Here is a 66,289-nt window from a genome sequence, read left to right as displayed (position 1 = left end):
CGGGCCCATTTATCACATTTATTATGATAGATTGCTGACTCATCTCGCCAATAGTCGATCGGTTAGATAATGTATCAGCATTTTGTAAACCACAATAATTATCAGGCGAGAAAAATCGCGAATGTATTGTATATATTTACAGCATGTTTAAACGTAGACATAATTGTAACTGGTATATTTAACAATAAAAAATGATTGCATTACAGTATAAACATTAGGTATTAAGCGAAGCTTGCTGATTTAATCATTTTTTTTGTGTATTCGTTTCAGTATTCCTGAACGTCGCTAAATACAACGACTGGATCTCTGAAGTTACCCGCCCGCAATAACATACTTCAGCTATTAAATACACGCGTTGACAGAAGTGCGTGTAATGTAATATTAAGGAATAAATGAAATATAAAGGATATTGCTGTATTTATTTCGTATCTATTATTTACATAATTAGTTGAATAATTATACAGTTTAAGCGTTGAGGGATTGCAGTTTCTTTATAGAAATAATAAGCGAAGGTTGCTTTAATGCGTGGCAGATTCTGATTCAATGATTTCAAGTTTCTGCACGAGATTATTCTTCAACGCAATGCTCATGAATTCAGTGATGCTCTTGCTTTGGGTTCGAACTCAGAATTATCGTTGTTAAGAATCTCATGTTGTAACCACCGTGGCACAGAAGTATATATTATAATATTTAAAGATATTTACGAATTATATTCTCTATAGACATAAGACACTACTTAATTAACTAATAACTTTTTAAATCTTTAAAAAAAAATCAATAATAATATTAATTACTTTAAATAAATAATAATCAATAACAAAAACCGACTAAAACAAACGATTTCTGTGACGTAGAAATACGGTCGAAGCACCCAAATTTCGCGCCAATAGTTAACCCAGAGTTAACCCAAGTCTGTGACAGGTGAAAACGCACTTTTTTAATGTATGATCTAAGGTGTTAATGCATTAGGCAACAATATATATAATCTCCAAAATGTGTGGTGTATATAACAGCTATATATTTTGTATTTTTTATTGACGTCATTTGGCGCGTAGACAATCTAGTCATGATGATTCAGAGAAAATCTATCGTTCATGACATTAAAAAATTATAGCAAGAAATATGAATGTAAGGAAAAATAACATTTTCGTCATCATATTAACTTGACGATATTATAATGATGTCTTCATGTGAGCCGATAGGGTCAAGTGAGTAGAATACGTAAATCTCACTGAAGATTGGTTCAAACCCGTTGAGCACCACTGAATTTTCATTTGCTTAATTTCTGTCGTATGAAATTTTGCGATACGTGTACCAACCTGCAAAGGAATAAGATCCAAATTTTTTCTTCAGGGAATCTTGGCTTAAGTAGCACTGGGTCATGTACAGGCTGTTACTTTTTACTTCGCTGAATCGATTTCGGCTGCAGTTCTCAATGAAGACTAGCCAAGTGCAGAGGACATAATGCACGAGTATATGTGTTTATATCAAAACTTAAAATATTATTTTTTCAAGTAGGTTCATAAAAGCACTTTTGAATCGTCATATTACACTGTTGAATTAAATGTAAAGCTGCAACCAGTCTGGCAAGTGGATTCTACAGAGAAGAACAGGCAAGAAACTCAGTAGTTACCTTTTTCCATCATTTTAATTACAGAGTATGTCAGTAAAGAACAATTGTTTTTTATATATCCCGCCTAGAAATCAGTATAAATACGAAATCCATGCATTATTATTTATAATATAATCTTGTGTTGAGTAATATGCCTTTTTTATTAATCAAAATAAATCATGTTTTAAATAAACAGGCACATGAAATAAATAGAAGAGATACACCAAGCGAAGATACGATCAGTGCGGGCAATAGTTTGCGGACATTTGATTAATAAAAAAAAGTGTCTGTCAGATACACGACGAATCGGTTCTTTTCAACACACGATGCAATTATTATATTAAGGGATATGAGTATTGTTAAGTAAGCGAGTGGCTAGCTTGGTGTGTGTATAAAATTTAGGTTATTATATCTAGGTTTGGCTCTACCTCAATAGAATAAATTCCCGATGCCCCCCTCCTCCCGATATATCCCCGTTCCTCGAACGTTTATATTTCTTGTGTTGTGGTTTGACAGGTGTCCAATGGAAATGAAATCGAGTGGACCAATGTAGGCAACAAGATATAACATGTACTCAAGGTTGATGGCGTATTGATGACGTAAGGGATGAATAATATTTCTTACACAGACAATGTCTATGGTCGGGGGTGATCACTTACCATCATTTGTCAGTCTACTTACCATAAATAATTTAAGAAATAAAAAAATATATTTATGTAGTAACACATTTTTTTTTATCTCGCGAAACATTTATCGATATTGATTCTAGAACTTTCTTTTGTTATTTCATTTATTAAGTATCTGCAGTGTAATATAATTTATGCTTTTTTGTAATCTCAATTTGATTAAATATTTAATTTGCTAGAAATCGTTTGTATAATGATTTTGTAAGTAGTTCTTAACGTGGGACATAATAAACATTTGTTGGTCGTGTAGGGTTGTCAGAGTTATGTTTTTAAAATTACCAAAAAACACATGACGAATTAAAAAATACAGAACTATTTTCTTTTAGCTTTACGTTAAGTAATAGATAATCTAAATACGATTACGATATTTTACAGTCTAATATATTATATTTAATATGACATGATATTCAATTCTACGATGTGACAGCCCTAACAATTTTGTGGGCCAATCGGTCATCGGTTTACTTCGCAAATACTCGGTGCGGATAAAGTTATTGCTTAAGCGTTAGACATTTCTCAGTTGAGCATAACTTCCATTTCTAATCACTAATTTATGTTAAACAGTTCTGTCGTTCGCAAGAACTCGACTAGTAGGTATACTCTATGCATGTGGGACAGAGAGAGAAGACTACATTACCGACTACATTTAATTAATAAATTTAAATATGAAAGTAAAATTAAATATAAAAACTAATTAACAAAACACAACAGTATAAATATTGATGTTAAGCGGTAAAATATATGATGAGTGTGTGGTACCAAGTAAACGTAAAAATAATGAATTCAAATTATAGAAAAGAAAAAAAAAGGCACAGACGAAGAGCCCTCGTGGCCATCGTGATGAAAGCTGCATGTGGTAGATAAGAATCTGCCTAGTGTATCTACCAACCCTCATTGGGGCATCGTGGTGGAGTAAGCTTAAAAGGGAGCCCTTGCCAGCAATTATCAGGCTGTTACCCTAAAGCTTCGGACACAACTCTTATATACGAAATACGATAATTCGAAGAGAAAAAATACAGTAGGTGTATCTGTTCTATTGGCGGGTAATTATAATATAAATATAAACTTGAAAGTGGTGACCTACTGACGACTGTCACGTGACTGTCACGCGGTCAGCTCCAATGATACGCTGACCGTAGTAACAGGAACTAAAGTAGTTATAAATTCAAGATTGAAAATAGCATTTTTTAGACCAAAGACTTCATAGAATATACTATATCTATATGTAAACGACCGAAATGTATCTATATTTATAAGGGGGACTATTTTTAATGAAGAATAATTTTAATTTTAAAATATAGTAACTATTCTAGTATCATCAGTTCTGCAGTTGATAAAATTTTAATAACAATTAACGTTCCATACATCAGATATTCAATTGAATGAATTTTTCAATTATTTACTATCTGTATCGATAAAATAATTTCTGTTTTTTTTTTTAAATTATGTTCTACTGTAAAGGACGCGGCTACGTTTTACTCGACGTATGATGTTGTAAGACGTCCAAGTGTACTAGGATGTTAACATTTAAGCTTACACGATTAACGAGACTCGACGCATTTTGCGTCACTCTTGCAAAATGTATGAATGTGTACGTGCACTTAATAATTCTAGATATGCCCTCGCTATTTGAGAGTTCATCGGCATTGCAATATACGTAGTTTTGACGGGTTTACAAATACTTCATCCTTGCTTATGTGGATGTAATAGCACACAAAAAATTAACTGCACAATATGAGCATAATGGATAAACTTGTTTCATTAAGTATTGCAAGGTTAAAAAAAGGGTTTCAAAAATGTTTTTTGTTTAACTTTAAACTATGTTTTTTCAGTAGTAAAGACAACCATTGCCTATAACCTCCTCTCCTCTCCTCCAACCTCTACTCTTGAGAAGGTTTGCAAATAGTTTCATAACGCTGTTCTATATAGGTTAGACAGAAATCCGGCAGAATTGAATTATGAACACAAATTAAGCAAATGAAGTCTTAGTGAATCGGTTTTGAATCCGCAATCCACTCGAATACGTTATAGCCATTGGGTCACCTCTTACGCATAAGCTAATGATTACATTAATCTAACAAGTTGTAATGTCCTTTTGTGCTTGTAACAGCAATGCCTTAATCACTAATACTATTACAAGCTTATACTCATAATCCATGTTGGCCTCGTAGATAAACCACATAAATGTTAACGAGTTTGAAGTCTCATTATTTTGTTTTTGATGAAACGATCAACGACCACAATTTTTGCTAAGACGAAGTTATCAAAATAAGAGATATGTTGATTTATCAAGGTGGAATAAGTTTGGAATCCTCCTAATTACAGGAAAAGCCAGAGAACGCCTTGCAATTGGTTATTCTTTGTCACTTTCCTTATGTCTTTCCTTTCCTTCAATAAAGAAAAAGGATTCCTAATTAAGTAGATTTTTGTGTCCTACACATTGTCCGTGTAAAATTCCAACGAATTAAAAAATATATATATATAAATATATATTATTACAATTGCAACCTATTATATTAAAATATTAGCATCTACACTTCGAATAACGGTTTTATTTTTTAAATAAAATTTTGGTTATTTTAAATATAGAACGAATTGTATAATTTTTAAAGTATCGAATTAGATTCCTAAAAGTGAAACATTAAATATGATTTATAAAATAGTATCACACAACATCCGATTGTAAAACAAGTTTCGTAAGGAAATATGGTTGTATAATAAGAAAACGGTTTTCTAAAATATATTATATTAGTATGCCAACAATGCTAGTTGACCCAACGTTTATATTATGTTATGTGGACGTAATGACTCAATATTTTAAATAAAGAAAACAGATTAAAAAAAATATTATGATAGGAATATAATAATTACACTGTGAACATCCTTATAGAAACTCTCATCAAAACAATATACTATATTGTGTAACAAAAAAAAAAGTATTTTTTATATTCGTAATTATTACGGACAATTTTTAAATTTATTTAAAATCTTCTGATTGTATTTGTTATGCCTTTAATTCAATTTAATTGATAACAGGTGTTTTTTTTTTTTAAATAGGCGAGAAATAAGAAAGTTTAATTTGTGTGGCTTATTTAAATACAAACGGATGAATGGTCGAGTCAGTGACGTGAAACGAGTTTAAAAACTAGTTCACCAAAAATCGTATCGCTCTGCCGTCTGACAATCTTTAAACGAACTTTCACTGTTACAGCATCGAGTTGCGCATGTTTTGTTAACACATTCGGCTACTGCGCATGCGCGAGCTGTTGTGTTGTTGCGCGCCAAATTTTAATTTGAAGTTAAATATTTTTAGCAATTTCGACTTAGAATCGATGTTATTTGTAATAATTGTTGATTCTCCAATTTAATTGTGTTTCATATATAATTGTAAAAGTGTATTTTAAAAAAATGAAAATTTTGGTTATCGAATCGAATCGTGAATAGTGCTTAAAACAACAATTAAAATTTTAAATTTAGAACGATAATGTGATAACGAAACGTGAACATGTTCGGGTTTAAAAATATTTTGTTTCAATCGGTGATTTTTTTAGTGTGGATTTCACAAAATTATACATTTGGAAGTGAAATCTTGTGGCATATATGCACATATTTAATATACGCTAACCTGGTGTTATGTGTGCTTATGTACGATTACGATTATTGGGTAAACCGGGGTGTGTTTTCTCCCCCGGCTTTGCCTGTGGTGGGACATATCGGGCCTGTGGTCGCGGGGAAAGAACAAGGAGGAATTTGCTTTAAGAAAATCTACGACAAATATAAGGACAAAAAGATTTTAGGTATGTTTAAGGAATACATTCTTATATTACCGTAACATATATACAATGGCTAGTTTATGTATGTGTGTGTGATGATAGGAACTATATGTATCAGTAACAGCGCAGAATCTGGAAGTCATAAGTGTGTGTTCATGAGTGCAATATGAAGTGAATTTTAAACGAGCTTTACAACTGACTATAGATTTTATTTGCATTTAAAAGGAACTACTAAGCTTCTTAGGTTGAAAAACAGAAAACATGTAATTTTTTTAGGGTTCCGTACCCAAAGAGTAATACGGACTCTATTACTAAGACTCCGCTGTCCGTCTGTTCGTACGTCTGTCTGTTAGGCACTAGGCTGAATCTTATGAACCGTGATAGACAGTTGAAATTTTCACAGATGTGTATTTTTGTAGCCGCTATAACAACAAATACTGAAAAACAGAATAAAATAAATATTTAAGGGGGTTCCCGTACAACAAACGTGATTTTTTTGCTCGTTTTGGCCCAATCTTGCCTAGGCTTGAAATATTCACAGAATATTTAGTTATATATTCACTTTAAAAATAAATAATTCTATCCTATGATCTATCCAAAAGATTTCCCCTGTTTTTATAAATAATGGTACGGAACCCTTCGTGTATTTATTAATTTATATTAAAGATTATTACTTCTAATAAGAACTTAATACTACGAACATTGCACATTACATTAATTTCAATCATTTATGACAATTTAAAAGCTTCTAAGAATAAACTTATAGAGAGAATATTTAATTATATCTTCTTTTAATACTTACTTTACAGTTTGATGGCTTCACTAAAAGCATTTGATTGAAATATTAATGTAGTATTTTCTAGAAATAGTTAAATAAACTTAAAGTAATAGTTTATTAAGGTTCCAATGATGATTAAAGGCCTGATTTCCCTTTGAGGAGAGGATTTGGAGCTAATTCCATCACGTTCGGGTTCGTGGTTACACTTTGGCAGAATTTGATGATTCCCGTTCGAGTCGATGTAGAAAAAATTCATTAGTTATCTATGTTGTCTTGGGTCTAGGTGTTTGTGGTACCGTCATTACTTCTGATTTTCCATAACACAAGTGCTTTAGCTACTTACATTGGGATCAGAGTAATGTATGTAATGTTGTCCAATATTTATTTATTTACGTACAGGTTTCCTCACGGTGTTTTACTTCACCCCTGAACACAATATGTTAATACACAAATCATAAACACAAATTAACCTCTAAAAATTGTCAGTTTTTAACTGTTTTTAATAAATAAGCATTCTAACTCAAAATGTTAATGTCAAAATGTTATATAACTTAACCTTTATAAGATTTGCTTTAATAAAACTAATCAATTATATAAATTAAATTCTATACCAATATTATAAATGGGAAACTGGTTACAGTAAGTGGTGTCAATACGTAAATGGATATAAAATCTGACTGTTTTTTTATTAATGATAAATTAAATGTTAACAAAATAAAATTAATCGTTCAATCTATCCATACTAATATTATGTATGCTATAGTAACTCTGTCTGTTACCGCTTCATGCTTAAACCGCTAAACCCATATAGATAAAAGTTGGTATGGAGCTAGTTTGAGTCCCAGGAAAGGACATAGGCCATTTCTTTAATGTGGTAAAATCCATAGGTGGTAAAATGGTTGATGACGGCTTGTTTGCTATAGGTTGGGGTAGATAGTGTCATATATTTCGTGCGGGTAAACCCGTAATTAGATAAATCTTCTACTAGTGGATTTGAACTCGTTATCCGTAGTTGTAATGTATTAGCTATTTCGATTTAACTAGCTTCATTGGCGTCACGCTCTAAAATGCTCTAATGGCAATCAGGCCATTATGTTATCAACGTCGTTAGTGTTATCGTAACAATATTATCATCAATATTGTCATGTTATAGTATTATTTACATCGTGGTAGGGTTTTTGGTCAGCTCATCTGGGTACGTACCACCCACCCAAGCTCAAGCAAGCTTAGTGGCGCGTGGATATTTTACCACCCGTTCGAAATGTAGATTCCATTAAGAAGAACCTCCAAAAAATTCAGTAGGTACTATTTTCATCAATCAAAAAATGTTTGACTTATGACGTGCTTATGTGTGTTCAAAAATACTGTAGTTTACATAAACTTTTACGAATGATTGATTGTTCTGTACAACGGAGACAGGACCAGAATCTGGGTGCTGGACCGGACTATAATCTTCAACATATTTTGTAGTTTTGTTTGATGATATAACTAGAAATAATGCAATACAACAGATCTAAAATAACATATTAAGATAGCATTCCTTAAAGCCGAGATGGCCCAGTTGTTAGAACGCATGCATCTTAAACAATGATTTCGGGTTCAAACCCAGGCAAGCACCACTGAATTTTCATGTACTTAATTTGTGTTTATAATTCTTCTCGTGCTCGGTGGTGAAGGAAAACACCGTGAGGAAACCTGCATGAGTCTAATTTTAACGAAATTCTGCCACATGTTTATTCCACCAAAATATGATCACATCATAATTTAAATTTAGTTCAAAATTTGCGTTCACGAGTAGACGTGTTTCTTTTTGTGGTACGTATGCAAGCAGCCTTATTAGAATCAAGTAAGCAAATTATTTAGCCAATGTTAGGAGACAAGATTGATCGGTACGGTCGAGATTACAACCCCCTATTCAGTTTTAGGTCAAGCTAAATAGGTAGGACCTTCATTGTCAGTCTCAACCTAGCTCAGACGTGATGGATGTCTAAAGCAATATATACCCAGTATATTTCTTAGTTATTTAATATGAAGTTTTTTATTTTTATTTTAACTATACAAACTATACAGCGGGCTGCTCAGATTATAAAACAAAAGTGAATACAAACGTAGCACCTTTTTGTTAATACGTCAAGTGCTGTCAATTTAATTGTTAATTATTGACATATCAGCAAATTGTTAATTATTACGCACACTAAAGATGGCCGTCTGCCTTTTATTTTATAATTCGAGGCGGGTAGTTTTTCATTATACATTTATAGTATATTATTCTGTGTTTACTAGTAAATCAACTGCAATATATTCAATTTCCCTCTGACAACGAATGAATGAATATAAAAGTCACTAGCATTTGTTTCATTTTTGTGTTTTATTTGATGTTTGGTTTTATTATGTTAACTTTTTGTTTTGTTATGCTTTAATGTTGTAATTGTCAAAGGCAATAGGGAATCATTTATTTTTGCTATAGTTTCGGACTAAAAAAAAAAATATTTTTATATAATTATAAGTACTAAGATTAGAATTTATTAATTAACAATAACATAACTGTCTCGTTGCTCTAGTGGCTAACCTATAAGACTAGATCTCAAGGTCTTGGGTTCAAAACCAGAATAGCATAAAAAAATATTGTTGGGTAATCTAATGTTGGTGGGAATGGGCATAGTGACCGAAATTTGTCAGGAGGAATTTTCTATTCTATTACTAATCCTTTCTTTGCAATTGTTGAATTCAGATCGTTTATTTTTATAATAACATTGTATTCAGATTAACTTGTTCATTGAAGCAAGAAAGGGAAACCAACAAGTACATCGTCCGAACGAAAACACGTTTATATATAACGCCTGTAATTGGAACGACGAACATTGGCATTGAAGGCTTTGCTTTCATTACCTCAAGCGGTCATCGGTTTTCAGTCGATCGAATTTAATTAGAAAAAAAAAACCATTATTTAATTGTTTATTCCAATCATTTCAGGCATTCACCAATTTTTTCGGCGAACTCTCGTCATCTGCGACCCTGAGCTCATCAAACGAGTATGTGTCAACGACTTCATGTACTTCACGGATAGAGGATTCTTCTTCGACAACGAGTTGGATCCTCTTGCTGGATCCGTTTTGTACTTGCGAGGAAATGAGTGGAAGAGATTACGGGCCAAGATATCTCCGATATTCTCGTGAGTATTTTGATATCAAAATTTCACGTACTCCGTTATGTACAATTTTACCAGAATTAAAAAAAAATTAAACGAAATAGCTTTAAGAAAGGCGGTGTTAATGTAGCTTCACATGAATTTAGAACTTCTTAACAAATTCCTACACATATTATAATAAGAAGTTAAGTGTATTCAGTTCAGAAAAAATCTTCTACGTGAAGTTAAATATCTATCTTTTCTGTTAAGAGTCGTGCTTTCATAGTTTTTTGGTCCAATTAAATGATCTAACCTGTTATGTACTTTCTTTGAAATCTGTACTCCATAAATGAGCTGATGTTTCAAGGAAGTAAAAATACTATTTCTGCACTCACATAACGATTGAAAGATAATCTAAATATAATATTACTATTTCCTTATTATATTTCCTATTGGAATAGATTACATCTGATTTGCAATTATAATTTAGTGTTTTCGTATAAAGTGTATGTACAAGGAATATATTTTAAGTTATGTATCCTTAAGGTGACGTTCTCCTATCTTGAATGATTCTCGAAGAAGATATATGGAACTAATGAGTTCGAAGCTACAGATACGGTTATTGGGCTTACTGAAAAAATGTGTCGTAGTTTATTGGATTTCGAGTTTAATAATAATAAAATATGGACATCTTCTCTAAACTCTCATTCAGATCGAGATTTCTCATCAGACATTCTGTCAGATTCTGTGTAAATAACTTTTAACCTATTTATATTTTGCTTGCCACGTCAAATCATCTCCAAAGGTTAATCCATATATTTTGGAAATTATGGAATATGAGATTCTTCAAAGATAAAATTGCTTAAAATAGCGACAGAAAACCTAAAGTTAAAAATCATCAAAATATAAGAAATTAATGATGGAAATTAATCAAAGAAACATATAAAAATTAAAAGCTTACTTATTTAGTTACATGTCATAGTATTGAAAAAAATTAACAATCTATCTTTCGACATTGATTTTTTCTGTTTTAATAATTTATTTGTCTAGCAACGAATTTGTATATTTGTGTTATGTCAGCAGGACACCATGTTGTTATTAAACTCATCATACGTATAATACAGGCGGAAGTATCCCACAGTGTTGACTTAAATTGGACATATTTTACAATATTGTTCTCATTTTTAATATAATCCTAATTTATGACTTTGACAGAAATAAAAATAAATCATTATTATTAAATACGACAATTATTAGGGTTTTTTTAATAGATCGTTTCATCACAATAAAGTGCCTTTTATTGTCAAACTATATAAAGTTTGATTTAGTATTAATAATATTTTTTAATGTTATAATTATTCATATTTTTTTCAGACCAATAAAACTTAAAGGAATGCTACCAATAATAGAGAATACAGCAAACGAGTTTGTTCTACGAATACAAAAACTTCTAACTGAAGCAAACAATGAAAAATCAAAAGAATCTAATGCGATTGAAAAAGAGTACAATAATAACGACAATAAATCTGCAGTGGTAAATTCTGATGAACTAGTGGGAGGCTACACGGCTGACGCGATAGTACCGTGTGCTTTTGGTGTCAAGAGTCACGTGATGGACAACGCTAACGATCCATTTGCGGTGGCACTTGGAGCATTTTATGAATTATCATTCTTCAACATCTTTGAGAAGTACATGCATTTTTTATAACTAATTTATTGAATACAAGTTTCCGTCCGAGGTTTCGCCTGTATGTGAGGAGCGATATTAAGGTCTCTATATCTTGTTTTGACAACGTGGATGCTTATCATACAAACATTTTGTACAATCTTACATCTCAGACTTTATAAAGAGCATTATGATTGTATTATTTTTCCGTTAGACATCAGTAGATTACTAGGTTAACTGTGGTCCAAAATATCTCTAAAAGTTAGAATAAATATAGGCAACCAGCTTGCTGCCTATGGACATTTTCGATTATTCTATAGTCTTCTAGAAAATAAAATGAGTTGATTTTTGTTATGACAAAGTATTTTGCTGCATATTTGCTGCTTGTACTCGTACTTGTTGGGTTTACTGTATGAGTTTGTCTGGATGATGGGTGATTTGTCAAACATTGTTGTCTCATTTAATCGTATGTGTTATCAGTAATGAGGGATTGAGAGAAGTCGCTTAACAACACTTATATGTAATGGTGTAAATGGTTTTTTTTTATTAGAGTGATAATGTTTTACTGTAACTCAAATGTTTTTAACGCATTACAGAATGATGAGACACCTGTGGCCGGCTTTCGTGTTGTTTTTCAAAATGAGAATCATACCAAAGAAAACACATGATTTCTTCTACAACATCGTAACCAACGTCATCAAAGATAGGAAAAACGGTAAGAATGTGAAAAGTTTTATGATGTTTTGCTTCTGTATTATTTTTATAAAGCATTGGTATAGAAGATAGTCTTAGAAGATAGTCTTAGTGACTTAGAAGAGTTAGATTTAAAAAGTCATAACTGTCTGGTGCAAAACTGTCTGGTAATTCAATTTTATGTTGATAAAAGGAAAAGGAGAAGAATCTCATGATAAAGTAACATACGAATTGTTTGATACGATAAAGTTATTTCGACTTGTTTTTAGTTTTTCTCATGTTAAATAGCGCAGAATTTTTCCGCCATCATTAAAACTTTGTCAATTATTTTCGAGTTATCCTCAAAAATTTTAATGGTGCTACGTTCGAAGTATTGTTAAGTAAATTGGGCGTGAAAGTTATACTTAAAACTTCTATTAATCATTTTTAAATTTTATAATTACTGAACAATGCGGCTTTTCATCTTCTTATTTCCCAAATTTGGTGTCGTATTTGCGTTAAATGGAATGTTAAATATTTTTTACGTAGATAATGTATATTACCACTTACCATGATATGGTCCATTTACCAGTCCTCTTAAATAAATAATAAAAAAATCATCTTAAACTTTTTTTTTTTTAACTATAATATTCTAGATCTAGATGTCCTGTCATTTTATAATCTCAACTGGCGCTAGCTCTCCTGGCTCGTTCTTCGCCCAGAGAGTCAGTATTGCGAGTCCATGAGAAAATACTGAGAGCATTCTTGTCGCTTAATTGCGTTCATGATTACAATTTTGATTTGTATGAAATAATTTATGTCCTCAACGTGAATCTTCTTGCGTAAATAATTGTTTTAAAACGAATATTTACTAGGAAACATATAATGGATAAATGTAACAAAGCGGTCTCTTGATTGCGAAGTATATTGAGTTATGCCATTAAGTTAGTGCCGCCGTTGTCGGTAAACCAATTTACTTTTTATTCAGTTACCAATCTATATTACAGCACAATAGTGTTAAAGTTTTTATTTAATTAACGTGTACATTATTTTGAATGCCGGGACAAAATTGGATTAGTTTCTTATAGTACAACTAACAATCAAATTTGCTATCATATACTGGCAAAGTAATATAAACCATTTTCTACAATCCCATTGAATCGCAAACCACGGGATCTTGAATGTTATTTTCCTTGAGCGTGAAATTACACTGGATCACTCATTAAAATCGTAGTAGAATAACGGCTGAAACTCATCCAGGCGAGTCTAGGCATAGTCCAGCCACCCGTATAATATATACGAAAGGGATAATTGCGTTAATCTTCCTGTAATATATTTGAAAATCTAACTCAGAAAATAATAGTATGCAAATGTGCCATAGCTAGCCTAAGGCTGACTTTCCTTTTGAGAAGAAAATTTGAAGCTCATTTCACTACGCTGTTTTTATGTGGGTTGGTGAATCTCCGTGTTTGAATTATAAACACAAATTAAGCACATGAAATGGGATTGGTGCATAGATTTGAGTCAGTTATCTTCGGTTAAAATTCATATGTTCATAGAATCATCTCGGACGGTACCTACCTCGGCTTTGTTCAAGTCCGTCTGGATAGGTATCACCCGCTCATCAGATATTCTTACGCCAAACAGCTTACTATTATTGTGTTCCGGTTTTAAGAGTGCAACTGCAAAGAGCCAGTTTTACAAAGGACATAACATCTTATTTCCCAAGATTGGTGGTGTATTGGCAATGTTAGGGGTGGATCCACCATCGGGTGGGGCATTTGCCCTTCATCTCACCCATGTCATAAAATAAACAACATCAAAATATTATCCAGTATTGTAAACTCAAAAGAACGTATTCTATAACAACATATTTCTTAGAACTAGTCTAAAGGATCTTTTAAGGCTGTGTGTATTGTATGTGGTTCAAATAAGTCTTTGTCAATAATTTTACACGCGATTCGAACAACATATAAAGATATAGATTACCAATACAAATAGACCTTGCATTGGGGATGCTGATTGAGGTCGATGCTGTGTTTGACGTTTGGAATGATCAATACTAACCTTTTTATATAGTTGAGTTGTCGTTAACGGAAATGTCTGTTTAAACAGCTATCTAGAATATAATGTCTTTGGTAAAATAATTCAAGAATTGGGATATTTTTTTGTTACTGGAAAGTGGTATCATTTTATATGCTATAATTGTATTATTATTAGTAAGAGTTAAGTCCCATTGCTGGGCAAAAGTATCTCTTCTTGTAAAGAAGGCTTAGAACTTGTTCCAACGATGCTGCCCCACAACAACTGCTGTAAAAAAGAACATTAGAAACAAATAATTAATGACAATTGCTGTTGTAAGTAAGTTGCTTTAAAAACGATTAAAAAAAAGTGGACCTTGATTATTTTCAGGTGATAAAAACCTCAAATGCTTCGAATATTTACTGCTTCGAGGACTGGCTACTCCAAATATTGCCGGTAGATTTTACGAATCTTCCAAGTAAAGAGACTTGTGAATACAAATTAAGTTCTCTAAAACTGTTAAACTTAACAGCACGACTTATAATCTACTAATTTATATCCGTTCTTGAATTGATATCGCTTAATGTTTGTAGTTGTAATGAAATGCATTTATTTCTTACTTCTTAGCAGATGATTCATTACCTATATTATAGTTTAATAATAAACACTAGTGAGTCTCCCGCGAATCTTCGAGTTTATACAAAAGATTTTTAGGAATTTCCAAACTTATGACAGGTTTTGTTTAGTTTTCATTTGATTTTAAACTGCTAGTCACTTATCTACATTTGGCGCCCAAATGATGAAACCTTTTTTAAATATTATTTTTTTTGTTTCGTTATATATATTCGTTCAGTTAGAATTAGAGTTTGTAGATAATAATTTACTTTAACGTAAATTTTACTTGTTTACGTTTTTAATTTTTTTTCTTATACAGCTCTAGTACCGCTCTCTAGCCGGGCAGTAACTTTTTTCCACTCACTAAAATTAATTCTTTGTTAAATTGTAACAATTTAGTAAATTACAATCAAGAATCTTCTTTAATTTTCTGCACACTTACGGTTGGAGTTCTTTAAAATGAGACCATAACCGAATTTTTATGAGCAGCTAACGGCCCAGGACAAAAATAGGCTTATGCTAATAATATATAAGATATTAAATTAAGAAAAAAAAAGTCAAAGACTCAAAAATTTGAAAAAAGAATTAGCGACCTTCCTTGGATGATAATGAAATGTTGTCTTCTTAGAGCATATTTTTGGTAATTGGTAATTGATGGGCGTTATTTGTTTAATGACTCTCCGCGTACGAAGATATATTTGAAAGAAAATAAACCAAAATCAGTTACTTTTGTAGTACATATATAGTTATTCTATATTTGTACTTTTTCTGAAAAAAGCAATGGATTTAATCTTCACTTTTTAATGTTTGTTTTGTATTCGCTTTTGTTGTTTCACTGTTATGTTACGTGAACATACATTTGTTTTGTTTTTTTATAATCAGTTTTATTTTTGGTGTATTTTCTAATCTTTTACAACTAAATATATTTTTCGCATTTTTAATGCAAACCTGAAACCTGAAAGTTAGCTGACACGTTTAACAGTAGCCCAATAGGCACGGCATATCACACTGCCATAAATATCTATAGTAATTACACAAGGTGGTCCATTTAACTATAATAAAAAAAAAATTACTGGTTGAACACAAACAAATTAAAATTTGATTAATATTTCAGGAGTACAAGAAAAACGTGGTGACTTCATTGACATGATGATGGCTTTGAGGAACGAAGACAGAACTGATCCTGCAGAGAAGGAAAACGAAGTTAAGATCAGTGAGTATAAATCTAGTTCTTCTGTTTCATTCTTTTCTTTCTCTTTCGGAAATCCTTCACATAAGAATCGATAAGTAACTTAACTAACTAACTAACTACACAAAATATACTAACTTAACAATAGTTCTTTCTAAAATTATATAAACTGTTTAATCATATATCTTTAAAATTTAAATATCTCATACAATGCACATATTTAAACGATTTCTCCATGTTCTTTATCATCTATATAATCGTCTACATTGATCTATTTCTTATTTATTGGTATATATTTTCTCAAGAGCATTTAAATGTATTCACTGTTAAATGTAAAGTAATCTGCTTGTCTCCAAAAACAAAAGAGCCAAAAATTTTTACTCATTCAATCTGTTGTGCTATGCGAGATGTTAAAACCCAATCGATTTAAGTGTTTTTTAAAGCACGAAAATATAACAATTCTATTTGAATTGCAATTTGGATCCTCGATATCTGAAGTCCTTTAAGTTAGTTACGCGACCAACGTGACACGTAACGAAAGTTACTTCGACATCGTAGATATGTAATACATCGGGGCGTTGAAGATTGGTTAAGTTAGATTTATACGTTTTGGAAAGGATAATTTGGAGAGATTCAGTTATATTAGACGTATGGGGTACGGTAAAATCAAATTATGTAGGATCAAAACTACGCACCGTTTTGATTAAAATCATTTTTGTTGTATATGACAATTGTGCTTTTATATGACAATTTAAAATCTGTAGCCACATGGGTAGTTGGTCACCTGATCGTTAATGACCACCGTTCAAAGGCATTGGTATTGTGAAAATAGGAATGCAAGATATGGAAATATTAACCATATCTTGCAGCGTAAGTGTACCACCAACTTTGATTTATTCACCCTTTAAATCGGAAATAGCAATATTATGTAAAGCTGTTTGCAGTAGAGTATAAATAATATAGAATATATTATAAGTGTACAGAGAACCCTGCACAAAGTCCTACCACTAAATAAAAAAAGAGGTACCTACCACCTACTCATCAGATATTCTACCGCCAAACATCAGTACTCAGTATTGTTGTGTTCCGACTTGAAGGGTGAGTGAGATATATTTGTTCTCGAGTTTGGTGACGCATTGGCGATATAAGGAATGGTTAATATTTCTTACAGCGCTATTGTCCTAGGGCGCTGGTGATTTACCATGAGGTGGTCCATTTATTCTTCGGCCAACCTATATAATTAAAAATGTGATTGAACGTAACAACCACCCAAGAAACCTATATACATTGGTATTATTCATATTGATTAATTCAATTACTAGTATTCAATTTGATAGTCTAACTGACGTCACCAGTATTCAAATCTGATAGGCGCCATGTTTATTTATCTGTCGAGGTGTATACATTTGAATTAATTGATTTGTTAATATAAATTATAATTGTCTATTATCAGAGTAACGCACATGTATACAACGGCTGTAGTTTATCGGCCGATATAATTTTTATAGCTTCAATTCTAAATTTAAATGTATATTAAACATGTACCAATCGATACATTCAAACTCCATACGTATAACGGTAAATCCGTTAAAAGTATGGAGATTTTGTACATCATTTTTTTAGGTCTTTATTGTCAAGTGATCGTAGAAAAAATAAAAAAAATCTTTTTTAAATTTCTAAGACAACGTTTTTTTCACGTGTTTTTCATAGCATGCAACATCACAATCGAAATTTAAGAATTACAATGTTTATTGAATTAAGCGTACTTTCTGTTGTTTAAGGGCAGATTAACGCTTTCAAATATCTCACCCTATTTCCTGAAACAGATTCCATCAAGAACTTAAAATAAATTTAAGTCGTAATTCTATATCTATCTCTTTATCCCTCTATCTATCCAGATCAATAAACTCTGGACTAATACTGCTTCAATATCCTACACTCTCATTCAATTCAATTATTTGCTTAATGGCTCCATACTCTAGAATTTTCACAGCGGAAACGATTCCGACAGTTCTATTTAGATAGAGGAAAGTGTTTATTTCAAAGTTTTCATTTAGTTCTTATAGATTTTTCCGTGTAATCTCACGATTGAAGATAATTGAAACAGATTATAACGAAATTTATTTTATCGATGCTAATGTTATACAAAGTAACTCTTTGTGTCCATAACGTTTTAATAAAGTGGCCGTTCAAAGGTTATTGAGGCCGAATTTTAGTTATTTTGAAAAAGAAATGTAAACTAATAAATATTGCTAACGTAATCACCATTCAGACCCCCTCTTGCCTCCCACCATCCCCCATCACAGTTGGGTCATTCGTAATACTTAATCAGCTACAAACTGTTGAATTGATTTTGATATAAAGAATTATGCAGATAATCTAGCTTGAAATCTAAAAGAGCACAAATAGTTATGTAGCGTATTTAGGTGTATGCGTACGTTGAAACGTCTATGTTTTGTCTATGGAATGATTTTGACGTATGACGTACTTTTTTTCTCTCTTCCCTTCTGGTGTGAGCCGCGGTAACGTGTGTTATGTGAGTGCGCCGCGCTTTTGAAATTAGCTTGTGTAACGGACTTATCCTTCTCCTATAATATCACCCATCCCTTTGGCTGTGTTCTTCGAGTGTATGAAGACCAAGGGAGCGCTCCCAAGAAGAACGTGTCTTCACCGAGCCCAGAGTTTTGAGGTAACACCCTTTTATACCAAAAATACAGTCCACTTTTCTCTCGCGCGTACATTTTGGTCCTTCGTAGCCAAATTTGAGATTTAAAATTTAGTGTAAATCGGCGATTTTGTGTGTTTTAAATCGCGTGTTAATACTTCAAAATCATTCCATGGAGAAACGGATAATACTTTCGTTAGGAGCTAATGTGTAATTTAAAATAGTGTTAATTTTTTATTTCGCTTTACAACATTACGTAATTTATATTAATTGCGTATTATTTGCATTGTAGAAAAGTGTAATTTTACATAAAAATAATTTAGTCGATTATTTTTCGAAGTACCTTCATATTTTGTGATATTGTCGGTCGATGCGCAACCGCACAATATAGACCGGACGCGTCGTGTTATAACGCAGTCGAGTTCAAAAGTTTAGTATTATATTATTTAGTGTCATAATAATTGTGTTTCTTTACTTAGGACAACTTGTTTTTTAGTTTGAATTGAATATAAATCTTATTCCTTAGCTAGTCTCGTGTTTTGTAAAATAATAATTGTATTGTGTTAAATATGGATTTAAATCAATTATTATTTCATAGAAAATTTCTCGTTAAGCAATTAGACCGTATGTTGCATTACGAAAGTTCGGATTTAGTTGATGAGTTCGACGCGAGTTATGGTGATTTAGACTTACTTCGTTCTCAGTTTGAAGAAACACAGACTAAAATCGAATCAACTTTAATATCTCAAAAATTATTTGTAGAATCCGAACAGGAGGAAATCCGTGATAATTTTATGGACAAAGTGATCGATATTCGTGCGAAATATAATAAATTCTTAAAGCGTAAGTCAATTATTGAGCGTAGTGATAGTGATAATAATTCTGAGCGTAAATCTGATTGTGGAAAGTGTAGTGCTCCGAATACAAGTGTTAGGTTACCTAAGCTGCCGTTGTTAACGTTTTCCGGTGAGTATTCAGAGTGGTGTAGTTATTTTGATTTCTTTAATTCAACCATAATCGGTAATAATAGTTTATCGGAAATACAAAAGTTTCAATATTTACGTGGAAGTTTAAAAGGTGAAGCATATAATTTAATTAAATGTTTATCATTAACATCCGATAATTTTTCTGTAGCCTGGAATTCCCTTGTAGAAAGATACTCCGATAAACGTCGTATCGCAAATAAATATATGGATGAATTGTTGAATTTAACTTCGTTGCGTAGTGACATAGACGTCGAAGGTATGAAACGTTTAAGAAATAATTTGGTAGAAAATTTAAGTGCATTGAAGGCTTTAGGTTTTCCTACCGGTGAATGGAGTTTTTTGTTGCTTCACTTAGTGTTAAAAAAATTAGATAGTGAGTCGAGACGTCGCTTTGAATTGTCCTTAGAAAATGATCGCGAATATCCGACATATGTTCAACTTCTAGATTTTTTAGATAAGCAAATACGTGCTTGTGAAGCGTCGAGTCAAGGTTCGATGCGTAGGGTGTTGAGTGTTAAGAGTGCTAGCGGGAATAAGTATGTTTCTTCTTTTACAACCGGATTTAAAAATAATAATGAGTGTGTAATGTGTTATTCTAATCATGAGTTGTATAAATGTCCTAAGTTTTTACATCTGTCTCCGTATAATAGATCGAAAGTGGTAAAGCGAAATAAATTGTGTTTTTTGTGTTTATCAGGTAATCATGTTGCCTCTGAGTGTAAATCAAACTTCAAATGTGACAAGTGTGTAATGTCACATAATAAACTCTTGCACTTTAAACAAGATAGTGTGAATGAGAAAGAGTGTTCTCGTGTTCGTGAAAACGAAAGTGGTGTACGGCGAGTGTCTGGCGAGTGTGTGAATGCCAGCGGAGGACAGGCTGTGGTGTCCCTTAAAGGCTCTGTGTGTGCGAGCTCGGGAACAGTTTTGTTGTCCACTGCCGTGGTTCGAGTGAGGCGACGTGACGGCTCCTGCGAGATGGCTCGCGTGTTGTTGGATCCCGGTTCACAGTCGTCGTTCGTAACCTCTAGTTTCATTCGTCGATTAGGCTTACCGATTCGGCAGGTGTGTGTGCCAGTGTGTGGTCTCAGTATGTCTAATGTGTGTAAGGCGAATGGTGTCGTGTCGTGTGAGATACTACCTGAGAATAGTGATAATAATTCTCAGATTGTGTCATGTTTAGTGTTAAATAAAATTACGAACTTTATACCTAATGTTTATGTTCCTATTGAACAGTGGGATCATTTAAAACCATTAAAGCTTGCCGATTCAAAATTTAATATTCCATCTAAGGTTGATATTTTGTTGGGTGCTGAGGTGTTTCCCTCTATCATAAGAGACGGTCGTGTCGTAGGTGCGTGTGGGGGTCCCTATGCTATCAACAGTGTGTTTGGTTGGTTGGTTATGGGAGAGGTGAGAAATAAAAATATAAAGAACCTGCAGAAGGTATCTATGTCTAATTTTATATCTGATGAAAACCTCGATTCAATTTTGAAAAGGTTCTGGGAGATTGAATCAGAACCAGTTGTTGGTTCTTTTTTAAGCCTGGAGGAGAGGCGCTGTGAAGATCATTTTGTTTCAACTCATACTCGTGAAAAGAATGGGAGATATAGAATTAGACTGCCTTTTAAAACTGATCGACCGGACTTAGGTAATTCGCGGGATATCGCTTTGCGGCGTTTATTAGCTTTGGAAGGAAGGTTCAACAAAAATGAATTATTGAAAAGGGCATATAGTGATTTTATGAAGGATTATTTGGATTCGGGTCACATGGAATTGGTTAAAAATAATTTGGATGTTCGTTATAGGCCTAACTACATTCCACATCATTGTGTTATAAAAGAGTCTAGTTCAACGACTAAACTACGTGTTGTCTTCGATGGTTCTGCGAAGTCGGGTAATGGCGTGTCGCTTAATGAATGTTTGTTGGTGGGGCCTAAGCTTCAGAAGGATATTGAAACTATTCTTTTGAGGTTTAGGTTACATGAGATAGTTTTTGTAGCGGACATAAAACAAATGTTTCGAGGAATATTGGTAAGCGAAGATGATAGGGACTATCAGCGAATTTTGTGGCGAGATTCATCATTTGATTCGGTTCGTGAATATAGACTTCGAACGGTCACGTATGGCCTCTCTTCTTCTCCGTATCTCGCAATACGGACCTTGCAACAGCTGGCCTCTGATGAAGGGCACAATTATCCAAATGCTGCTAAGGTTCTTGTTAACGATATCTTTGTCGATGACATCGTGAGCGGGGCAGCAGATTTGAAGTCTGCACTAAAATTAAAGGATGAACTCATAGCTTTATGTTCTCGAGGGTGTTTCGAACTTCGCAAGTGGGCAAGTAACAATCCTTCTGTGTTGATTAATATTCCTGAATGTGATAAGGAACTTAGTGTGAATTTTATTGCAGCAGAAGATGAAAGTGTCATCAAGGTGTTGGGTGTGCAATGGAATCCACAAAGTGATGTGTTCCACTATAATGTTAGACTCGATTCGTGTGAGTGTACCAAACGAGCAGTGTTATCTCAAATTGCTAAGTGTTACGATCCCTTAGGGTGGTTAAGCCCAGTCACATTGTTTGCTAAGTGTGTGATGCAACAATTGTGGGTGCGTGGTTTATCGTGGGATGAACCTTTACCAGTTGATCTTAAAAGGGTGTGGTTACAATATACTAAGGAGTTTTCAGTCTTGTCGAGTGTGAGAATAAATCGATTTGTATCGACGAATGCAGCTTCGATTGAGCTTCATGGGTTCTCAGATAGTTCTGAGCGTGGTTACCCTGCTGTTGTCTACTTTCGGGTTACTGCTGCTAATGGACGCAGTGAGACGTATTTACTTATGTCGAAATCTCGTGTTGCACCTCTTAAAAGGATTAGTATACCACGGTTGGAGTTGTGTGCTGCAGTAATTCTATCTCGTTTGATAAAATATGTTATGAACGTGTTCGAAGATAGAATAAAGATCGATAGAGTTTTTGCGTGGACTGATTCTACTATCGCTTTGTCCTGGATAAAGAGTTCATCTCATCAATATAAAACTTTTGTGGCTAATCGAGCCAGTGAGTGTCAGTGTAATGTTAGTCCTGAAAATTGGTTTCATATTGCTTCGGTTCATAACCCCGCGGACGGTGCTTCACGAGGAATGTTACCCTCAGAGTTACTTTCATACAACCTTTGGTGGCAAGGGCCTCCTTGGTTACGTTTGTCACGGGATCAGTGGCCTGTGTCTATGACTAATGACATAGGGGATAGTGAAGTTAATATTATAAATAGTGAAAGGCGTGTTATTAAAGCTTTTGTTTGTGTGAATGACATTGATTTTGATTTGCTACATAAGTACTCAGATCTTTCTAAGCTAGTGTGTGTTACGGCGTGGTGTTATCGGTTTAAAGTTAATTGTTTAAATGTTGAAAAAACTAAGTGTAATTATATTACTGGGTCGGAGTACAATTTAGCGTTATTGAATTTGATTAAGTTAGTTCAAAGAAATGAGTTTAGCGACGTGTTTAATTGTTTATCAAAAAATAGACCGTGTGCAACTGGTATACAAAGGCTAAAACCCTTTATAGATAGGTCTGGCATACTGCGTGTTGGCGGGCGGTTGTCTAATTCTTCGTTGAATAATGATATAAAAAATCAAATTATCTTACCTAAAAGAAATCATCTTACAAAATTAATTATTGATTATTACCATAAAATCTATTTACATGTTGGTGTACAAACATTACAATATTTATTGCAACAGAAGTATTGGATACTGTCAGCTCGTAGTATTGTTCGACAAAGAGTATTTCAGTGTATTACTTGTTTTAGGAATAAGCCGAAAGCTGTGCAACCGCTTATGGGCGATTTGCCCTCTTTTCGAGTGGATAGGTGTCGTGCTTTTTTACGTGTTGGTATTGATTATTGTGGGCCTTTTATGATAAAACTAGGAATTCATAGAAATGCCAAACTTTATAAGGCCTATGTGTGTTTGTTTGTGTGTATGGTGACTCGTGCAATCCACTTATAGTTAGTGTCAGAATTAACAGCTGAAGCCTTTATTGCTGTTTTTAAAACGATTTTGTAACCGTAGAGGTGTGTGTACGGATGTGTATTGTGATTGTGGTCAAAACTTTGTGAAAGCGAGTAAAATGGTATGTGAATTTTGTGTCTTGCATATTTTTTGTAATATCGTGCAGCGTTATTGGCAACGATGGAGTCAAGAGTATCTCCATACGTTACAACAAAGGTCCAAGTGGACAGAGTCACGGAACAATGTTAAGATAGGCTCATTAGTGGTCCTCAAAGAGGACAATTTACCACCCTTGCAATGGCGTCTCGGTGTTATTGAGAATACGCATCCCGGCAAGGATGGTGTGGTTCGAGTGGTTTCTGTGCGCACTGCACAAGGTGTTTGCAGGCGTGCAGTTGTTAAAGTGTGTCCGCTCCCGGACAGTGAATAATATATTTTTGTATTTTAATCAATAATAGTATAGTTTAGTTATAGTGTAGTGTAGAAGCCATCCGAGTGTTTATATTAGAGTGAGTGACTCTAAGGCGGGCGGTATGTAGCGTATTTAGGTGTATGCGTACGTTGAAACGTCTATGTTTTGTCTATGGAATGATTTTGACGTATGACGTACTTTTTTTCTCTCTTCCCTTCTGGTGTGAGCCGCGGTAACGTGTGTTATGTGAGTGCGCCGCGCTTTTGAAATTAGCTTGTGTAACGGACTTATCCTTCTCCTATAATATCACCCATCCCTTTGGCTGTGTTCTTCGAGTGTATGAAGACCAAGGGAGCGCTCCCAAGAAGAACGTGTCTTCACCGAGCCCAGAGTTTTGAGGTAACACCCTTTTATACCAAAAATACAGTCCACTTTTCTCTCGCGCGTACAAGTTATCTTCTTTAAATCAGCTCCTAATAGTGATAAATGTATCCTTCATTATCTGTGCGCTCTTATCGCGATCGAAAAAACGGTTAAAAGCTAGTTACAGGAGAGTAAATAAATTACGTTTTGAGCTGCAGACTGAAGGTCTTGGATACTAAGCCCAAAATCAGATCAAACAAAAGTATTTGAGTTCACAATGAAATACAAAAAATCTCAGTTCAACATACAACATCTAGGAGTTAAGAAGTTGGCCACTTACCTCCATGATTCTGAGAGCACGAAAGCCTTGAGGGTTGCTTCCATTTGGACTATGAGATTAATATTGGGGAATGAGTCAAGAGTATACTTATGAATCCTTTATTAATTCAAGCATTTAACTGTTTTAAATATAGCATTATTTATTACACAATTGGTATCCAATGGTCAGTCAAAGTGAGTTTAAGTCAAGCGTTTATCGGTTGGATAATGATTACAGCGGACATGGTGATAGCAGCAAATGCTTTTATAATCTTTCTTGGCGGTTACGAAACAACTTCCTCAACGCTGGCCTTCATGTTCCTGGAACTGGCGGCACATCAAGAAATCCAGGAGACGATGAGAGACGAGATAAAGGAAGTGTACAAGAAACACGGCGGTAAAATGAGTTCTGAAATGTTGCAGGACTTAACCTACATGGATATGGTTATACAGGGTATGTATTTCTTAATTTCATGTTTTTTTTTGTTTCAATTATTTTGGAAGATTGGCTACATATGGTAAGTGGTCATCACCGCCCATAAATATTGGTATTGCAAGGAATATTAGCCACGTGGGCGTTGACGATGTAAGATACATCGACGCTCATCATTCGACTATTCCACTGGGTCACTTTTCTTTCAAACCGGATCACAATAATACTTTATTATTATCGTTCGTCACACAGTCCCATGTTACACTTAAACATAAAATCCCCTTATATTTTCATTTTAAAGTATCTCCACCTTAAAGTATCAGAATGCCGAGCGAGATGGAAATTTTATATTTAAATATGAAATATACCACGACACAGCAAAGAGAAGACAAAGTACGGCGAGTTATTGAAAATATTTTTATATAATTATAGTTACTCTATTCCAACCATAAAAGGAGTAAAGCCAAATAAACAACATTTGACAGCAATTTGACGCGATATCATTGGTCGAGAGCTTCATTTATCTTTTTTTTTATTTTTATGTTATCTGATGGTAATTGGTCACCACCGTCCATAAGACAATGGCGTTGAAAGAAATATTAACCATTCCTTACATCACCAATGCGCCACCAACCTTGGGAACTAAGATGTTACGTCCCTTGTGCCTAATCTATGATATTTACTGTGGATTTGCGAAATAATTGCGTTTTGAACATTGACGAAACTGTTATCATAATTTTAGAAGTAAAATTAAAGTATTTCTATAACTATGTACAGCCTACACCAATGGAGGTAGCTTCAATTCCTTCCAATCCTTCCTTCCAGGAAGGGTCAAAAACATCGTAATAAAATTATATCGGTTTACGCGGCGTTTACCATTAATGCAATTGTCATCATATTTCAGTCAATTTACATAAAATATTAATGAATACTAGCTTAAACTTCCTCGCGAATCACTCCGTCTAATAGTTGAAACTGTATGAAAATATGTTGTTTTAATATACTATATTTTTAACGGACTATAAAATATGGGAGGTTGTCAATTTGGTTGTATTTTTTTTCATACTTCAAAATTTATGAACGGATATGGATTTTTTTTTTGGTTGGGTGGCTATTTCGTTTGGTTCCATTTAAATTTCACGAAAAAATACGAAAGCGTTTTTTTTTTTAAATTTCTTATATTACTTGGTACGTATCATGTCTAATATTGTAAGCAAATGTTTTTATAACAAATTTTAACAGTTGACTTGCATTAACGAGATCAGTTATATATATGCACTATTTTTTTGTAATAAACAAAAACTTATATTCCAGAGATATTGCGCTTGTATCCCCCATTCCCCACCATTCAGCGCATGTGCACGAAGGACTACCACATCCCGGGCACCGACGTGGTGCTGGAGAAGGGCACCATCGTGGTGTTCCCCACGCTGGGCCTACATAGAGATGATCAGGTAATTATAGCTTTATTAAGCATAACTTAGTTTTCTTATATTAATGTATTGTAATGTTTTTTATTATTAATATGAAACATATTTTTATTAGTAATATGAAACATATACTTACATTAATGTGGTAATTTTATATTATATGTATATAAAATATGCATTCATATGTGTGTTTCTGTATGTTTGTGTGTGTGTACCGTGCATGTGTGTTTGTCGTGTACAAGAATTGTTTTCTGTTTCTTTATAGCTTAGATCATTTAGCAGATTCTGCAGATATATTTTATGTTTATATCTATTTAACCGAGTAATATATTATTTTTTTATTTATATATAAGTATTATATAGTATTCAAATAATGATTTTTATGCATAGCCATAGTAAATTAATCTAAAATGTTATCCTAATAAGTGCAAATATTTTAACTTTCGTTAAGAGTTTAGAGGCAGGAAGTACTTTATACGAATAATTTTGAATATAATGAAGGATATTTTAGGTGTAACATTTTGAACGCAAAGCACTGCATACAACTATTATTCCTGTCTCCTACTACTTATTAACTTAACTGTTTGATTATTTTTAATATCAATTTATCTATCATCTATTAATTTCTCATACAAGTTACCTACAGTTCAGTAACCGTATTAAAATATTAATAAATGCATACAACGTTATTTTCCAGTACTTCCCCGATGCGGAATCGTTCCGCCCGTCACGCTGGCGGGCAGCGGACGCGGGCGCGGGCGCGGAGGCGGGCGAGGGGGCGCGGGCGGGCGCGGGCGCGGGCGCGGCGGCGGGCGTGTACGCGCCCTTCGGGGACGGGCCGCGCTACTGCGTCGGTGAGTTCCGTGATATTGTTCCTAGTTAGTGTTGCCATTACATTTTACTTATCTATTCGGTATCCTGACACTCACTCAAAACTAATCATAAAGGAAAAACCTTGTTCATTAAAATGGTTCAATGTAGTGATTAATTATAAGTAAACACATCGTGGATATAATTCTAAACATATTAAAGTTAAATAATATGGCAAGCTTGTTACATTCCCACGCGTCGCGGGTTCTGCTGATTAAGTTATGTGCAGCGGCGGAATTCATGTGATGTAATGTGTTCAGTGAAATTAACAATAACATTGATGAAGTTTTGGTAATTCTGTATCAATTTAAATTCAGTAAAAAATGTACTTTAATTTGTCACTATTGGTTCTCGCATCGACCGAATTAATACATTTTAATTCATACATTTTTGAATTAATTAGTTTATTAAAATTAATTTAAGTAATTTTTCATTTTTCGAACCGTCGTACTTAATTTACTCAAAAAAACAAAATCAATTTAAATAAAACAGATTGAATAATATTGTCAATTTCATTTCACAGTCCATAAAGTATCATGAGCCGTATCCGTATATCGTATATATAACTTACGGGACAGTAAATGTTTAATTTCTATTTACCCTCTAACTGTAAGAGAATAATATTTATCTTACTAACTACGTGAAGGGTTAAATTAATTCATAAATTAATTTGCTTTGCTTTTCGATTCCTTGTTTTTCTTACTCAAATATTGAGTGAGTTCATAAATATATATCAAAAAGTCACGTTATGTGACTTTCATTCAATCGTATCAAATTTTCAACAAAATATATATATATATATAACAAATATAGTCCAGTTCTCGACCTTGAAAACTTAAGACAGCTTAGTAATAAAGTATTTTGGGCTTATATGAAATCAATTCACAAGAAAGAAATTTAAATTTCAAATATTGTTCTATTTTTAAATATGTGTTCTATTTTTAAACGTGTTTGTGTGTTTGTGTGAAACATATGAATAAAATATTTGTACACATACATATAAATATATTAGTATACTCGACGAATATCGAACACAAATATTTAAATAAAGAATTCACGGCGGCGCGCCCGCCGCGCTGACTGTCGCCGCGCGTTAGTGTGAGTGCTCGTGCTCACGAGATGTGTTAGTGTGCGTGACAGGACTACGAGTAAAGTCAGCAAAAATTATATAAATTAGATTATATTATGTGAGTGATAATATATATTAGTATGTACTAATTATTTGTCTTCAATGTTTATATTCACACGTGCATACCAATAGTCCGATTCTGTAGGAATTATCTTCGTATCTCACTCGTGAAATGTTGACCACGGAACCGATGGTAGCTTTAAACTTAATTCAACACTACCGTAACGATTAAAATGTTTTTGTGAGCGTACTTGAATAAAGAATATTTTGATTTCGATTTTCACAACAGACTTACGGTGATAATCATTTTAATACGCGTATTCTATAAATCGTATAACTATTGAAGTAAATATCGTATATCACATTCTGACATTCCACACTCGTGTTCTGCGGTGAGGTTCGAGTTTCTTCTTACAGAATACCTCTATAACAGCATAAATAGAACGACTTGCAGCGTTTTAATAGTTACTGTTTCATACAGTGCTCAATATACCAAGTAAAGGTGACTATATATTCAGCCAGTTTGTAACTGACCTTTTAAATTAATTTAAAAAAATACTAAGCAAGAAATAAAAGTATCACTAGAATTTTATTATCAAACGAAGCAGTCGATACTAATTCAAGCGTGGCTCCGCTGTGGGTTTGACTTAGAATTTATAACTCGCAATGTTTTCCGTTACGGCAATATACGAGATTAATTTTAAAATTAATAAACGACTAATATCATACGATTATTTTTCTTTTTTTTCTAATTTCGAATGGAACTTTGACATTTGGCTTGTCCACATTTGTCCATGTTTGGTGCGAATATTACGCGGTGCGGCTCCTCACGGGTCAGATCAGTTCTTATAACAGTTCGTGTGTGTTTGGCTGCTGGAATCGTACTGGCATATTACCTAAAGATGTACAGAGCACCGATATATTTGTACACTATAATATTTTAAAAATCTAGTCCTGAGGAGTTCTTCCTAATGACACTAATTTCCGCCTGTGAATTCGCCCGCTAAACTAATGTAGTTTTTTTTTATAAAATTGCCACTCTGGCATATGGACCACCTGATGAAAGCTCATGTCAAGTATATAAATTATCATAAAGATAGTGTTATCATAGTGTGTGTATGTCTTTTCAGTCAAGTTGTTTGTACTCTATGTCCTTTGTACTCCTGACAACGTGTAAAAATTACTATGAGTTCTTGAGTACTTAAAACACGAAACCGTAACAGACAAACAAACTCACTTCCGCATCGATAATATTAGCTAGGATTTAATATCAGACACACGTACAACTCAAACGCTAGACTTGAGTTCGGTAATTTGATTCAAATTGCTTAAGTTTCACTAAAATAGAATAAGGTTATCGCTGGTTTTGAACTTAGCTATATAATTTAACTATTATCTACGCTTCGTGGACGCTGAACGAGTAACTTAGTAATAACTTTTAATAGCCCGCGTCTTTGTTCGTTATAAAATGTTCTTATTGCCTTTTTTTTTATATAAGTTAGCGTTAGTGCGGCTGATTCTTCACCTGTTTAGTGCCTGTTTGAGCCACCACCCTCAGCCAATCATCTCAATCATCGGATATTTTACCGTCAATGCAATGCGTAGTATTGGTGTATGGCTTGGAGGGCTGAGTGAAGCAGTTTACTAGACTACTTGGTGGTAGGGCTATTTGCAAGTCCGCCTGGGTAGGTACCACCCACTCGTCAGATATTCTACCGCCAAACAATAGTACTCTATATTGTTGTGTTCCGATTAGAAGGGTGAATGAGCCAGTGTAATCACAGGCACAAGAGACATAACATCTTAGTTCCCGAGGTTGGTGGCGCATAGGTGATGTAAGGAATGGTTAATATTTCTTACAGCGCCTTTATCTATGGGCGGTGGTGACCACTTACCATCAAGTGGCCCATATGCTGGTCCGCCAACCAATGCCATAAAAAAAAAAACGAGAGGCACAAGGAGCTTAACATCTTAGTTCCCAAGATTGTTGGAGTACGGGCGATGTAAGTAATGGTTAGTATTTCTTCCAGCGCGAATACTACGGGCCGTAGCGACGTACCTTCAGGTGGCTCATTCACACGTCCGTCTATCTATAAAGTTTCCAAAGCCTTTTATCTTTTTTCTCTTATTATTTCTGAACGCGAATGTTGGAGTTAAATTTATATCAACTGCATAGTATGAATAATGTTCATTTAGTTATAAATTTCATCATATCAGCCGGAAGACATCCATTGCTGATCAAAAGTCTCCATAAGGATTTCCACGATGTTGAATGAACTCAGTAGTTGTCTGTTAATATTAAATAATTTTCGCTAATCACATTGGTCATGGATCAGTAGTGGCTGATGACACAATAATGGGCCAATTAGCAGCGAATCTACATTTCTAACCTCGAGGCCAATTCTACTGACAAATTTTCACTTTATAGCAATCGAATCGAAACGTAATTATTGTAGTTGCTGTTCGGTCGTATTTGGAACGAAATAGTATCGGGAACGTATAGGAGCCGTTATAAATTATTAGAACTGTCCCTCTGTAAGTAATCTTCTAAAAAAAATCCATACGAAATTGCTTATAAGAGCTTGCATAACATTTTTCTTCCATACAAATCTAGCTGCAGTTGAATTCTGCCTTTTCACTATAACGCCTGTTCGTACAATTTTTCCTTATTAGTGGTAAAGTTTCCGTTACAAGGGATTCTTTGTAAGCACTTTTGATACGGTCTCAGGCGTTCTTTAACAGAAATATGAACCTATAATTTTATTACTTGCGAATATAATCCCTATTGCTGATATAGACAAGATAGCTTTTCGTTTGTAAATTTGAGCGAATTGAAATATCACTAGTAATACCAGGAAAGAGAGATTATACTGCTTACTCTAGTTATTCGAATATTGGAAATAATAACTCGTGTTTATTAAGTTTAATATTAATAATTAGTATTTTTTTTAATTAAGACAGAAGAGCAAATACCCCATCTGACAGTAAGCGAACATACATATGGTCTTATACCATAAATGTGACGACAACCATTGGATCTACGATAATATCCTATGATTACACTGTCTCGCTTATAAAAACAGTCTCGATCGTGTTATGTTCGGACGATCAGAAAATGCTTTTTAAAAACATATTTATTCAATTATTAATTATATATTTCACAAAAGTATTAATTCGTGTGTTAACAAGCAGATCTGAGACAAAAGTCATTTATCTATACGCATAATAAAATTGGAGTGTCTGTTTGTAATATTAAAATAACAGCGTTTTACTAAATGCATATGTATGTATACACGGTGCATATACCTAAATAACATTTTTTACAATTTTTGTCTGTATGTCTGTTTGTTCCGGCTAATCTCTGGAACGGCTGGACCGATTTTAACGGGACGTTCACTGGCAGATAGCTGATGTAATAAGGAGTAACTTAGGCTACTTTTATTTTAGATTTATATGTAAAATAATAATAAAGTCACGCTTTTTTATTAAATTCAAACGCGCACGAAGTTGCGGGCACAGCTAGTTAGTATATCAAAATTATACATAATAAAAATCCTGTGTTAGGATTTCTATTGTATGATAAATCTACAACTAAGCTATTTCACGGCGCTGGGGTCCTGGTAACGTGCGTTATTTTCGTTACGGTCTATATTCCTAATAACGCCTATAGCAACTAAGACATTTCCACATTCAAGCGACGATTTACCAAGTCGGAAGTTTTTAGTTATTTATTGTTTGTTGAAACGCCTCATGGTTGAAATCAAATCAAATGAAATCAAATCAAAATATGTATTCAAGTAGGCTTTTACGAGCACTTTTGGATCGTCATTTAACAAACTATTTAAAGTAAAGCTACCACCGGTTCGGAATGTAGATGGTAAAATGCCGTTATAAGTATATTTGACTTTCAAGTCAGTATTAACCCAATTACAACATTAAACGTGACAGTATTTGATTATTTTAGTATACTACACGTAAATAGTTTATTCATATAAAAATATAGCATTAGCATTAGCAGCCTGTAAATGTCCCACTGCTGGGATAAAGGCCTCCTCTCCCTTTGAGGAGAAGGTTTGGAGCATACTCCACCACGCTGCTCCAATGCGGGTTGGCGGAATACACATGTGGCAGAATTTCGTTGAAATTAGACACATGCAGGTTTCTTCACGATGTTTTCCTTCACCGCCGAGCACGAGATGAATTATAAACACAAATTAAGCACATGAAATTTCAGTGGTGCCTGCCTGGGTTTGAACCCGAAATCATCGGTTAAGATGCACGCGTTCTAAGCACTGGGCCATTTCGGCTCATAATCATTACATAAATATAATCATTACATAATATATGAACAAAGTCGCTTACCGTTGTCTGTCTGTCCCTGCGTTTACTTAGATCTTTAAAATTACGCAACGGGTTTTAATGCATTTTTTTTAAATAAATAGATTGATTTAAGAGGAAGTTTTAATGTATAATACATGCACAATACAGTAGAGAAACACAAAAAGGTTTTAAAGGTTTCTAATGTGATGTCGTAAATGAATACATTTTTGGTGCTTACATTGCAAACGCTGGCTGAACCCTACGAGATAGATCAAAATAATGTACTACAGTATTGTACAACTTAAACAGGTCTACAAAAAAGTTCACTATGGTATATGTCTATCTCTCAGGGATAACCCGCAATAACCATTTTTTCTCCTTTATTTTTAGGAGATTTTAAGCAATACAGCATTAATCCTTATACGATTAAGTACCTTAAGTCCATTGTGCATTTAGTAAAGATCAGTATGACCCTTTACAATATGTAATTTAAATGAATATTTTCGAAGATATTATAGATTTAAAACGCCGGGTAATAGCGGTTTGTATTGTCTAATGACAAAAAGCTATGAACTTTGTATGTAATGATATTCTGTAGTACATTTAGTATCAGTATTGGGTCGCTAGATGTATATAAATTTCAATTCTACGTAATCAACAAGTATTATTTTTTTTTCAGGTAAAAGGTTCGCACTGAACCAAATGAAATGCTGTCTCGTAAAGCTGCTGACACACGTGCGCATAACGCCCGCGACCAAACTCGACGAGCGCGGCCGAACGTTCGTCGAACCGCGAGTGAAACCTTTCGATGTTGACATTCGAGCGCCGATGACGTTACACCCCGCTGATTCTAGAGTAACACTTAGCTTGTTATGACGTCACATGGTAAGGATTTGTATATAAAATACGATAGTCGGTACCTTATTAATATATATGATGTTTATCCGTAAATAAAAGTAACTTTGATCTAAGTAATCGAAACCTAAAAAAAAAATTAGGCCCGGTTATTACATTCAATAACTTAAAAAAAAATTGAGCTAATGTCACTCTGAATGATGTAAGGATTCTACCAATACGCGTTACATCCAAACCTGTTGAGGAATTTAACAGTTACGGTAGTATGAAGGAACTCATATACATACATACATCAACCTTGAAAAAATACATTCTAGGTTTGGGTAATCCTATAAAAAAATAATTCAAATAACAAACGCAATAATTAATATAATGACAAATATATGTCTAACTTCAGGAATTTTCAGAATTTACCCAAAATATGCCAATTCTCACCTTAATTACCGACGTCATAGCACTATTCTGTGAGAGCTCACATCGTATCCCACTTGTGAAATATTAATAACGAATTCACGTTGATACGCGTCAATGTCATCTGGCATTATGCAATCGACTTTTCCGTAGTTCGAGATACTTATTACAGAGCAGCTCCGCAGTCTCGGATCGCGGATAAAAAAATCTAATCTGAAAACAGAATTAGTTTCGATTCTAGAATTTTAATAAGGACGCAAATATCCATTTCTAAGTTAACGTAATATATTCTTCAATGGAAGCCAAAATTAGGCATACAATGTATTTACGTATCGTGGGGAGGTTGTGATCGTTACAGATAAGCCATGCATGTAATTTGAAAATAAAGGACTTGAAAACTTTTCCTTGTTTAATTATTTCTTTTGTGAAACCCGAGGCGCGCGTGGGGGTGCGACCGGCGGCCGCCGCGACGGCGAACGACAGGATGCCTTCATCTGCGCCGCATTTTACTCCCTTGTGGGTGCGCGTGTACTACACCTGATAATTCGTTGCTATATAATATTATTACAATAAAACTAGCTGTGCCCGCGACTTCGTGCGCGTTTGAATTTTACAAAAAGTTGTTGTTGTAGACTAATTTACTCCTTATTACTTCATCTGCCAGTGAAAGTCCCGTCGAAATCCCATCCGTTCCAGAGATTAGCCGGAACAAACAGACAAACAAAAATTGAAAAACATGTTTTTTTGCTATATATATCGTGTATACATACATGTGCATTTAGTAAAAAGCGGTTATTTTAATGTTACAAACAGACACTCCAATATTATTATATGTAAGATAAGAAGATATATTTATTAAGGAAACTTTGTGTTTATTTATTTTACTTCATATTCATTTGTTGATTAGTTAGTGTACCTGATGGGATATCTTATCGGAACATATTTATAACATCGATAAAGGTGAACTTCTATACAAATTTTCTTACCCGATTTCATCCTCTTGGGTGATCTTTTATCCTCAGGTTCACCCCCAAAGATGAATCATAAAGAACTAACTTTCGTAGTAATAAAAAAAAAAAAAAAAAAAATTAAAAATTAAATTAAATTAAATTTTGGGTGTGCATTGTACGTCAGGCAGTCAATATTTTAAAAATGTTATTAAGTACATGTTATATTTGATTAACAATATCCCGCCCGCGTGATGCAGGTGCTCGGTGCATTTTTCCGGGATAAAAAGTAACCTATGTCCTATTCGACATTACAATCTCTGTGGCAAATTTCATTCAGATCCGTTCAGCCGCTGGCGTGATCGAGTAACAAACATCCATCCATCCAAACTTTTACATTTATAATACTAGTCAGTAACTCTTTTGTGGGGTAATGTATTCGGTTCTACAACAGGATCCCAGGAAGCGTTCAAAATGCTTCTGTTGCCAAATGTGGCAAAAAAAATGTTAAGGAACGCTTGTGCGCGAAAGATTATTATACAATCAGTGAGTTTATGATTGATAGCACTCCTTGGGAATGAAACGATCGCCTCCTGGCTATTTCTATTCATATTTAATGTATGTAAATAAAAAATTGACATAAAAAGACCCGCTGAGTTTCTTTCGCCGGTTCTTCTCAGGTCAGGGTATTTTCTTTTCCTCACCGGTGGTAGTGTTTAATTTGACTATCAATAAGTAAGTGTAATGCTTCTATATTGAATAAAGGAATTTTTGTTTGAGTTTAGTAAAATTCCTTTGAGCAATTTCCGATGTTTGTTACTTTCCCGGCGTCCTGTGGCCTTTTTTTAAGAAATCGTATTCCTTATATCAGGTAAAGGTCGCCTATTGTGGAGAAGTGTACGCAGTTTAATCCGTCACGGTGTGTTCTACTGTCACGACAGATATATAGTTTACGAATACATTTCGACTTGTTTAAGTTACCTCAAGATTAACTTTTTTATTGATCGAGTAATAAAGAAGAGAGTTTTAAAACATAAACGTTTCAAGGGTCAAAACAACTTAAAAAAAGTATTGGTTAAAAGGCTTTGCTTTTTTGTTTCGAGTGTAAATATTTATTAATAATAAAATATATTATTATTTAAGATTATCTTAGTAATTAAGTATTATAATGTGAAAGTATGTGTGTTTGGATGTTTGTTATCCAACACGCTACGACGCCTATATGTATTTATGAAAGTTATGTTTTAAAATTTGTATAAAATAAAATAATATAAATAACAACTTTTGAATTAATGTTTAATTTATACTTATGAAATGACAAGGCCTGACTGACGGACTGATTCATCATCGCCGAGCGTAGACTATTAAAGTTAGGGTCATGAAATTTAGTGACTAGGGTCGTTTTATTGAGAAGACACCCACTAAGGAGGAAATTTTAGCATTAAGGGGTGAAATAGGGGTTGAAAGTTTGTATGGAAATCCCTAATTTTTTAAGTAAGACGTATGATACTTTATTTTTGGGATACTCATTAAAAATCAGTAGATACGTATTTAAGCGTTTCTGGACATTTCCATAAGGAGTGAAATACACATAAATTTATAAAACAAAAAGAGGCCGCAATTTAAGGTAATATTTTAAATTAATCTGTAAATATATTCAACTTCCACGCGAGCACGGCCGCGGGCAACAACTAGTTGATATATAAATAAAGATGTATAAATCCTATGAGGGTAGCACTGAGCACACGTGCAAGTTTGTAATATGATAATCAAGAAATAAAACATTTCACAGAATCAGCATTACTAGTAAGTTATTCTCAGCAATGAGCTATCAACAAGATATTTGACGAAATCATTTGTTCTTAGTGAATAATTTCAATATTTTTCTAAGAATTCATTCTCATTATACATGATGAAAGACCTAATTAATTATGCTTTATAGTATGTATAAAAATATTTATAACAATTTTTAACCTATTGGCATATAACCGCTGCCAATTAAGAAATTATTAATAATGGCAATACATTCATTATTAAATTTTGTTTGAAAAAACAAACTAAATGATGTAACGTTTATGCCGAAGCCGTTTTTAAATCATAAAATTTTTAATTTAATACTTGAAGTTATAATACCACATTTTATAATACATAATAATATCTGAAGCTTATTTAAATATTTATTTAGCATAAATTTTACGTAATATTTTAGCGTCAGGGATGCAAGCGCACGAAGTTTTTTAAATCAAATCGCGGTATCGTCTAGAGATTTTCCTGCGCACGTTCCACCGGATAAGATTATCCGACGTATCTTTGCATAATATAAAGCGACTTCGACTTTACTGGAATCTCCCAATTTCACACCCTCCGTGCTCCGGAGAGGCCATTCTGTCCGTTCCAGCGATCGTCACTACAATTAAGTCGACGCCACATGTTCGCAGCTTCACAGATTTTGATATGATTAATTAGAATTCTAATACTTTTTGTAAATATTTTCAATTTAGGCGAACGTCTGGTGATCGTTTTTTATTTATGGGCAATTTGAATAATTCTATATGGTAAGTACTTAATTTTGATTATTTATATGTCTAGATAGACTTTCAAATCTGAGAACGCATCGATAGTGGCCAACAGTTGGTCACTAAGTACACGCACACAAGTAAAGTAGTATGACGTTAGTCTAGTGTCAAGATTAGCTATCACGCACACCAAGATAAAGATGGCTTAAATCGGTAATACAAAAAAATAGATCAGTAAACTGTCCATAATTATTTTTTCTGAGATTTTCATTTGTTTTATTGAATAATCACATAATATTCTATATTATATTGGAGAAAAAATATTTTTAATAAAAAAATTATATTGCTGAATACATTTTAAAAAAGGAGAAATATCTTTTTTAATGATAAAATGCACTCCAATCTGTATAGTTCTGCTCTTAATTAGTGTCTTCAATACAAAGCCGATGAACACTCGTCATTCATTAAATCAAAACATAACAACGTTTTATTTTGTCCTTAAATAGCACATATTTTTCCATTTATCCCATATATATGCTGGTTTTAAGAGTGAACCTCTAAGATAAAGCGGAAATACTCTTGACATCTAGAATTAGTGATTTTATGTTTGGTCAGAGGCGCAGTGACAGTTTGTATCAATTAGTCATTGAAGGAGACCGCTTACAAATTACAAAATCCATTCCAGTTGAACATTCGTCATTTCCAACTCAAGAATACGACGAACTTAGCCTACTTTTAGAAAAAACTTAATAGAACTCAAGTTAAAAATCTGTTTAGTGCAAGTACCTAAGTGAGTGGTAGTATGGCTCCGCTGCTCAAAAACAAACGTCAGAGGCAGGTTTCTTTGAGTCCGTTTAAAAAGCCTCCGTCGTAATTCCGAATGGGGACATTTCAAAAGTAGGTTTCCCCATTCCTTTCATGTCAGTTACCAACAGTATCCTATCGTAATTACGATCTGACGCCATGAAAGCCGAGATAAAAGTGTGTCTCGTTTAGCCATTGTGGACCATCCTTTAATGTCTTGTAAGGTATGTGTACAGCCTTATACATATGTAGGTCGATGGAATTTTTATATTTTAAATCGTCCCTTCGATGCATCCTGATCGCGTTTGTCTGTACGTTAAAGCTCGGTTTACCGTTAGAGAGCCATTTCGTGCAAACTCGTACAGTCAGTTTGCGCAGTTAAGCGCGTGCCCGTGGTTCGTAAAGCTCGCATAAAATTAAAGGCGCGGTTTGTGTAATCGTTACATTTCTAAAGATTTTGCTTGCGTAGTTTTTAGTTCGTGTAGTTTCACTGCAACACTGAGGAAAAGAGGAAGTTAGAAACTTGTACTCTTTAGCTAATGTACGATGTTCTTACTTTTTGCAGTAGTGCGCTTTAGGGCTTTAATTTTAAATAGCATTGAATGAAATTTAATCCAATTTACTTTAGCAAGGCCTTTCATTCATAAAGTAATTTACAGCTGAATTGTAAATATAGTTATTAATTTATACGTAATAGCAAGCGATTTATATGTAATAATAAGCGATCGAATTACTGATTGTTTTTTGCTTAATAGACTTAAATGAAATCTGATACTTGTTTATAAGTACAAACTCCGCCTCTTGTCAACTAAGCGTTTTATTTATGTTAAGCGATTGCAAAATTTCAATTTCAGCCGTATTATTTATACATTTTATAAACATATTTCTGTGTTCTCATTTAAAACAATCGTCATTATTATGTGGAGTGTGCGAGGTTCGTGGCGTTTGTCAACAACCTAACCGGACTAAAATTTAGCTTTTTTATTTTACCATGGTGTTCGGCAAACAGTGAACTTTGTAAAAAATATATTGAAAAGGTTCGAAATTATATTTAAAAAAAATACGATTTAGTTTATTTAAAAATGCGTAGTCTTTCAGCGACTTCTACATAAAATGTATTTTCAGTGATTTAATCGACTGACCTGATCAAATGATTACACCCAGGTATTTATTACTTTGAAATACTTTTTTTACTTAGAAGGCTTTTGATAGCAATAGTCATCTTATATTCCCAATTAAAAATAGTTTCATAATGTGTAAATAGAGATTTACATATTATGAAAACATAGAACATAAAATTCACTTTAGTTATGATATTAGTCTAAATTCAAAGCGAGTGAAATTGCTAAGCGCAGTTATATATATTTAACAAGCTGATCGTCTCAAATTCCTTTAAGTTTAATAAGTATTATTTATTTCCCGATCACAGCGTCACCTTTACTATTTAGAGATTTACTCAAATACACATAAAAAAATCATCGAAATTGGTGCAACCGATTTAAAGGAGTGCAATTAAAGTGAATGACAACGAAGACATTTATATATATGACGTACATAAATTTGGACCGATGATTATTGTTTTAATATTGACAAATAACAGTTTTTATAAATAAGAAGAAAAAAATAGATTTTAATTGATACGTTTTTTAAATAATAAGTAAGTTGACTTATTTGAAAAAAGCTAAATAACGTGATAATTCATAAATGGTTCACTTTTACACCATGCATATGGGGGTTAAAATACGTCGAATTATCAATAACCCTGAATATATATAAATACACACACACTAATCTATATTTTATTTGTGTGTGTTTGAGTGGCTCAGTTCAATTACGTAGTGCAATTAATGTATAACAAATATACTATGACATAAATATTATTTATACTCTTATGTAATATGTATAGCACTCAGGAATGATGTAGAAATCTAACAGCTTTTTTGTATTGGATCAATAGTTGTGGAGGTTACTCCTTACATACAAACAAACAAATTTTACCTATTTATAATATAAATAGAGATTAAATTAATTTCAATGCCGGTATTATTCTACTGTATCGTTGATTTAAATAAAGCAATGTTTAACTTTAAATTTCGGGAACATAATTTTAGATGCAAAATGAGTTTAGACACTTCATTACATAAATATGTCAAACTTTAATTTATATGAAATCGTAATTTGTTTGTAATATTTAAAATGATATATTAAATTTTGAATGGTTATCAACAAAATTATCAGTAATTGTTGTGATTTAACTTCTAAAATGCGACACATTTAAAATATATTACCATTAAATATATAAACTTTAGCTACATATAATATAAATAACGTTATAATAAAATTTTGAAATGTTTTCTATCTACTGCATGGTAGGACTTTGTGCGTGCTAACCTGTAAACTACCACCAGATATACCACCACCAAACAGCAGTACTTAGTATTCTCGTGAACCGGTATGAACGGGTAATATTTCTAACAGCAGTGACCATTTATTATCAGGTTAATTTGCCCGTCCACCTACCAATTATACATAACAAAAACTATATTTTCTCACATACTACATGTATCTATATTTATTTACTAACTATTAATGACTCGCTTCGCGGGTTATTAAATGATAAAGGAGGACTGCGTCATATAATTGGTCGGTCTCATACCCGATACAATATGATATAATATGTATATACATATATGTAGATACGTTTGTATAAAAAATACAAAGTTCACTATTTATTATTAAGGTAAGGAAACTTGTATATTTCTTTAACAGCCATGTTATTGTCATATATATAAAAAACACGACTACCCCGAATGAATGAATGAATTAATTTAGCTAGTGTAACTCGGGATGATGTTCCAACAACATCACATACATTCAAATCTGTTCGTTCATTTAAAAGTTATGCTGGAGTAAAGAAAATCACATAGGCACATGAACCATGAAAATATTACCCGCCTTTTTTACGGCAGTCGTGTTAATAGTTGAATTTACATGATTCCAGTTTTTAGTTATATATTCGGAGGGTAAATTAAAAATAAAATTATACTACCTACCTAGTACTTTATAAAATATACGCATATTCACAAATAAATGTCAATAGAGAATAAATTAAAAATAAATTAACAAACGTCAAAATAGACGTAATAAAATTTACGAACGTTCAGCGTTTTAAAAAAGTGCGTGTTTGAAATTCGAATGTCAGCAGTGTCAAAAAACTGTATAAAATAATTATTTTATGTCAATAACAGTCTGAAATATAAAAGGTGCATATCTTTTCATAGCAAATATTGGAATTCAAAAAAATATCTTAGTAAAAATATTGAGTTAAAGTGATTTTAACATATATAAAACGTGCGGTACGTATAAAAGAGGTTTTATATTTCGACTAACTTGATTGTCGACTAACATTGCTTAATGAAAAGTTTATTTATTTTACTCAAAATAACCTGAGTTATATAATATATGTTTTTTTTTGTATTTAATGTATGTGATATGTAATGATTTTTTTGTATGTAATTTTATTTTAAATATTATTATAATACAAGTTAAAAGTTTTTTTTTAAATCTACGTATTTTTTTAATTTAATTTATCGTGGACATGCTATATTGTAATGCCTAACTTTAGAGGTTACAACATATTCATTTATTTTAAAGACAGGTGTATAAAATAATTTCCTCCACGCCTTATAGAAATTGTATATTAATTTTATGATTTAGTTAAGATTTAAATTTCTGATTTGAGATTTGAAATGTATTGCTATTTACATTATATAATTGTGTATGGAATGCTTAGATTGATAACACAATAAGTCAAAATAATAATTTAATATGTCACTAAAACCAAAAAAAGGTATTTCCGACTGTACTGGAGTCATTATCTTCTTTTTAGACGCAAAAATGATTGAAGAAGAAATCGATGAAGAATATATAGACGATCCGATACGATTGTTTGATTGTGAACAGATCCGAGTACTTTGTTGTCCAGTAAGAAAAGGTAAGGTAAAATAATTACACAAATTTCAAATAGTCAAAAATGCCATATTTCCTTGGGGCCAGGTCAGTGTCATCCACTCCCTTATGAAATATTTTACCGCCAAATAATACTACCTACTTGTAATGTTGTGTTCCGGGTTGAAGGTAGAGAGAGCTAGTGTAACTACAGGCGCAAGGAACATAATATCTCAGTTTCCAAGGTTGGGGGCCATTGACGATGGAATTTCTTATTGCATCAAAGTCTCTGTGCGCTGAGGATGACTAACCATTAGGTTGCCCATTTGCCAGTCTGCTTGCCAATTCAAAAAATGGGGTTTTTAATAATTTCACTTTTTTTTAGAACACGATGTCGAAGATGTTACCTATGAAGGCAATATACGACTTAGAGAGTATCGTTTAAATTATGAAGAAACAGTCAATTCCTATAAAAATAATTCTTCTATATTACCGGTTACATTCTTTGACATAGAGAGCAATGTGGAACTTTTAAACCAATGTCGTCCACTTAGTATAAAACTTGTTGACTATAGTAGGTTTCCTTGGTATCATAATTGGAAAAAGAAAGTTGTAGATAGTTCTAATTTGAATTTGAATAAAAGTGATTTACAAGAAGTAGATTGTATAGAAATTTTAGCTTCAGACACAAATGATGATGACGATACAGTTTATAAGCAGATTACTTCAAAAGACAGTCTGAACACTAATGATAATAAAAAGTTATCCAAAGTAAGTTTTGTAAGCAAAAATGACACGATTTCAGAGAGGCACCTAACAAGAAAAATGTTTAGTAAAGACGTAATAGATAGTTATCAAAATAGTAAAGTTAAAGACCTTAAAATAGGAAAAAGAATAACTAAGATTGAAGACCCACAGGAAAATATTGTAATTGAGACAAAATCCGATAGCAAAACAAAATTAATTTCCGAAAATCAACTTAACTATAAAGAACTCGATGTTGATAAAATGAATACTTTCGCATGCATTATTGATAAAGCGTATAAAAAATTGACAAGAGATATTGAAAAGTCTTATAAAGAAATTAAAACTGAAAATACATCCAATAAGAGTAAGACTAATCGCTTAGATGATTACACAAAAATAAACTGTAGTCATTTGGATAAAGTTGTTCAAAATAAAGCTGATGGAATCATTTGTAATAACAAATACGAATTGTTAAAATCTAAAACGTTTTTAAACGATAAAAATCAGACTTCAGAAAAATATAAAGAAAACAATGTTTTTATTCAAGAAATGGAAGTATTAGAAAGTATCATAGAAAAAAATAATGACTCAAGTTCACCTCTACTACCTTGTCCATCAAAGATAAAAAAGAACGACCAAATGAATAGGATAAAAATAATATCAGATACGCCGTTTCCATCAAATACCCAACATAAAATTAAGAAAACTGTTTGTAAGGATCAGTTATTTAGCGCAAAGCGAGTGATTCCTCATTATCATTACGAATCAATGTATGCTACACAAATATGTAAACCGTTTAATTATCAACCAAATATTTCTAAAAAAACAAATAATAAAACTGGATCTTTACAAAAAAATATTGGTCGTGTAACTTGTGAAGTAAATAATAAAAAACGAGGTCTATCAAAAGAGTGTAATCAAAATAAACGCAGCAAATTTGCTGAAACTGATTTAAATAAAATTAATAATATTACTCACAATAAACATCCGATATCTAATGACCATATGGCTTCACTCAATCATGTGATGTCTTTATGCAACAAGCAGTGTTATGCTCAAGTGGGCTTAAGTCCAAAACAAACTGGATGCAACCTTAATGAGGGAGACTCAAGAAACTTAGAGAATGTGAGATATAATTCAATTTCATCGCTAGATGCAACACAAGGAAATAAAAATAGGCCAATGTCTGTAAGTAACAGTATTCCTATTTTGTTAGATCGGCAATCGAAGCAAGTGCAACATAATATTACGCCAAAGTTTCCAATTCAAAGAGTTGTATCCAATCGATGTAATTCTCATACTAATGATTTAACTTTTCAAACAAGTAATATATTAGTTGCAAATGATCATCCTTATCAAAATCTCTATCATCGAAGTAATCATCATAATGATTCATACGATTTAGAACAATCCTTAAATAATATAACGAATGGTACGAAAACTGTAACTGTTTATGAAGACAATCCTTTATCTGCTTCGTTTTATACTATTCCTTTAACTCCAATCAGTCTATTACCTGAAAACAGTCGAATTTCAAGTACACAATTCCAAAATATTAATAATTATGAAAATAATATACGTACCGAAAATGTTGAGAGACAAACAAAAATACTGAATAGTCAAAGTAATTTAAATGTCAACAGAAAAGCAATAATAGCTACGGTAATTTCGAAAGAATCTGATGTGAATCAAAAAGCTAATAGTGCAGTTGAAAATGCAACGCACACTACTGAGAGGGAAGTTCGGAAATATCCACATTTAAAACAGTGTTTGGAACGTCCACCTTGCCTAATAAATAATCCTACCAAGATGAACAGGGAGAAGCGAACAAGTTTAAATAATATAGCAAGTAGAAATTTAGATAAAATGTCGAATAAAGGTTATTCACCGCCAATATTGCCGATACCAACTTACCAAAAAACGTTTGAAATATTAGCGAAGATTAGACTATATGATTTTGATAGAGGATTCATTCAACCTGATTTATCTGATAATGGTATCCCATCATCAGAAAATTTTAATATTTTAGAGAAAACTGCGCACAAAAGAAAAATAAACGATGTACAAAAAGTATCCCGAAATATTACTCTAGATGATTACAAAAAACGCATGTCTGACGAAAGTGCAAGACGGTAACATTATCAAGTTTTGTGTTGCATTTTTTCTTTTCGACTTTTATTTGACAATGGCTTTCTAGGGTTATAGTGGCTAAAATATTTAACGTTCAACCGTATATAAACACAGTAAAGAAAAAAAAGATATAACAATATAAATTATTCTCTATCGTTAGGCGTCGAAAAGTGGAAATTAATTTACGCATTATGGCTTATGTAAAAACGCTTAATATGAACTTAATGCTTAATCGGTTTTCAAAAAATTATAATTTTTAGAGTAACGGTTACTATTCAAAGTTGAATAGCGATTTTGTTCAGTTTTAGTATTAGGTCTTAGGAATTTAAGATCGATAATGGTTTGTGGACTGACTGTTTTGTTTATTTAGTTATTATTTATTGTATTTTTATAAGCAATTGTAAGTTTATTTCTGTTAACGTCAAATAGATTTATGACACAATAAGGACAGTAATTTGTAAGTATGCCTTAATATTATGTAATTTTACATGAAAAAGTTTAGCGCATGCATTGTTAACCCAATATTCGACACTATTATGACTTATTTTTTTGATGTTATTAGATTTTTGTTGCCGGTTGATTTATGTACAGTAGCTATTGCCTACATTTGATAGTGCATGGTACATCTTTTTTTGTTGATTGTTCACTTAAAATTATTAAAAAGTTTAATTCAAAAATGTTTTTTTATTTTATTTTAAGAGTAGAAAATCAGATGGATTATTAAGCATGATGAAATAGGATCTAAGGTCCTCGAAGAAGAGGATGTTTCAGTCCATCAGTGGTCATTTACAAGCTGGAACGAGACTACGCCTACATCGTCTCCACCGAGACCAATAGAAAGCTTTATATCCAGTTACTAATATAAGTTATGTCTGTTAGATAATATTTCGGTTTGAAATAAAAATAACGTTTGTAAAGCAAGCTCAAAGAAAAAATACAAATACAATAATGAAATAGGTACTGTACAAATTGAATTCCGCACATTAGTCTATAGAGCTGAACTATTATGAGTAACATTACAAAAAATATTTTATTCATGAAATTGATAAAGACGAGTCATTTCTTAAACGAAAATCGGGCCCTGATAATCCCGAAGATTTATCTCAGACGTCAAGCGACGTTAAGATTTATGCCGGCCACATCGCAGATGGCTTCCACGCATAAACATGTATCTGCGCCATAAATATAATGCCTGGCTTTTATGTACGATTGTCGGATCTAATTGTGTGTAAAAAAATATATACAATTCAGGGGAAGAAGATTTACACAGTTATTAAAGCTGAGTAGTTTTGAGTAAGTTGAACGCGCCAATCTCAGAATCTAGACAAAAAAAGGCTTATTTTTATTATAACAGTAATAATATTAAATCATTTATTTAAGACTATTTGTCCATTGTGTTAGTAAAAATTATCTTATCCTAATATTAGTACAATATATAACACTAAAGACGATAAAATCTGTTAATAATCACTGCTGCGCCATTCCGTTAGAGATTGCACAACAGTGGTTGATATACAAGCAGTCAAGTCTGCTGGCGATCATGCTAAGTATGCTGTTGGTGCTGCCACTGACTTTACTGGGGTTGCACTTCTTTTACGCATCGTGGCAAAAAATAATCCACCAGATATTCCGCGAACATTCCCGACGCACTACAGAATCGCGGCAGTTCCATCAGCGCCCTGAATGCATTGTTATATTGTGCCCGAAGTGCGCTGTACGATTTTTGGGTATAATGAGCCCTAAAGAGTACTTTATACTCGTACAAATAAGTACACTATGATCTGAACAGAGTAGTTTTAAAAATTTTTGAGCATCGTGCAAACCTGCGGGTTATCATATTAGCCCTTACTGCCAGCGCCCTTCGTTCCCGTTCTATGTCATCATCGTTCCTGAGGTCAGAGGTTATAGGTAGGTATTCTGGTAAATGGCCGACCTGGTGGTTAGTGGTTATCATTATAGACACTGTAAGAAAAATTAGACAATCCTTATATCGTCAAAATTTGGAAACTATTGTGTTGTGCATGTTTTACTGTTTAGAGGTAAAATATAATATAATGAGTAGGGTGGTACTTTCCCAGACGGACTTGCACTAAGCACTTCCAGAAAGTTAATATATAGTAACAGTAGGGTATTACCAATTACCAATGTTGTATGTTGAACATTTATAAGTTTTAGTAGTTTATTTTATTTGTCTGTTAACTGTAATCTGTTAAAGTATGGGTTTTTTTAAAACTTTCTAGAATACTAATTGGTGCTTTTGCGTAGGGTCAGAGTAAATGCAGGCAAGGCAATAACATTTTAGCTTCTAAGGTTGGTGGCGCATTGTTGTGATGTAAGGAAGAATCTATGGGCAGTAATGATCATTTACCATCAGGTGGCCCATTTGCCAGTCCGCCTACCTATTACATAAAAAAGAATTAATTTAGGGCTGGTGCATTAGTGTATTTCATTTTAATTATACGATCCATTTCTATTGGTCATTTTTAATTGGTACAGGTTATTGATTTTAATTGGTGTTTAAAAGAGCTGCTTGTTTATGCATGTTAACTTTATATAAGTCAACAAAAACGAGGAAAAGTAGAAGTCTTTCCATCACTAAACAAATTAGATTTTATTGTCAATTTTAGGCTTTCTCTGTGAAATAGTTTATATCTGTAACTAAATTCTTAGGTTGCATTCAGATGTTACCAAAGAATTTTGCTTAAAATCGAACCCGAATAAACAAATGTTCGGACGATTTACGATATTTATATTTCTAGTAGTACAGTTTAAGGTCTTTTTGCAATTTGGTCAAATCGATATGGTATTAAATATGATTATATGTATTAGTAAGATTGACAGAAGATCAATCAGTAATCATTCCAACGATGAGCAAAATTTTCTTTTTCGTAACTTCTATCATGGTGCTCGAATTAAAAAATGCTTCATTAGATGGGAAATCATTTATAAAGATGAATAAACAGAGGTACTGAGTAATGCTTTGATCTCGGTAGTAAGAGGTTCTGGATGGAGATGGTCTCCTTCTACGAGAGTAAGGTCGAGGAAAGAGAACGTGGAGTGTGAGGGCGAAGAGAGTGTCGCCGCTGACCTGCCGTGTAGGAGAAGATTGGGGAGGTGGCGTCGGTACTATTCGCATCTTCCTCCCCAGGTCAGCGTCGGGATGCTACGGTACGTCACGCCACGCCCGAAAAGAAGGAGCGGCTACTGCTGGTTTTTAGCGGATATTCCGGAGCAGTTGGTGCCGGTGAGTCCCACATACCCGAAACACCCAAATGTTATTTTCCAACAAGATCAAAAAAAGGGTAACAAAAGGCGTTAGAAGTTTCTATGCAAGGTAATAAAAAAACGAGTTACAATATTGGGTAGGAAATTGGGTAACAATTGATTTTGCCGATAAAATATACTATGTAGTACCATTTTTTTTTATATTATAGGAGGCAAACGAGCAGGAGGCTCACCTGATGGAAAGTGATTACCACCGCCCATGGACATCTGCAACACCAGGGGGGCTGCAGGTGCGTTGCCGGCCTTAAAGCTCACTAAAAAGATACTGGCAGTATTTTAAAGATGATCTGTCACTTTGTACTGCCTTTGTGACGTCTTCGTTTTAAGCCGTACTTGTCTTGTATACAGTTTACCTTTTTATAATTTGTAACAAAAACAATAGATCTATCATTTATTTTACAATCAAGCGGTTTTCTGATACTGTATTAAAATTTTAAATCAAATTATATACAGACTGATAAATATTTGAAAGGTTTTACAAAACTAATTATTACTATTAATAATGGACGAACGAACGAACGAAATCGTTTACTTCCTTCGTCCAAATCAACAACATATTAAAGTTTTTAATCTAGAGATTAGCGATATTCTCATATATTTTTTTATATATATTATATTCTATCTATCATATATCTGACGAAGAAGTTCCTCCAGGGTTATTTTTTAAAAAGCGTGACGTCAGCATTGCTGACGTCACTTTCACCAACATGATCTTGATGGCTCATTTTGCAATGAAATAATAAAACTATTTCAGCAAAATAATAGGTTTATTCAACAATCGATCAGGACACAACGTTCGTCTGAACAGTCCGACGGCTCGAATGAGAATGAACCCCGAGCAACCGTCGCACTACTTTTTATAGCAAAAATATCATAATAACAACACCTGTTGAACACAGGTGTTCAATCAATGAAATAACATATAAAATTCATTTTTATGTTTAGTTTTTACAATTATTAATTCATTTCTGATTTTTAAACAATAAACAACAACTTTTTTACAAATTAATTAGAAATAACTTGATTAAATAATCAATTTAAAGCGTTTGCGCCGACATATCATATAACACCTCGCCTTACTGCCTCCACTGGTGACAGGAGGGCTGGTTTGTTTTTAGCCCAGAGAATCGGAATTGCGATTCAACGGGGAAATGCTGCTAGCATTCTTGCCACCATTCCACGCGGTCAATATTTATACAGTAACTATTTTTAATTCATATTTGTGTATATATTTAAGCACTTAATTCTATATATATATATATAATATTATATTATATTATTATACACTCTGTATATATTATATTATTGATACACTTTTCTGATTATTACATGGATTAAATTTGCATATTAATTTATGACTAAACAATTAATAAATTAACAGAATATTTTAAAATGTACATGACGTTAGTAAAAGAGCTATTAAGTAATATATCTCCTTCATTTAAGCGGGCTGATTCCGTGCGTTGTAAAGACCAAATAAAATACTGACGTGTGATGACGTCAAACGCGTACGCCGGAGCGACAGGCAGCATTGTATGGCAATGTAACGTCGTACCATTATGTATGTTGTGTTGCTTTCTTTGGCGAATTATGTTTTTCGTAATAGTACGTAATTATTGGAAATCTATGCCAAAATGACTGTGAGACTGTACCGTCATACAAGATGTATTTACAATTTTTTTCATCATCACCCAATGTAGTTAGAGCTGCCGGTTGTCCACCTTCCGCATCAAGTCGGAGCCCGCTACACGCTTCTGGTTCACTATTAATGAAAGGAACTTTTTGCAATCAGGTAGTCAACGAAAACTCTGGTATATGTGTCGCAGTCAACTGGTTAAATTAGCCATTTAATTGACAGATTACATGATGGGAATGGTACCGGGGCATAGGGAAATTAGGCCCCCCCTCCCCTCTAACACGCCCCCCCCTCCTGTACCCTATTACTAAACCGCAACCATATAAATATTTTTGTTTACATGAGTAAAATACTATATTCTAACAATGGAAGATGTCTTAGCCGGTGTCATTCAGGTGGCTGGTTGAACGGCGCCGTATAGTAAAGTGGCTAGGCGTTTCATTGAATGGCTAAAAGAGTTACTTGACTGCGACATATGCATTGCATGTAAGTTAGAACAATGCGTTATACATATAGACCTTATTATCTGTCTCGGTATCGCAGTGATGATACTAAGTAGATAGACATACATATAGAGGTTTAGATCTTTAGAAGTTTCTGGAGGAACAATTCCACAACACATTTGCGTATAACTTTTTAATTTAGTGGTAGGGCTTTGTGCAAGCCCGTCTGTGTAGGTACCACCCACTCATCAGATATTCTACCGCCAAATAACAGTACTCTGTATTATTGTGTTCCGGCTAGAAGGGTGAGTGAGCCAGTTTAATCACATGCACAAGGGACCTAACATCTTAGTTCCCGAGGTTGGTGGCGCATAGGTGATGTAAGGAATGGTTAATATTTCTTACAGCGCCTTTGTCTATGGGCGGTGGTGACCGCTTGCCATTAGGTGACCCATGTGCTCGTCCGCCAACTAACGCCATAAAAAAAAAATTATATCGCTCAGCAAAGCTCTTAGCTGTACAAATTCCGATCGAGAAGAGTATTCATTATTACTATCACAACAATGACAAATTTATAATAAATATTCTTAAAATACATATTAAAACCTTCTTCTAGAAACTGTCTATGTATTGGTGATTTAAATGCCAATATTATTTTTTGAGACTATCGTGTCACACGCAGCCAGAATATTGGCTGTATTCAAATCTACAGGCTTATATTATAATCTTATTTAGAGACTTGCTCAAGGCTGAGTATCTAGTGATCTTCAATTTATACTAAGACATAGATATTAAGCAAAGATACGAACTGAAGCTTGTCTAGTCTCTGGAGATTATATACCAAAGAGATATGCAAACTCACGTGTGTTCGAGATAATGTATTCCATTGCAACAGCAGTTCTGAGATTGTCGCGCTGCTCTCTACCAGTTACCGTTACTGAGTTATCACGCAATTTATAATTGCTTGGTTACTAATTGTTATGTTCTTGCTTAGTACAAGGAGATTTTTCGTGTATGGAAATTGTATATTTTATAAATTTGTACATTATCGTTAGAGATAAAAAATATCGCAAGAAAACCTAAATTTGTAGTACGAATAATCCGGTGGAACATATTATATGTAAACTTAACAAAATATATCCAAAATAAAGCTCCGTAATGATTACAGTCACTTTTCTTTATTTTTCTCTTTACTTTACATTTTTCTCTTTTTTCATTTCTTTTGTTTTTCCTTCAACGCTCAAAATCGAATGAATCAAATTACCGTATCCTCCTTTCCCGAACACATATTGTTGCTATTCACAAAATATAATTACCGGCACACAATAATCTTTTATTATTAATAAAAATATAAAAAAATAATTGAAAAATAATAATTAAAAACATAAAATAAGAGTCGGCTTACAATTATATTATACACCAAATAACTGATACATTGGAATAAGTAACCAAAGATTGTCAATAATTAAAAGACAAAAAATAAAATGAAAAAATATGAAACAAGATGATAAATTCCGTGTGAATTAAAACAATGACCATAATAATTTAAAATTACATAATATTAAATCATATATAGAAGAAAGAGACAGAGAAATCGAATGAGAGGGAAAGGAATCTGGAGGATAACGTTTTTTTCTTACGTGACGATATCTGCCCATTCATTTCACTAAGTAAGTCGTGTAAAACAACTTCGTACCAAAATATTTGATCATGACTTTATATGAGACATCAATACTCCACTAAGCTTAACGTCACGTGCAGATAAATACATTCTAAAAGGTAACAAAAATCAATAACAGATCAATCAACAAACAACGCCAGTCAGTAATACGTTTACATATATACATTAGCAGCCTGTAAATTTCCCACTGCTGGGCTAAGGCCTTTCCCTTTGAGGATAAGGTTTTGGCGCATATTCCACCACGCTGCTCCAATGCGGGTAGGTTTCCTCATGATGTCCATCACCACCGAGCACGAGATGAATTATAAACACAAATTAAGCACATGAAAATTCAGTGGTGCCTGCCTGGGTTTGAACCCGAAATTATCGGTTAAGATGCACGCGTTTTAACCACTGGGCCATCTCGGCTCAGTTAGTAATAGGTCACGACAATTACGATAAATATGGCGTCGTGTACAATATTTTTAATTTTACGTAATGATCGATTGAAAGGAATGAATGCTTTTTTTTAATAATGTTAGTGGTTAATATAGAAATAATTTTAATATAGATGCTTATTTCTAGAACGCAATAAATATAACGAGGAGTACTGAATATAAAAGATTCTTAAAACATTAGTTACCATTTCTAACATGAGGAGAAAGTCATCATGTATCCTCAGTGGTTATAACTTTCATTGGCTCACTCGCCCTACAAACGGAACACAGCAATACAAAGTGAAGCTGTTGGACCAGTACTGTTCTAATTTCTCAACGACACAAGATAGGCTGGTAATTTTTCACATTTTGCTGTGGCGTTTTTATAGTTTTGTTATAATCTGAATTTAATGTATTTGATAAATTCTTATGTCATTAGTTTTATAACTGCTTTTATGATATACTGTAAATGTCCCAATGTTGGGCTCAGGCACAGAACTTATATACACATATGGAAGAATTTCACTAAACACGCATGCTTCTTTGCACTGTATTCCTTCGTTGAAGAGAGATAATGATTTGTAACACACAAATTGAGATCATTGAAAATTTTGCACTTTTTCGTTGAGATAAACAAAGACTCAGCTCGCTCCATGGTCAATCAACTTCGTTCTAATGTGGAACGAAACAATTCTTTGCTTCCAAAACGCTTATCGCCTGGCGTTTAGAATTCCTCTTGTGCTGGCAAGCCGTATAAATACGTCAAAAGGCTGCTGTTACTAGTTTGGTCCGAATATTACTTTAAATAAGCTCGAAACATCGTGCGACGTTGTAGGCATGTCGCACAGAAGCCTGAAGTAATATCACGAATATGAATTCCTGGCAATTCGTCTCCTCATAAATTTTATATTAAATTCTAGCTTAGTTTTCAGCCTGCCTTATTTCGCCTAACCGGTGATGTGGGCGTGCTACATATTTATGTTACTTTAACATTTTAAGACGCTGAAATACGGAACGACTTATTTATTAGTACGTTTTTGGGATTTTGATTTTGAGTGATACAGTTAGGAATAAATAACCATTCACGTAAAATAATTTTGATATACGTTTTGTTTTTAATTTAAGAAGTTTAAAATCAGATTTCACATGAATATTTCAACTGGCTTGGTGGTAGTGGGTGGTGGTGGTTGGCTTAGTAGTTTGGTGTCGGCAGGTGATTTCTCATAATCTTGGTTTCAAATCACAGGTTAAACTAATCAAATTTCTTATATTTTTGGTTAAGAAGTTCTCAGGAGTAGAATTGGGAAGCTAACAGAGTTACCCTTTCATGTACCGAAATCACAAACCATTAAATAAAATCACATGAAGTCATTATTCTTGCACCATCTCTCCTCCATTCGTATCCAATAGTCACATGGACTCCGAGTAAATGAAGAGAGTGCACATGCATTACTATACTAGCGACTCACCCTGTCTTCACGGGTTTGCAATTTATTATTAAAGAAAGTGAGAAGTAAGTTTAGCAATGAAAGTAGGTATATTTATTTTGTAACGTATATATTGTATAAATAAGAAATATTATTATATTAAAAATAATTAGTCAAACAGATCAAAATTTGTTCAATCTATGAGATTCACATTTACAAAATCGGCTATCTTGTTCGGAAATTCGGTAACTCCAAATACTAAATTTTGAGCTCCTAAAATGAGCTCAGAATAAGCGTTTGAAAATAAAGTAAGTTAGCAATTAAAATAGATATTAGAGCCGAGATGGCCCAGTGGTTAGAACGCGTTCATCTTAACCGATGATTTCGGGTTGAAACCCAGGCAGGCACCACTGAATTTTCATGTGCTCAATTTGTGTTTATAATTCATCTCGTGCTCGGCGGTGAAGGAAAACATCGTGGGGAAACCTGCATGTGTCTAATTTCAACGAAATTCTGCCACATGTGTATTCCACCAACCCGTATTGGAGCAGCGTGGTGAAATATGCTCCAAACCTGCTCCTCAAGGGTGAGGAGGCCTTTAGCCCAGCAGAAAAAATATATTTAAATTTCTCAAATTTACAGGCTGTTAATACTAAAAAAATATTTTTTTTATGGCGGGAAATATAATTTGAAAAACATACAATTTAATTCACATCGCTCAAACACATTACTTTTACCAATAGCGATTCGTAAAGCGCTTTCGAAGCCAACTGTATTATTAATATGTTCGATCAAACTATACTTTCAATTCCTGCAATGTAGGTCACTTTACTGAAGTATTTTCTTTTAATGATTCACTTCGTGAATGAAACCCGAACCTTAGGGTTGCCATCTGTTAAATAATTAAATCTTTTAGATTTTTTATATTTCTTTCTTTCTCGACAGAATTTGCACATATCATTAAGCCTATGATGGCTCATTGCTGGGTAGGTACCACCCACTCATCAGATATTCTACCGCCAAATAACAGTACACTGTATTGTTGTGTTCCGGTTAGAAGGGTGAGTGAGCCAGTGTAATCACAGGCACAAGGGACATAACATCTTAGTTCCCAAGGTTGGTGGCGCATAGATGATGTAAGAAATGGTAAATATTTCTTACAGCGCCTTTGTCTATGGGCGGTGGTGACCACTCACCATCAGGTGGCCCATATGCTCGTCCGCCAACCAATGCCATAAAAAAAAAATTTACTAGGTCATCTCAGCTCTCTTTCGTTCCCCGCAGCCACTGACATTTTTATATTATATGAGTAAATAGATATTTTATAGATATAGTACATTTTTATTATTGATTTAATGAATAAAATATCATATTATTTATTGCACGGCTGTAATAATATTCAATAATTATATCGCATTTACCAAGAGTTGTATTACCTGATATTTTAAATACAAACTACTATTTTAAATTAATAACGAATATATCTCATTATTAAATTACTTAAATGTTTTAATTAAAATTTCATTTATTTATTTAATTTGATTTTAATCGTACCAACCGAAGCGCTTGTCTTCCGTAGCACCGAATATTTTATCTTGTGTTATGTTCGGTCCGTGTTTATATATATTAAAAACTCTGTTTTAATCTTTTTCGAGAGCTTTTAAATCATTGAATAAAAATATATTTTGTTTGGGAAGACGTATTGAGAAGAAATTCAATTACTAAGACTAGATTCACTACGTCGTTTCCGCTGGCAAAACGACGTATTTGTCTGGTAGGTTTTTACTACGAAGGGTTTGCGGTAGTGATACTATCGTCTCTGTTCAGAACATGCATAGGACGCCTGAGTCTGTCTGGAAAAATACTTCTGAATTTGGCGTAGGTGCATGCTTATTCTCTTAACGGATGAGTATGTATTTGGGCTCTGTCAAAATACTTAGAAATCCTTAGAGAGTAGTTTTAGGTGGTTGGTGATCGAATCGATGTCAAAGACTGTGCAGGACGACGTTACGAACGTATCACGGCAATACGCAGGAAAAGTTTCTGCATCGTCTGTAATCGATTTTTTTGGGCTTAACTTACTGTGAGCAATTACAGGGTTCGCGTAAGTTGTAATGGGACAAATGAAGGTTTTTTAGGACAGATTTTATTAGTTTATTTAGTATATTACAAATCTAATATCGTTTCCTTTGACAAGAAATAGCGTGATTCAGAAAAAAAGTATCAATGTGAACCACGCTATTTATATGTATACATTTAGGAACTAAATGTTTAAAAATTAAACACCAATTAAACGAAAACATAAATAGTCGCGTACGTTATTATTAAGATGAGTGTCAATCAAATTTGAAAAAATTTGATGTTAAGAAAAATAAGCAAATATAAGTCCTTCACTTAAACGTCAAGTACCAATAAGCTGTATTTCTATTATTATAATCCGTTTGTAGGTCAAATGAAAAGTAAAGTAATGGGAAGAAAATATTCAACTTTTGGGCAAGTTTCCTCTTATTTTTCCATTACTTTATTCGAGGAATTTAATGGATATACATGTGACAGAATTTTATCCGAGTTTTCTCAAGATATTTTCCTTCAACAGTTTAATTATAAATTCAAGTGTACAAGCTTTGCCATCAGCTCTCGGGTGGTCGTATTTCCAATTCAATTACTCTAATTATTCAATTAAATATCATCTTGTATTCGGATACTACAAAAAAATTGTAATAAATTTGAGCCCAATTTAAGATTTTCTCATTTCCTGCCTTATTAAGGATTGTTCGTCTCAGTTTCAACGTAATCTCGTGAAATTATTAATCTGATTAAGAACTGGTATTCTGAAGAGGAAATTAGAAGTTGATGATCAAATTACTATTGAACGCTTCGTGTTCGTAAATATTAAAATTAACAAAAATGTTTTGATGTTATTTAGACAAAGTACTTTAAACAATACTCGTGATGCTGTGTATGTAATTGTTTGCACTTGAAACACTTGTATCTTGTAGTAATAGTTTAATAGCAATCCATATTATTGTTTTCACTGGTGATAACAATTTCGATTCAACTTGGAAATGCTGCTATATTGTATAACCAAGCAGCAGTGCTTAGTATTGTTGAGCCAGTGTAACTACAGGCTCAAGGCACAATACTAGCTTAGTTTCAAAATTTGTTAGCGAATTGGTTATACGGAATGATTAATAGTTTGCAGTATCGATGTCTAGTGGCAATTGTGACCATTTACCATCAGATTGTCAGGAATACTATAATATAAAAGAGTTATAGTGTCACTGTTCCTTGATCATGATTTCTAAGATTTAAGTTATATTACGTAAATTTTTAACTGTTGGGCGAATGCCTAAGACGCCGCTTGAGGAAAAGATTAGGAGTTTCTTCCACCACGCTGCACCAATGTAGATTGGTGGATACAAATGTGGCAGATTATCAATGAATACAATAAGGTTTCCTCACGATATTTTCAAAATCCAGTGGTTCTGGTGGTGGTCTGGGTTTGAACCCGCCATTATTGATAGAGTGTTATAACTACTGGAATATCTCGGTTCTTTAGTGACTTAACTGACTTTAAATAAAATTTTGCAGGTTCGTACGGCAATATTAACATAAAAATGAAGTACCCACTTATCTGCAATGTGGATAATGCGAAAATGTATACTTAAAAATGAAGTTTATTACGTATTGAAACTGGTTTTGAAGCATATAATTTTATAAGTACTTTAAAAATATCGTAATAATAAAAATACAACAATACACTTGGCAGATAACGTATTAATAATAAAAGCGCTTAAAGGGATAAAAAAAAAAATTAACTATAATTCATCCAAATTCGTCCAGCGGTTTTAGCGTGATTGATTAAACACGTGTGTATTTATATTTTTTTTATGTGATATAGGTGGATGAGCAAATGTGTACCCGATGGTAAGTGGTCACCTCAGCCGGTTGACAATATTTCTGTAAGAAATATTAACCATTCCTTACTTTGGCAATGCGCCTCCAACCTTGGGAAATAAGATGAATGAAGATAAGACATGTCCTTCAAACCGGTACACGTCAATACCGAGTGCAGCTGTTTGGCGGTAAAGTATCTGTAAAGTAAGTGGCAACTACCTAGACGAGCTTGCACAAAGCCCTAAACCAAGTAGTGTATACACATATTGGAAAATTGTTTCTCTAATAAATATATTGAATACGACCGGAGTCACATGAACAGCTTGCTTTAATATACTTCGTTGTTGACGCTCAAGGGGCCATCAACTAATGAAACAGTGATAATCGAATTCAACTTCGCTATCAAATAATCGAAGTGGGTCGAAGTTTGAAACTAAACAAACTTCCAAGATCGATAAGATTCGCCAATAACCGCGACGATTAATTTAATTAAATATCGAGTTTACTATCGAGAAGCCTAACTTCGATCATGTTTCGATGAAAAACATTTGGTAGCACTAAATTGTGTTCAATTTTATTGGGTATCAAGTTACATTTAAGGTCTTAGTGCCAGTTTGGAGCGGGGGAAGTTGCGAATCACAGCTATTTATACAATGTCTAATATTATACGATATTAAAACCAAGTTCGATTTGGACTCGCGCACTGAGGCTTGCATACCACCAGACAGATATTTTTTTTTGCCAAAATGATTCATGATTCTTGGTCTACGGAAAGTACCGTATAGGTTTTGAATACGACATAAATGACCTTTTGACAGCTCCAAAGGGAGCAATTGCATCGGTTGTGTAGGTGTCAGGTATATTTTTCAGGAATAAAATAACATATGTACTATTCCAGACTAAAGTCTGTCTCTGTGTCAAATTCCATTCAGATCCGGTTTTTCAAAGCTGGCTTTGCTGGTACTATTATAGTGCACCAATACTCATTCTAATCATCTGATAGGTCTGATACACGATACGACCTGAGAGAGTTTAGATTTCGTACCAACGGCTTTTCGTACTTCGACAGAAATTTGACAACCCAATAATTCACCTAATAAAAACTAATATTTTTTACTGGCTGAAAATGAGGTTGAACTTAGGGGCATCTGAATCTGTAGACTTAAACTTGGACATCGGATGAACGAGGTGATCAGGATAAACATATATTACATATTTCTGGCAAAACTCGAGGTAGCGTTGTCCTAACTGGCAACCGAATAAACATAAATTATGCCAATAATTTGCTACATTTTATAAATTACAACACATCGATCGATATAATATCGACCTTGGAAATGATTTTTTTTTTAATTGAAAACTTAGTACGCCTCGCATTGGTTTCACTTGTATGTAATATTCAAGCGGGAGAAAACGGCAGAAAACCCGACGGGATTTCTCATCGACATAATATCAAGAAACTTCCAACCTTATACAAAAGTTTGTTATTATTGTTAACCTGTTTTGCGTACCCCTATATTAACCATTTGCCTGAAGCGAGAAATTAGTTATCTGTAAGCATAGATTTCAAGACGGTATTTCCGTATTTTAGCCTTCAACAATGATGGACTTTGAAATATTTTGGTTTTATTAAAGCTAATTCTCTAGAATGTTCCAATAAAGAATTGCCGAACACACGATTGTCAGATATCTGTCTGATGCAGACCCATTTCCTCCCAATTACTTCGTTCACGAACACAAGATGAATTGTAAACACAAATTAAGTAAATGAAAATTCAGAGCCTAAATTTGAACCAACAATCTTAGGCTAATTATAATATTCACTTGTAACCACTGGAACATCTCGCCTCTTACCACAAACCAATTTAGCGGAATGCAAAAAAAGATTTGTATCGCTGCCAAGAAACGCAGTTAAATTTCGTTGTGTATTTATTCCTTCCTTTTATTGTCTTGCTTGATTAATGTATAACTTTATTCGCGTTTTAGGGTTCCGTAAAATCTATCAGAAAACTGATTTAATAAAATATCGTTCCTGTTTCTATCATCATTTATGAATAAATTTTTTTAGTTTTAATAAATACAATCTTATTGTTTAAAAATCCACTGTTCAGTGTAGGCAAACTGTATGGGACTGTTGACGTGTGCTTTCTTACTTTTAATAAAAGTTTTATATGCTATACAACTAATACAGTTATAAAATAAAGATATTTTATAATATCAGAGCTGATGTAAGTGATGTTATATATATGAATGTTATATAAAAAGCATAATTTTTAAATAAATTCTTAAAAATTATCCGTACATTTTATTATTTTATATCTGTATCTAATAAAAAAGGTCCGTATTACTTAGTAAACTTTTAAAAACTATTTGGACAATCTCCAATTCGCCGGAGGCTTGAAGATACGAATTTCCCGCTAAAACTTCGAAATGGCCGATGAATCTCTCTCTTTGATTTAATGGTTGCCAAGCACTGATACATAAATATATCGATGCTGCCAAAACTTTTATAACTTGTTATGCATCTAAGAAATAGGTCGTATTATTTATTAAACCTATTTGGTATGCCTTGGATGTACACATTTATACCTTTTTTAAACTTACGATATGGAAACAGTATTCTTAAAAAAATACATTTTTGAAATTCGAAGGTCGAAGGCAAAATGAAAGCAACGATTTCAACCATCGATAAAGTGTACGAACATAAGTCGAATTCTGACATTTCGATTTCGAATTCACCGATATTTTTCGAGTTTGTTCATACGGAAAAGCTCTACAGAAATAAACTACTACGTTACTTAAGTTGAGTTACATGAACAGAAATAACATTGAATACTATTTTATTTATAGTAATACATTCAAAGGCAGAAACAGAAACATCGTTACTTTATATATTTATTGAAAGTATATATTTTTATAAAAATAGTGTTTGTTACAGTATATTATGTATATTATTCAAATTATGAAATATAACTAAAACTATACCTATCAATTGTAAATCAAGTTTCTTTTGAGTTATTATAATAATTAAAATAATTACATGATGTCTCTAAGAATATAAAGTAATAGATACACTTGGGGACAAGGCTTTAGAGCTAAATCAACTTTGATGCTAGAATGTGGTATGGCACATATTTGCACATGTTTTACACCACTCACATAGGTGAATTAGGCACATAAAACTTCAGTTGTACCCGCGTTTATACTCACAATCTCTAGAATATAAATTTACATGTTTAAACCATATAATTAAAAAATCATATAATTTTACATTATAACAATAATATAATATATCACATTTATCTTTATATTTATATGATAATATAATATTTTATGTGACAGGAGGGCTGGTTCGTTTTGAGCCCAGAGGATCGGAATTGCGATTCAACGGGGAAATGCTGCTAGCACTCTTGCCGCCATTCCACGCGGTCAAGATTTATACAGTAACTATTTTTAATTCATATTTGTATATATTTAAGCACTGAATGTCATTATTATTATGTTAATAAACTAGTTTTACAATATTAGATATTATAATTAATTTTGATTTGTCAATCATTGAGCTATACAATTAAACTTGAAGCTATTGTCAACTGTATGCTCCTTAACGCATGGCCTGACGCAACGAATGGCTCCAAACTTGACGATCATTAGTCGTAATCAGCTAATTAAAGCCGATACCGTGCCAGTACTTAGTGCTGTACGATCAATACGCATCACTGAATTTACGTACATTATGTATGTTTAAGTAGAGGACACGCAAAGTGTTCTATTACACTATTATTTGGTTAGTGGGTAGTCTAGATTTTGGGGGATAATCCTTTAATTCTCTCGACCATAGATTGCCAGACTTTTCGCATTGCTCAATAGATATGACTTTTAATCAAAAACGAGCAAGTTTCGAAAGTAGTCGTGTAATTTTATGGATTTATGTTTGGATATTGAGTTTTTAAATGATGCGTGGTTGATCAGTATATCTTTATACTATCTTAGGAAGGCAAACTCTATAGATTAAGAAAATATGTAGTTATAATAGTCTACTCCATATAGGATGAAGACTGAAAATTTAACCGGTAAAATTAATATAAATTATTGGACTTGATGGTTTAGGACGACAAAATAGAGGAACATTAGAATTAAATACGCTTTAAAAAATCTTAGTTTATTAATTATTAATTTAAAATACAAAATATACTAGTATGCGGTTTCAATGCTGAAATAATTTTCTAATAACCTAAACCTTTCTACTAACCTTTGTAAATGCAGGAACGAACGTTTGTAAGTCTGTTAAATAAATATAAATAAATTTGTAAGTAAAGTAATTTACTCAAACATCAAAACAATATACATGTTACTGTAAAAGCTCGAACTACGGTAAATCTTAAGATTTTATGGTGTGAATGGTAAATGTCCATAAAACTTAGGATTTACATGTTAGTTTAGGTTAGGTTGGAATGGTAAAAGTAAGAAAAAGTCGTCCCTTTATAATAAATACTTACATTTACCAACTCATGACGATAAATCTTAGCTTTTACTGAAAAATCTTAAGATTTACCTTAGTTCGAGCTTTTATAGTAACATGTATATGTATATAGATAATAGGAATATTACTCAGAAGTAGCTTGAAGTAATATGGCCGTTGAAAGATCAATAAAGCGATGTCTAGATTCAACAATTTTTCAATTTATACGTAGCCACAAAGACTTGATGACAGAAATTGCTATGTTGTTTAAAAGAACATATTACATTATTGAAATGAATAGTAATGTCCGTCATAGATTTTATTTCAATACTTTTATTCTATTATGAAATCAAAATTCAGTTTTTGTGTACCGTTCTTAGTTCGTTCAACTCGATTTAGAAGGTTTAATTTACTATTCTGATGTCAATAACATCTATATGTATTTGAAGCTTTTAACATATGTATATAAATTTAAATATTTTTTATATGGTATTTTCTTTTAGTGACTCTTCTCGTTTTGCCCGTCAAACCGAAGTTATTGATTCCTGGTAGAAAAAATTGGTCACACCTGAATATTTCTCCAAGCACTCACGCGTGGTTGAAGCTCTGGTGGTAACTTGTACTTAAATAATTGAGCAAATTTTAAATAGAACTGTTTCGTTAGCATTGTAGTGATTGCATTACGTGAACTATCTTGAGTAAACGAGCCACCATTTCAAAGTAAACTTGAAAGCACATAGCTGTGCAAACTGGTTTGCCCAAATAAGCGAAAATTGATACTTAAGCAAAAATCTCGTGGATCCAGGTTTATTTTACGATTTATTTGTTAAATTAAACTTATTTTTAATATATTTAATGTAAAATATCTATTAACGTGTCTTTTTTATGGCATTTGTTGGCGGACGAGCATATGGGCCACCTGATGGTAAGTGGTCACCACCGGCCATAGACAAAGGCGCTGTAAGAAATGTTAACCATTCCTTACATTACCTATGCGCACCAACCTTGGGAAGTAAGATGTAATGTTCCTTGTACCTGTAATTACACTGGCTCACTCACCCTTCTAACCGGAACACAACAATACAGAGTACTGTTATTTGGCGGTAGAATATCTGATGATTGAGTGGTACATACCCAGACGGGCTTGCACAAAGCCTTACCACCAAGTATAGTAGTAGTAGTATAGTTGTATATAAAATGGACTCGTATGCCGTAACGATAGACGACACGACGCTCTCTTAATGCGGTTAGGCCCCTTCTTTACCGCCGCTCTCTATGACCTTGTGTGTGTGTGTGAGTGGCGCGTAAATTATAAATTTCGTTGCTTCGAGTATTATATATATTATAATAATACAGAAAATGTATTTATTTTAGTTAATTAATTGTGTTTTTATGCATTTAATTGGTTTTCTTTAATTATTATGTATAACATCTGCCCCTTCACAACCACTTTTTTATTTTATTCTTAATTAAACATAAAACAAAAACTCATAACAAGATGAGTAATTATAACTCTAAAGAGCATTAATAATAAAAATCATTTCATCTCTTGTTATTTCAAATTCAACTGAATATAACAAGTTTAATCCACTAAAGAAATACGAGGGAAACGTGATACGGTACTTACACCGGTTGAAACTAGTTCGGACTGGATGAGAGCGGTTTTAGTTTCTTTGAAAATACGATCCATGTGTTTCATTGGATTTTACAAGTTTCTGTCGATGTCGTTTAATTTAGTTCTCTGTATTATGAGTAGTGCAACTGAGCTAACATACTTATATACTAAAACCGTAATAGTGCATTGTTTGTGTATTTCGTTGCGGTTAATATCCATGACTTCTTGACACATAGATATATAAACTGTAAAAAAATTGTGTAATTGTATTTAAATTGTATTTTAATTGAGTCTGTCTGTTTTGATCTTACACACTGTACAAAATTTGTTGAAATTTTGTATGAAGCAAACTTGAACACTAGGGAATGGGCTAACTTTTTATCCTAACCTGACGACCAACGATTATAAACTAGATAAGTCGCGGGCCACAACTAGTTTTAAATAAAGATTTTAACTTCTCTTTATTTATTATTTTCCTATTTATAGAAAGAATATTTTTAATTATTTGACGCATTGTTATTTATGAACCAGACATTAAACAGATAACAAAACAAATGTCTTAAGTGAGTTAAGTTACTTCTTTTAATGACTAATCTCTTAAAGATATTTCTTTCGGCGCTCACAAGAAGGAACACAAAATAAGACAGATAAAATAAAAAGTATACGCGTATACGACATAATATATATGTAGCATAAACAAATGAAAAAAAAAAAACAATCTATCGACAATTTGACGAATGTACGTATGTAGTTATACGACGTTACAAGTTACGTTTGCGTAAAGAATGTTTTCGCATAAGAAATATAGTGAACGTTTTTACTAAGTCGTTTCGTACTATAGAATTTCAGAAAATTAACAAAATAATATTTATTTATGTTTAGATTTATTGTAATGAGCTCGTGGCTAGAACACGTGAACATTAATCGATGATCGCGGGTTCAAAACCGGTTAAACAGTATCCTCTCCCAGGAAGAATGTAGTAAACTTATCGAGTCGAAATCTTTACAGATATTTTAGTATGTATGATGTATGATTATGATGTATGTATGATATACTAGTAGATCGCACGAGAAGCTTCCTGCGCATTCAAAAGATTTTTACAAATATTCCTGTTTCTTGTTTACAATTAAATTAAATAAAACAAAACCTATCAAAGGTTTCGTTTTCATTTAATTTCATTGTAAATTGACGACGTCTGTTCGCATGATTTTCATTTGTTTTTTTTTTTATAGCATCATGGCACCGCTCGCTAAATTTAATTCTTTGTTAAACCAGTTTAATAATTTGCAATCAAGAATCTTCTTTATATTTCTCTTCAAAAGGATACCATAACCGATTTTTTATGTGCAGCTATCGTCCCATAATTGACAAAAATCGGCTTACGCTATTAATAAATACGATTAATTGTGTATAAATTTAAATATAGAACGATTAATAAATTTCAAATTACAATGATAACCATAGAATAGAATTTATCATGAATTAAATTTTTCTTATTAAAAGCACACGATTCTGTGTTAAATACGAAATGTAATTTAATCACATTCACATGAATCATTATTTTAGTTCTCAGAACAATGTATCCATTCATCTAAATTTGCACAAAAAGGCACTTGCATATAAATTGCACTTATGCAAGGTAATTTGAGCACTGGTTTGAATTAATTCGAACACATTTACATTCGTGTTGACTTGAGTAATTATTATAATGGAGGTTTTAAGTCATGTCTGAATTTTTTTGTTGCATGAGGATTGATCATTTATTTTTAAGGTCTATGCAAAAACGTATCATGCCATCTATATCAACGTATGTTTGCCATCGTAGCTTCTGAAACTGATTTGATTGTTGAGATGGTTCTTGGGTGTACAGCGCGATTTATAAGACATTTTATTTGGTCACAACTACTCTGTGGCACCAGTTTTTCCGAACCAATACGTCTTCGGAACCTTCAAGAAATGAACGCGCCTACAAACACCCCAGTTAT

At 33.1% G+C, this 66,289-nt stretch overlaps 3 protein-coding genes across 5 annotated transcripts in view; all 3 read left to right on the top strand.

Moving 5' to 3' along the window:
* Positions 1–401, top strand: part of LOC125067698 (trypsin epsilon-like) — a 7,693-nt gene extending 7,292 nt beyond the window's left edge. Inside the window, exon 8 of the mRNA XM_047676422.1 lies at positions 271–401. Coding sequence (XP_047532378.1) covers positions 271–329 — 59 coding nt within the window. The 3' untranslated portion in view covers positions 330–401. The remainder of the gene's footprint in view (positions 1–270) is intronic.
* Positions 402–5,803: 5,402 nt separating this feature from the next.
* Positions 5,804–34,027, top strand: LOC125067822 (cytochrome P450 6B5-like). The gene is made up of 9 exons (XM_047676610.1): positions 5,804–6,095; positions 9,823–10,021; positions 11,351–11,665; positions 12,239–12,357; positions 16,066–16,164; positions 25,140–25,355; positions 26,649–26,788; positions 27,462–27,618; positions 33,763–34,027. The coding sequence occupies exons 1-9, from the start codon at positions 5,804–5,806 to the stop codon at positions 33,957–33,959; spliced, it is 1,734 nt and encodes a 577-aa protein (XP_047532566.1). The 3' UTR covers positions 33,960–34,027.
* A 5,524-nt stretch (positions 34,028–39,551) lies between these two features.
* Positions 39,552–45,639, top strand: LOC125067724 (MATH and LRR domain-containing protein PFE0570w-like). 3 transcript variants are annotated; one of them, XM_047676454.1, is made up of 4 exons: positions 39,635–39,653; positions 39,742–39,780; positions 42,506–42,610; positions 42,950–45,639. In XM_047676454.1, exons 3-4 carry the CDS (start codon positions 42,514–42,516, stop codon positions 45,445–45,447), a joined length of 2,595 nt encoding a protein of 864 aa, XP_047532410.1. In that variant the 5' UTR covers positions 39,635–39,653; positions 39,742–39,780; positions 42,506–42,513; the 3' UTR covers positions 45,448–45,639. The 3 variants fall into 3 exon arrangements, with proteins under 3 accessions (XP_047532409.1, XP_047532410.1, XP_047532408.1); XM_047676453.1 differs by having other exon boundaries at positions 39,552–39,780; XM_047676452.1 differs by lacking the exons at positions 39,635–39,653; positions 39,742–39,780 and adding an exon at positions 41,540–41,972.
* Positions 45,640–66,289: the final 20,650 nt, after the last annotated feature.

This window comes from Vanessa atalanta, chromosome 12 (genome assembly GCF_905147765.1).
Source record: "Vanessa atalanta chromosome 12, ilVanAtal1.2, whole genome shotgun sequence".
Lineage (NCBI taxonomy): Eukaryota > Metazoa > Arthropoda > Insecta > Lepidoptera > Nymphalidae > Vanessa > Vanessa atalanta.
This window is presented reverse-complemented; position numbering and strand designations above follow the sequence as displayed.

Excerpts from the sequence above, each read along its gene's own strand:
- LOC125067724 (XM_047676453.1), top strand. The coding sequence starts at position 42,514 with ATGATTGAAGAAGAAATCGATGAAGAATATATAGACGATCCGATACGA. Across the intron at positions 42,611-42,949 it reads TTGTTGTCCAGTAAGAAAAG|AACACGATGTCGAAGATGTT; the intron begins GTAAGGTAAAAT and ends ACTTTTTTTTAG.
- LOC125067822 (XM_047676610.1), top strand. The coding sequence starts at position 5,804 with ATGTTCGGGTTTAAAAATATTTTGTTTCAATCGGTGATTTTTTTAGTG. Across the intron at positions 10,022-11,350 it reads AAGATATCTCCGATATTCTC|ACCAATAAAACTTAAAGGAA; the intron begins GTGAGTATTTTG and ends TATTTTTTTCAG. Across the intron at positions 12,358-16,065 it reads CATCAAAGATAGGAAAAACG|GAGTACAAGAAAAACGTGGT; the intron begins GTAAGAATGTGA and ends TTAATATTTCAG.